The sequence below is a fragment of the Toxotes jaculatrix genome, chromosome 23 (genome assembly GCF_017976425.1).
Source record: "Toxotes jaculatrix isolate fToxJac2 chromosome 23, fToxJac2.pri, whole genome shotgun sequence".
Lineage (NCBI taxonomy): Eukaryota > Metazoa > Chordata > Actinopteri > Toxotidae > Toxotes > Toxotes jaculatrix.
Genome location: NC_054416.1, coordinates 2,824,873 through 2,885,820, shown reverse-complemented (window position 1 = coordinate 2,885,820; position 60,948 = coordinate 2,824,873). Strand labels below are relative to the sequence as shown.

The window sequence follows — 60,948 nt, the reverse complement described above, 5'->3', positions numbered from 1 at the left end:
ATTCTCTGATAAGCTATTTTTTATTCCCTGATTATCCATGAAAATCCATCATAAATTCTTTCTCAACATTTGGCAGATAAGTTAAGATTGCACTATAATTAGCTTTTCTTGTGCTATACCGTGTGTTTTGTAAACACATTGCCCCCATACTCACCAGGGGCCCACCTACCTACAGTTTAAGAGCCTGTAATATTGCTAATAATGCCAACTCAAACATGTAGGGAGGGAGGAGTTGGTGCGTTTAGTTTTTCACAGCTGAGTGTAGGTGGTTAAAAATGAGCGGACGGGGGCGGGAGGGTGGCGCGATTGTAAGTGTGTGTGTTTACTGTGCCGCACACCCTGGGTGGTTAGACACACAAACCTCTAGTTTAATTCAAGAATAGGCGTCGTCAGGGGCAACGAGGCAAGCTGAAATTACCCGCCTGTTGCTGCTGAAGTGCTTAACGCAACAGGCGATCTGGAGTGTGTATGTCAATGTACATATGTATGACTGAATTTTATTTATTAGTTTTTTGTATAACTGTTGATGATTAACTAACCAAACCCCTTCATTTCCACCTCAGTGACACAATATTTCTCCCTCTTCAATTCCCTGCCATCACCACCCACCACGCCCCCCCGTCTCTATCTCACTCTCTTTTTAAAAATTTTTAGTCAGACCACTCGTTCTCGTCGAGCTCGGAGTCGTCGTCGGACTCGCTGTACTCTACTGCGATACGGCGTGAAAGGATGGTGGCCACATCGTTGCCCACGGGCTCCCTCTTCGCCTCTTGCTCTCTCTGCTCCTGCACCTTCCTCAGCTGGATACCTGGAGGGGTGGAAGGAATGATGCAGCGGGGAGGGAGGGAGGGAGGGTGACCAGATATTTAGGGCCCCTTATCAAAGCTCAACAATAGTGATCAAGTATTATGGGATCAATGTACTGTTTGTATTTAATACCATGAAAAAGTCATTTGACACTGAAGAAAGTGGCAAAAACATCATGTATAGCTTATAAAACATACAAACCTTTCCACGCACACTTACCTCTACGTATGGCGGCCAGCAGGTCGGAGCGGGCGTCGCTCATCGGGATCATCCCCAGCATCGTGGACTTCCTCGTCGGGGGCGCTGCATCCACAGCCGCTTGGCCCACAGCAGCGTGCGGTGGGGATGGGTGGGCCAGGTGGCCAGCAGGGGCTCCAGGCGGAGGAGGTGGAGGGGCGGCAGGGGGTGCACCCGAAGGAGGGTGGGAGGGAGATGGCACGTAATTGGCCGGGGGAGGAGGAGGGGAGGGGGAGTAGGGACGGGAGAGAGCCGCGGAGGTCGGGGGGACAGCGGAAGCGGCGGCGGAGGGCGGGGCTGTGGTGGTGTCGAAGGCTGTCTGGGCAGAAGGGATGGTTGGAGGAGGTGGAGGAGGGGCAGGTGGGATATAGTACTCTGGGATGGTGGAGGGCTGGCCACTGGAGGGGGAGGAGGAGAGACAAGGAAAAAACGGATTTATTCATTTGTTGTTAACTTTTTAGTTGTCTTTACTCACTGCTTATCGTTCTCACCTCTTACTTCTGTGAGTTGCTGCTTTTTTAGACTAATGACTATTTTCATTGTGCTCACTGTTTGATGTGTCTGTCTTCGACATGCTGTGAGCTCAGTTTCCATCGTGGGACAATTAAGAACAAACTGTACAGTTGCTGGTAAAAGTGAGACTTCACAGGTCTCACTTCACTGCTCTGAATGGGTGTCAGGTCCAGGAGAAGTCATGGAGAGACATTTTGAAAAGGTGAGACGATTTCATTTTAACATTCAAAACAGGAGTCGGTTGACATTGAGTCGGCCTTTATAGTTTAAACATCATGTTTCACTTTAGCTCGGCAAAAAGGCAGAAGCCACGAGACAATGTTTATGCTCGTGCTACAGCCAACTTCAGCCAGAATCAACACGAAACCTCATATAAATAGAAGAAAATAAAATTTACATGCCACCAAATGAATAAAGAGCCAGATTAATACATTTGAATGTTAAATAAAACCTAAACTATCAAACCTACCCGTGTCCGGCACGGTAATCCTTAACAGACTGCTGCCTTGGACCGTTAACCGTTGGATCTCCGCCGGCCTGGACCCCGTGTCCAGAGGGGGTCCGGCCCAAGGAGGCCACGTGCCTCCCTGGCGCGGCCCCTCCAGCCCCTGGAGGCTGGTTTGCCGGCCTGAGGCCGCGATCCAGTGACTGAGTCTGGGCTGCGGCGCTGAGGTGATCCCTGGTGTGGTGGTCAGTTGGATGGGCGGTGCTGGGGGGCTGGGTGGAGGGGTGGTTGGGGCTTGCTGGGTAGGAGTCAGACGCCATTGATCTGTGGGAGGGAATGTGAGGAGGTGGTTGTTGAAAGGCATGTACTGTAAGAAAAAAGGCTTAAAACAGTATAATATAGGTTTCTCTACAGATACAGTCAATAAATTGAATCAAGTCTAATTCTCCAGTAGAGGGCAGCATAGAGCTTTAAACAAGCCAGTCAGCAGCCTGGTGCTGCTCAAATCCTCATCTCCATTTACAGGTATGTGATTAAAAGTGTGTAATTGTGAGACACTGAGTGCTTGTATAACAGTACTTCGTTATCCCTGGCCCCTGGGAGGCCACTCAACATATAAACAGCGATGTGCACGTTGTGAGTGTTGTCAGGCTAGATCGTTACGAGGCAACAGGACCTTAGAGGAAAACCTCACACATATAGGAATAGCTTGTGTATGCGTGTACCTGCTATCAGGGGACAAGGAGCCTTCAGAGGACATGCCGTGGTAAGGGGAGGGCGTGAGCCTGGCGTCTGGTCTGAACTCTTTGTCGTAGGCCAGGACGTTCCACTCCTGACGCCGGTTACGAGCCTTACGCACCTTCAAAGATAGAAAAACAAAAAGGTACATATTATTCCACTGGAGTTACAGGTGACATAATGAATAATATAAGAGACGGTGTTGTTAAAAGTTCAGACTGTAAAAAGCACATCTGGCAAATTAGTTTCTATAGCGTGTCTGACTACTGGATCTCATTAGCATTCACTTGCTGTGGTGTGGAGAATGAGCACAGCTGCACCTCTCTAACACCCAATTAGGGACAGTATTAACAGACAACGGAGAGTGTCTCACTGTCTCTACTTAGGTAAATGGCTTCAATATATTTTTACTGAAGATGGTCTCTGCGCTTCGATTTCACTCTTAAAAAGCTGAGTTCACTGAGTTCGCTGTTGGCTCGCTCACAAATGTGCTGGACTTCTTTATTCTCAGAGTCAACACACACTTCGAGATAAGCTGCTGTACAGAACCAGTGTGTTTGGCAGGAGTGGATGAAATATTGCACATTCAAACTGACATGAGGACATCTACTAATATCTGCAGTCATTAATAATATGAGACCTAAAATAAGCTGTGGTCATGAACAATGAACAATAATTAATCATCAGTTAATTAATCATTCTAGAGGTGTATTTACACATCAACCCTTGTCTCATAACTGTCTCTGCCAATGATTATACCAACCTTCTTCACCTCTCTGCCCGGGTCCTCAACCTGCCTCTGCTGCTCCTAAAACAGAGACAGACAGAAAGAGACGGACAGACAGAGGAGTGGACAGAAACTCAGCCATCGATTATTGATTTCTCTGATGCAGAGGGGGGAAAAAAAAAAGCAGGACCCCATCACCAGCTCCTTCACCATGGGGTAAACTCACACTGAGCCTATCACACACACTAGTCTACCCACCACCCAAACAATATTAAGCAACATCAACTCACACTAGTAGACAACGGACAACAGAGTCAAAAGTTCTGAGAACACAGGACGGCAACCAAACCAAACACAGAGGGTTAGAGAGGGTGAGGTGACAAGCCAACGCAACGTGACAAACATGGACACAAACAGTCGGGAGTGTGTGTGTGTGTCTTTTAATTTTATTCAAACTTGTGTTGCGTTTGAATGTGTGTGTTTCCCTCTGTGTCTCTATGTGTGTGTCTTACCTGTGTTTGTACGTCCTCTACACATAGGTGAGTGTGTAATGTGTGTTAGTGGGGTGTGCAAGGGTAAAGTGTGGGGCAGGATGGGGCAGGTTAGGGGTCGGGGTTGTCTTACAGAGATGGACAGGGGGCTCCTGGGTGGGGCCTGTCTGGAGTGGGGCCTGTCAGGGTGGGCCGGACAGCCCTATGGAAACATGGGAGAAAGACAAGCTGGTGTGTTAGACTGAGCAGAGGAGGAGGAGGAGGAGGAGGAAGGGTGTGGTGTGTGACTTTGAAGGCCAGGTAATGCTATAGATAAATCAGAAAAAGGAAGACAAAGAGCAGGAAAAGGTAGAGAAGGACGATCCATCCTCCTGCAGCTGAGCTTCCTCTGGTGCTCAAACCTGTTATTTTTCAACAGTGAAAACTACTTTTTGTTTCTACAGGGATTTTATTGTGCCAAGTTTCCAGGCTGAAGCGGGGGGGTGGGCAGAAAAATGTAAGCAGTATTAAACAGAACAGAAATATTGACAAAGTGCAGCAAACACATACAGCAGCAGCTGTTCAGGGGTTTGTTTGAAAAATGAGAGCGCTGATGGAGAGGAGTGTTGCATTTTTAAGTGACTCTGAATCAAAGGGGACATATTTAATTTTCCACGCCAGTTTGTTTGGTCTAACTGAAAATGTAGTGACTGGAAAGCACAGAACTGTTAAAGTTTACATTCAGACTAAGGATGCACCGAAATGAAAATTCTTGGCCGAAACCGAAACACCGAAAGAAATTATTATGCCAATTATTAGCACCATTGCATTTATGGCTATGACCGTGTACTAACCTCATTAAAATTACAAGGCATTGCGATTAAATGAATTAATATGAATGTTTCAAATAGCCCATATGTCAACCGTAGGCCTTTAACTACAACAACAACTTCAAGTTTTAAACTTCCTTGCCTTTTCAAAAATGTCCGCCACAGACGGGGTGGTCGAGCTCGGAGGGATCTTCCTTTTCTGCGCTGCATTCCTCTCATACTCCGCACAGCGAGCGAGATGTTTGGATTTCAGGTGATAAATTAAACCCGACGTGGAGAAATTCTCTGCAGATGCGCCCCCTCTTGAAATTTCGACATTAAATGTTTAGCAAATCGCTCTCCGTGCGTCTCTCTCAGATTTACTTGCCTGCGTCATCACAACATCCGGTTTCGGCCATGTTGTTTCCGTGCTAAAAGTCTCTCGGCCGGAAACCGAAAGTGGACTTTTGGGCCGGTTTCGGCCGAAAATTTTCGGGGGCCGAATATTCGGTGCATCCCTAATTCAGATTGAATAATCCACGGCTGGATTAGCCCACAAGGCTGCACCTGTTAATCAGTACATCCAGCCCGATCTACTATATGCAACTGTAACATTATACAGGAGATACGTCTTTGTATAAATATATTCATTTAAATGTTTATGCCTCATTTCATTACTGTGATTAACGCTGAACATATAAACTGTTAAAAGTTGTATTTCCCTTCGTCTCTGGATAATGAGTCTTCCCAACTGCTGCTGTATCAATAACCAATTACACAACAAAGCAAAGCTAAATGGTGAGTACAGTAATAGGAATGCATAAAATGAAATAACAGCATAAAAAAAGACAAAACTCGGCAGGAAAAAAAAACAGCTTAGCAAATTAAAGCCGAAGATGAATTTCTTTAACTGTTCTGTCGCACTCTTACACACATCCAACCCACAGCAACGCACAACGGCACACATAGAAACACACCAAGCCCCCTATATATAGATATAGATATATACTGTGCATATACACTGTACATTCACATACAGGTGGAATCCACCAACACGAACACACACAGACAACCATACCTTCTGCCGCCTCTTCTCCTTGCGCTTGTCCTCGGTGGCCTGCAGCATCTTCTCTTTCCACAGGTTGAAGAAGTAAGACGGGTCAGTGTAGAACTTCAGTGCATCCTTCTTGTCATCCCTGCACGGAGGAACGGGAAGACGGTGGGTGTAAAAGAGGAAAAACAAAGACATTCAGTTTTATTTTTTTATGTGATTGGAGGCAGGGATGTAGGAGGGTTGGGGGGTCAGATGGATGGGTTCTGAGTTGGGGGCGAGATGGAAGGAAAATGGAACAGGATGTGTGAGAGTTTAAGAGCAGATGCAGCAAAATGTCCACACTAATTTATTCAATAGCTAATGAGCCCAGATACTTAACTGGCTAATCTGTGTTGAACACCAGAGTTAATACAAAAATTATACTAACGTAATCACCACAGGGACTGTGTTAGAACTGGGAGATTTGCAGGGATCAAGACAATAGTGAATAATTTAGAATACGATAAGTGACTGGCTTGTCATAATTTATGAAGACACAATGTGCAGCCCAGTGAGGAATGACCTAAAATGAAGTGGAAGCGATAGGAGAGCTGATGTCCTGCATTCTCTCCCGGCTAGCCTCAGTTTCACTGTAACTCAGTGAGTTTTATTATAGAGGGTTTCTTCAGGTGGCCTTTCTGAAAAGCTGAGACATGCATCTGAGGTTTTCTGTTCATATTTGTGGCTAAATGGTTAACACAGTCTTATAGTAGAGGTAAAATTAGATCAATTCACAAATAAAACTACTCAGAACTAAACTTACTTAAGCAGTTCTGAAGAGGGTTCATAACAACGTCTAAAACTACTTACTGTCATGAAGAATTGTGATAAAACACTACATGTACCTGTTTCATTCTGGATAGTTTCAGGTCTAACAACCAAACAAATTTCTTAATAATGTGACAGAGTTAGGCTAAATTACTGACCTATATGGGCTGAGAATGTTAAGTGGTGGAGGCTTGTCGCAGCGATGGTACATCTCCACCACAGGGTTGGGGACAGAGGTCCTCGACACCACCTGCTGGTCCTGGATGGTGCTGCTCTTAAAGGCCTTCCTCATGTTGATGTCCTGCAGTGAGACTGGAAGCACAGGAGGAGACAGGGAGAGATTCAGATGAGTGTTTAGTAAACATTAAATAAAGTAAAATACTTCACAGTCAGGCTACAAACGGGCACAGCCACTCACTGTGCACCCTTAATGGTATTTCATAACACAATCCATATAAACAGATGTTTTAACTTTTCAAGTGTCGGCTTAGCAGCTAAATCCTGAACATACAGCACTGTCCTCTGCCCTCTGATCTCAGTTATGCAAAGTTTATTCTTATGAAGCAGGGGAACATCTTTTATTAGTGCTGTTGGTCGACATAACATTACAAATCAGCCAGGACTTGGCTGTTTAACTACAAAGTCTGTGCCACCAAATTCAGTTTCTGTCATAATGAAACGGCCACAGAAAGAAAATTAAATAAAAACCAAATTTCTGGGACCATTTGTAGGCAACGATGGGAAGCTACAATTTGGATATTTCTATAATAAGATTATAGACAATGGACATTATGGCTGTAAAAGGAGAATGTAATTAGATTTTTCAGAGCAAACACATAAGAAGATGCTTTTTCATTGGATTTTCTTTTTATTTACGGATAAAGAAACTGCTCTTGTGTCATTGTAGGTAGATAAAATATATAACTTTTTTTTGCCAAGATCTCCAATGCAATAAAATCAGAATAAATGATTAATGATGTCAGGGAAGGACTTCAGCTAACCCCCCCAACAAATAAAAAACAGTATTTGTTGCTTGCTGCTTACACAGAAGCTATTAAACACCTGCTTATGGCAATTAAGAGCACTCACACACCCTCAATGTCACTCTGGCTTGTGAGGCTTTGACCTTGTGATTTATGGGTTTATGGATTTTGTTGAAAGGCATTCTGGGAATGTAGGAAAACGCTTACAGAGGCAGAAGCACAGGAGATGAAATACTACGAGGCAAAGTTTGCAATTTAGTCACGAAAACACTTGAGAACAAAATAATTCTTGCAGCTCACTTGATTGGAGAAAAATTTAAGGCAGAAAATAAAAAGACCAGTTTATATGGTTGTAAATCCCTATAACAACATCTACACCCACGTATATACTGTACATATAGAATCCATAACAGAGACAGCTTACATACTGTACGCACCCTCACACAAACACATACATATGTATACACACACACACAGTAGGTGATAATAGGACAGCAGGGACAGATTAGTCTTAGAGCTTGTTGCATCGGCTTAACAAGCATCTTACACACACACAACACACACACACTGCGGCTGTAAGAGAGGTATGTGTGTGTGTGCTTACTGTATGCATGGATGCAAGGGAGCAACATAGAGGTTGTGTGTGTGTGCTGTTGGTATTCATAAAGTGTGATATTATGATTTGTACACATGTAACAGAAGCCAGTGTGTGTGTTTGTGTGTGTGTGTGTCAGAGAGAGAAAGAGAAAGTGAGAGACAGAGAAAATACTACATGTATGTGTGTCAATCCCTTCACCCCACAAGAGATTTAACACCACTGCAATGCTATCCAGGATCTACCAGATGGCTAAAAACACACACACACACACACACACACACACACTCACACACACACACACACACACACGCGCACACACGCACGCACACACACACACAAACACACACACACACGCACGCACACGCGCACGCACACAGATGAAACGGCCAATCTCTCTTTAGTTTTTGAGTCAGAGGTTAAAGCTAACACACACTCTTACGTTACTCTGACGTTATTAATGCTGCTGACAACTTGTGCGCACACACACACTAACACACACACATGGATGCACAAACAGGCCTACAGTACAAGCTGTCAAGTAAATTACTGGTCAGACCATATGTCACACTGACATGGTTTAACCTCATTACATACTGGTCTGATGTACACGGAACCTGCCTGTGTGTAGGCTTAGGCTGTCCGCAGTGAGTGGAAGTCAGTGCAATGTCCTGACAAGGATAGCTGCGTAAACTTGTGCCTGTGTGTGTGTGTGTGCACATCGTGCAGTCAGAGCACACCCCTGTCTACTCAGTGTTTGATCATTCCTTCCTAAGCTTCTGTCCCTGCGGCCAAATGAATAATCCACAAAACTAGCAGCTAATGCAACTTTCATTCAGACACATCTTCAAAAGGACCTCTGGTTCTCTCTCCTCCTCTCACACTCACACTCACACACACACACACACACACACTTTTTAAGAACACACTCAGCTTCTCTCTCTCACCATACACACTAAGTCTATCTCCACCAGCTCCTTGTCTTCTGTCTCTAATCTGTCTTACACTCTGATTTTAACATTCATCTTCTTCTCTGCACATTTACATGCATACAAATGTGTTGATTACTGCTAATAACCAGATTAATGTAATAAACAGTCTAATTAATGGACTTACATGATATGCAGTGGCCTGACCTTCCCAACAACATGAGAGTATTGGTGTATTTTAATAATCAGTGTAATGTCTGGAAGGATGTGCAGCATCCTATGGCAAACACCTTGTTAGTACCACCCACGTAAAACCAGTATATTAAATAAAATAATACGTTTAAAGAGCCCCTTAATGCACATTCAGTTACGTGAGCTGTCAGGGGTTTGACATGTAGATCGTGATGTTGTCCTGCGTCGTTCTTTTCCCATGAGCAGTGTGAAAATGTGATTCTCGTGGATCCCCAGCATGAATACAGTCTCCTTCTACCGCTCCACATTTGCAGTTGTGCAACAGGACAGTTGCAATAACAGCATTATTTTTTTTTTTACTTCTGTTCTTTCTCTTTTCAGTTCTCCTTCCATCGTTCCTCCCTTCTTTCCTCCCTGTAACTGCTCCTTCCTTCTTTCCTTTCTACTTTCCCTGTCCCTTCCTTTGTTTCCTTAACCTATGCGTTATCTTTCCTTCTTACTTTCTTTTTTCTGTATATCATGTAACATTCATGTTGTCACTCATCCTGTCCTGCTTTGGGGAAAACAGATGGAAGGGAGAAGGAGATGGCAGGAGTGAGGGATGAGAAAGGTGGTGGAAGAAAGTGAAGTGAGAAGATGTGAGGAGAGAAACGGAGTAACAGATGAGTGGCAGGAAATGAAGGACAGACGAATGGTTCGTGCGTAGGAGGAGTGGTAGGAGGCATGGAGATGGACAGACAGAGAAGGAGAGAGGAGATGAAAGAGTTTGAGCGGGGGAGGAGGAGGAGGAGTGGGAGAGGAAGCAAGGAGGGGGAGGAAGAGGAGGATGAGAAGGAGGACTGCTGAGCTTTTGCTTTTCATCTGACGCTCTCTGTCTGAGCCCACTGTGCTGCAGAATGACGAGGCAGTATCAGCAAGGAGAGAGAGAGGGGAGAGAGACAGAGAGAGAGAGAGAGAGAGAGAGGAACACAGGAGGGAGGGAGGAAAGAAGAGGATGTGAAAGAAAGACAGTGTTTGAAAGACAGAAAGGAAGAAAATTAAAATAAATAAACTGTCAGGAAGAAGGAAAGAGAGTAAGGACAAAGTGAATGGACAAAATTAAAAAGAGAATGGAGGGATGGAGGGAGAGAGAGAAAGAAGGAAGTAGAAAAAAGAAATAAATAGGGACAGAGAGGGAGAAAGAAAGAAACACAGGAGGGCATAAGTGAGAGTAAGACAGGGTTTGGGACAGAAAAAGACAGGTAGAAAATGTAGGAGGAGAAACAGCAGGAAGGGGAGAAGGGAAGGAAAAGAAAGGAAACAAGGGAGAGAGTAGGAATGTAGGGACATGAGAGGAGGGAGAGAAATGATGAGAAAAAATGAAAGTGAGAGAAAAGAGATGGAGAGACACTGATGAAACTTGGTTTGAGGGTTCAGGTTCAGGTTTATGTCAATGTGTCTCCACACAACTAAAGAAAGAGCAACATGCACGAGTGTGTTTATTCTGTCTGTTCACTAAACACACTCAGATGGTATGAAAACACGTGGAGACATAGAGACATAGGGATGAAGCAGAGGGAAATCAAACAGAGAAAACAAAACAGGTTGTTTCACACACACACACACACACACACACACACACACACACACACAGACTCGGTCCCTACCTTCCTCCACAGTGGAGTCGAGCTGGGTGACTTTCACAGCCAGCTGGTCCACTCTCTCCTGCAGGCTGCTCATCCTCAGGTAGAAGCTGTTGGCTTCATTAAACAGTTCTCCGAAAATGTCCTCTGCATGGCGACCTGGACGGAAACAGACGCATGGTTAGGTTTGATATTGTAACTCGATTTCCCTACAGGGATATCATTTTTCTCTCATCTGGGGAAAGTTAACGGGGTAGATTCGCACTTTGACATTCGCCAGCTGAGCTCTGCTTCACATCTCAGCATTTAATATTCACTGAGAGGAGAAACAGCAGGGACAGTGAAACTCCCAGTTCGCTCAGAAAAGAAGCACGGAAGGATGTTGTGCAGAGTCGATGAGTGCATGGCCAAAGTTTAGAGATGCTGCAGCGTCTACTTTATTTTTTACTTTTCAGACGTTCACCATTCATGTCTGCTTGATCAGCTGTGCACTGCTGAAGCACAGTTTCATTCTTGACCTTGGCTGTGCACATCTGCGATTAAACTCAAGGTTCACGTTCCACTTTCTTCCCCAGAGCTTTTGACCGTATCTCAGGGCCTGGTTCAGGGACTGGAACGTACTCAGGTGTTTATCATCTGACTGAAGGTCCACACTTAGATCACATGGTTATACATCAGCGTATTTCCTCTTGTCCAAAATAATGACTTCAATCTGGGAATAACACTGGAAATTACTCTCTTGTGCAGGTAAAGCAGCAGGTATAAGGGTTTGATGCAGGCTGCACAAATTATTTTGACTTCCACCGTTCTCAGCGTGGCACAGCCCAGATAAAAAGGTAAGAAACGTTTCCAAAAATAGTCCAAACAAAACAGATGCACGGAGAGAGAAATTCATGAAAATGGAGGTCAGTCGATGCTGTTCCCTCTCTCTCCCTCCCCCCTCTGTCTGTCTCAGCAGGACAGGCTGCCTCCTGCCGTGCACCTGTCGGACTGAATACTTAGAAAGAACCTTTCCGTCTGACAGGATGAGTGTGTGTGTGTGTGTGTGTGAGTAGAGAGAGGAACAAATATTTAAATTTATTTACAGAGAAACAGAAATGCAGCCTTCTTCAATAATGCTGCCACCTCCAAACCGAAAAAACCCCAAACGCTCACACAGAAACGCCTCCCCGCATACCATCAGTGTGTCTCCATCTCTTCTCCTCTCTTCTTTCGCTTTCTGTCTCATCTCTCAGCCCACAACATGACAGATGGAGCAGAGGCAGAGCACTCACTCATTCGCAGTGAGCTGTCGCTGAATTCAATTTAGCCTCTGACTGTTAATCAAATCTAAATAGCCTTTTTTTTCCCCCACATTCCCTCTGAATGGTCTCTCTCCTGGCACAGGCGGATCTCTCCTCTCATGCTGTGCACCCCAAAAAACATCAGCTGTGAATATCTGCGTTCACAGATATGAATCAAGCGCACAGGTTTCTAATAAGCTGTGTAGGGTGAAATTATTCGAGAGATAAAAGGGAATTCAGGATGCATGGTCTGTGATGCAGCTGGTAAAAAAACTCTGCTATCTGCAGGGTACTGACTCATCAGATTGTGTTTTTACTGTGGGTCAATTTTTACAGCTGAGCCACAGAGAGCGTTTTGGCAGCGTGTTTGTGTGTGTGTGTTATTGCATCTATAAAATTTCACCTTGGATTCATCGTTTTCCACTTTTTTTTGTTTTTTTTCCAGGCGCCATCAAACAGCCTGACAGCTACACTTAATGCTGACTTCTTCTCAGAAAACAACCACTGAAATCCATCTAATCAGCATGTGGAGACATGGCCTTGTTCACACTAAACGCTTAAAACACACCTCGAGAGATCTGTTTACAAGAACATAGCTCTGAATTCATTAGCTCCGGCTGTGATTGAACTGAAACGCTGAGGACGACAGACTGAGATCTCACCGCTCACGGCAAATTCTGAGGTTGTCCTCCACGCGTGTGTCCCCATTTCTTGTCTACCTGGAGGGAGCACCTGGGAGTTTTGTAGTGTCTATTGTGATTTGCAGGAGTTTCCTTCTTTTTTGAGTCTCTGTGTGGTTTAATCAAGTGTGCAGATGGTTGGAACAATAATGTTCTCCAGCTGTATGGCTTTGTTTAAATGTGTGCTTTGGTTCTGTATGTACAGTGTACTCACTCAGACTGCCCAGTTGTTTGATGATGGCTGCCAGGGTGCTGTTTGTGACACACTCCAGCTCACTGGTCACCCCATCTGGCAGCGCCCCACGGCACAGGTGCCTGGGCTCGATGTTCCTCTTCACCAACGGCATGCTGGTCTACGCCTGAGGAAACGACAGAGAGGTTTGTGGTGAGAATCAGACATCCGTCACTGCTGCCTGCAATGTTTCATGACATCCCCGAAACTGTGCCTGAAGCTGCTTGATTGTGTTCTGCTGTGCATCTTCTGACGTTTGTTAACATGCTGTGGCTCATTATTTAAATTCCCTGCAGAAAATAAGTACATTAGCAACATTACAGCTCCTCGCTGACAGATAAGACAGAAAGCTGAGGAAAAATGGGTTGGTGTTCGGCCGTGAGTCCTGATGGAGATGACGGTGTCATGTCGGCCGTGGGGCGCAGTCGCTCATCACGCTGTTTAATGTCAATGCGGCTGGGATGAGCCAAGAGCCAAATGAGCCGTAAAGAGGTTTTTATCTGGTGCTAACGAGCCACAACTGTAGCCAGAGAGACCACAAGGGACAGAGGGAGGGAGTGGGAGACAGAGAGAGGAAAAGAAAGGGACAGACGATGTGGGGATGAGGGAGAAAAAGATTAAAAGACAGAAACAATAAGCGTGAATTTATGGGCTGAAGCATTTTCAGTTACACACAGAGAGAGAAAGTGAGGAAGAAGAGTGAGTGAGAGTTTCCGACAGAGCCGAACACGTGAGAGGAAACTGCTCAGCTCCTCTCGGTTTGAAGTGAACTCTCAATGTGGGACACGCTTGTTATTTTTGGGCCGTGATTTTTTTGTGTGCAAAAGTGTGTGAGTGTGTGCATGCAGCACGTGTGTCTGTCTCAGAATTAAAGTATGTGCGACTTCACGGTGTGTGTGTGTGTGTGTGTGCACGCTCTCAGTGAGTGCACGTGAAAGAGCTTGCATATGTGCACGTGGGAGGTGTGTGTGTTCCTGGGTCAGTGCTCTGGAAACGCACCATTCTCACACGCTCTCCCACGCTTCTAATATAATCACTGAAACAATAACGTTTCCGGGATGAGGAGGAATGAAGCCAAGACAACAGAAGTAAACAAAAACACACGAATCCACTGCCAGGATATACATGTATGTGTGAGTCTGTGTGTTTGGAGACTGAATCTTACTAATAAAAGACACTCCTTCACCTGTGTGTCATGTCAAGTCTGAAGCTGATTCATACACCTATCAGGCACAAAATGCCTGAGTGTGTGTGTGTGTGTTCATGTGCTCCTTAATTTGTTTGTCCAGACTGAACCACACATGCCAGCTTTAATAAAAAGTGACTAGTTTGTCCTCTTTACGTCTCTATCTCGCTCTCTCCTGCTCTTCCTTCCTCTAACAGCTTCTGACATTCAATTACACAAACCACCTCAGATTGTGTCTTAAGAGTGTGATCGAGCTTCCCTGAGCATGTGTGTGTGTGTGTGTGTGTGTGTGTGTGTGTGTGTGTGTGTGAGCCAATATCGACCCCCTCCTCCAGCTGTTGTAAATAATCTAACACCGTGGCTGTTTAATTATACATACACACTCCTCCTCATCCTCCATCGCCGCCTCAGTAGCTGCTCTTCATCTCATATTTGTCTCATCTGTCTGACCCCTTCCCGCTCTAGACCTTCAGTCCATATCTGCCAGGTTTCATTAATAAATCAGTAAAGGGGAATATCTCTTCCTCCCCACGGCCCAACACCGAGTGGGTATTCCCCATCTCTGCACTGATCTGAGTGTGTGTGTGTGTCTGTTGGTGAGCGTGTGCTCGGTGCGAGACAACAGGGGGATCGTGTGTGAGGGATGCTGGTGTGAGTACTAGATGTTGAGGCCACTTAGTCTGGGTTTGTGATGTAGGTTTACATGCATGAAATGATGTGGATCCTCCCGTCTCTGACACACACCTCGCAGAAAAACACACACACACACACACACACACGCACACTGACTGCATTTTGACCCAAAGGCACTTAGTCTCTTCGCAGAAGCCCATTCAGGTCAGCTGCAGGACAAAGTGACAGCCACACTCCAGACACAAAGACATTAGAGACAAAGGAATAAAAAAGGGGGGCCCAAAAATTTTCAAAAGTCCCAGTGCACCTCTCAGTCCTTCACATACAAAAATCCTAAGTAGTCACAATGCATCTGGACAGAGAGGCTACACAACACACAGAAAAGTGCACATTTTAATAATTCGAGCTCTTGATTTAATAATATCTGCTCTCCAAAGAAGAATTTATGCTCTTGATTTGGCAAAATTGATCAGATTCATGTTAGTTGTTGTCTTGAATGTGAACCTCACACTCTCGTTCTGGATTGCGTGGTTCTATCTTGAACTTGGACCAGTGTGTTATCTTTGAGATCCCTTAAACGAACTTTACAGGATAACAGACATAAAACTGTGGATGATGCTGCAGATGGCATCCAGCTCATAAAAACTCAGCTCCAGTGCTCCGGAGTGCTTCATAAATGGCTTCTTCAAACTAAATATATAACACGCTATTAAATTTTATTATAAAATCGAGAGCATGAATTATTAAAACTGGGCACACAATTTTTTTTATATACCTCCACAACACCTTCAAGGACCTGTACAACGGAAGTGTCATGAGGGATAATGTAGCAACAAACTGTCAAGCGTGATACTGATTTTCATTCCCAACCCCGCTCTGACATAAAAAAAAAAATCAATCAATCCTTTTTAATGCCAGTTATAATAACTATAAAATCATTTTCACAATGAAAGAAGTGTCAGTTAAATCTGTAGACGTGTAAGTTTCAAGCAACAACATGTCAGAGCTCTAAAGAAAGAACTTCACCCTGAAGATAATGTGCCTCGTGAAGCTGAAGAACCTTTGCATCTTTGATTCGGATTACACTATTTAAGGCACTTGAGGCCTTTTTTGAGGACACAGAGGGAAGGAGAAAATTAGCAAGATGACAAGAAGGAAGAAGGAGCGGAGCAAAAAGTGTGTCGTGGAGCCATGGGAGCGTTGTCATGGTAACGCACTGAGGAATCCGCTCCGCTGCTCAAAAGTGGAACTCGGCGCAACTCCGAAAATAGTACGAAAGAGATGGAGAGAAGAAGGGGACAAGGGAGGGATGGAGAGAGAGAGTAAAGAGTTACATAAAGGGAGGAAAGTAAGATGGGATAACCCTGTGAAAACTAACAGTGCAAACTTTAAATTCTAAGTAGGTCTCCAGAGGATTTATTGCAGCCTGACACCTGCAGTTTTACAACACAGGAGAGTTTAAGGTGCAGCAGAGTTCGGGAAGTCAAACTCTGAAAGGCCACTTCAGATCAAAGATTCATGACAAGATGAAATAGTTTAAGGACACTGTAGAGAAAAGTCGCAGCCGCATGAATTTCCCTGTCAGAGGCGGTTAGCCGCTGTATGCTGGCTTTTTGAGAGCTTCAGAATACAGCATCAGGTTATAGTTATAGTGTTTCTGCAGCCTCCAGCTTTGTTGTGGCCTCATCATTTCACTTCACTTCTTTACAAAATCTAGAAGCCGGGTGGCTGCTGGCTGGCTGTTTTAATATTTGTAAAACACGGTAAAGTGAAATTAAAATGGTGTATTGATGGTTTATGCATGGTTACAATGAACATTTTATGCTGATGACTTCCAGTGACTGAGCTGCAACTTTCTTACCACAAGGGCACTTTGACACCCACTGCAGGTAGGTTACACCATGATGTGTCTAATGCGCTTGTCTGGGAAACTATCCAAAGTTCACCTTTTGGTCATGGCTGTCTGACACACTTCTCCCTCCTCTGTATCCACATTAAACACCTCCTCCTACTCCTCTGCATCCTCCCCTCCTCCTCATCATGGGTGATTGGACTGTGGGTATAATTACAGCTGTAATCAGATAAGACTTTATCCTTCTGATCCAAAGCTGACTGCAGCCTGTTTCTGAGGAGGGGCTGAGGAGATGTTGGACCAAACATCGGCCCAAGTTTGGCTGCTGCACCCAAACATCTCCCCAGGGAGCACTCTAAAAGACTCCGTCTGGTTTTAGACTCTAGTCTGAAATGCAGCGACCTACTTTGAACTATATTAAATGCAATTTGGGCATATCAATGAGGTTGAAGGTACAGTAAATAATTTCTGACATTTCACATGAATTGCTCCACATACAGGAACGAACATTTGTGGGAGACTGTATTAATTACCATCCTTAACCAAACTCATCATTCCTGCAGGCGGTCGGGCGAGCATCAGCTAATGCTATTACTGCTCCGTCTGCTCGGCCATAGACTTAAGCACACACACACGCGATCACGGACGCACACACACAACTCTCCTACTGTGCTACACCGAGCTAAGTCTTCCTCAGTCTGTTCTGAGAAAGGTTAGCTACCTGTGCTCCACCCTGTCACACTCATCCCTCTTCTCCTGCTCCATAGGAGGGACTGGTATAATCACAGCTAATTAGCTTTCTGCAGTAACTAATGGAAATGACAAGCCCCGATTCTTTATGATGATATAATTAGATGATATACTGCATGAGGGACCATGTCAGATTCCCACTAACAGCAAGCTGGTACATAGTTATCATGACTGTAAACACTTCAGGAACTAAGAGGAACAGCCTTTTTTCAAGATTCAACGCTGCTGCACTTAAGAGCTGATCCAGTGTGGACTTTCTATGCGGCTCATGAGGAGACTGCCTTTTACAAACCTCAGCATGACATCTGCCTTAAAGTCCCAAAACAGCTACATGCCCAATTATTTATGTGCTGTCTGATTCCTGTGCTGGTTCTTACAGATTTTACAGAAAATTTGATGACCTGCATTTGAAGTTAAATGAGATCTAATTCTATGAAAATGTGTGTAACACAGAATTAAAACTAGTACAAATAACCTACAGTTTAAGTTAAACTGGGTGCAAGGTTTCACTTAACAACCCCAGCATGCTGGCTGTTTTAATTAAAGTTTTATATTGCAAATACAAGCTTTCATTATCAGTACAGTAAAACTCTCAGAAGTGGGGCGTTCCTAGAGAAACACTACATTTACACTTTTATTGAAGGGAAATGCTTGTTTTAAAACAAATACAGTTCGTTTTAAATACAGAAAGGTACAAAGATGGGCCATCACTGGGGCAGTACCTCTAAACATGAAATATATAGCTTTAGATTATTGTTAACTATTGCATAACTTTTCCTTTAGGAGTAAAGGTGACTTCAGTGACAAGCATTTCTACTGTTTCAGGTACATCCCCATGTTCTGTGCTCTCTCTCTCTCTCTGTCTCTTACTCTCATAGTGCAGTATTGTGTAAAACACGCAGGCTAATTAGCACAAGCAGAGCAGCTCATGTGTGAACGAAGAAACAAAGCTTTTGGATGCTCGGAATGACGCTGGAAGGAGAACGTATAATTACGAGGGTTAGAAGGTCAGTTGCTAATGTAAACGAATTAAAGGCAGAAACACAACGGAGCCTTAATAGAAGGTTCTATTGAACGTGCTGTGATACCTGCTGCAGATTGATGCATTGTTTTCCATTAAAGCTTGAAAGTAATGTGCCCCTCACAACACATCTCTCATTAGTTCACTTTGTTCATTTGTGCTAGTTTTCAACACAGCACGTTGCTGCAGTGAAATAACATGCACAGAAAATATGAGGGATTTTGCACTAAAATGAACTGTAAAATTGTAAAACATAAAAAAAATAGCATATCATGTCTGAATATTAAAACTACACGGTCGTCTAAAGACAAATAAACTGAACCTCATCAGTAAAAGTGGCAGGGTGCACTTTAAATTCACAAACAAAATAACCAGTATTTAAGCAGTCGGGAACTTGGTGGAAAAAAAAAAATATTGCTAGGAATATAACAGCGAGGATTGTAAACCCAGGCCTGACTAACAGTCAGTGAGCACACAGCTGTGAAAGTGAGCCAACACAGTGACACAGAGCTAATGTTTTATTCTGAGTCAGGATTACTCTGGTTTTGCTCTGCGGGCCCGGGAAGCTCTCCACTTGGTCGTACGCCAAATGTCAGCTCACAAAGGCCTGGGCGAATGAGGAGCAGAACAAAGCAGAAAATGAAAAAAAAAAAAAAAAGACTGGGATGAGCTCTCAGCTGTATGAAAATCAAAGTTCTAAAAAAGCAGCCTTGTTTTGTTTGATGTCACCAAAACGGCAGAAAACGGGTTTTGTTTGATGCTGCTCGAACCAGACTCAGGGTGATCATTTAAAATTCAACTCCAAAGATTCCAGCTACAGCTTCACTTTAACCCCAACCCCCAAAACACTGACTCCCGCCTCCTTTCTCCTCCTTTCCTCCTCCATCCTAAACTCTCTATATCCCTCATGCCCCCTCCTCCACTCCTTCTTCTCTCTCTTTGATGTCTGTATTTGTTGATGCTCTTGGGTGAGGAGCCATTGTACAAAATGATCATAATTACGATGGCACTTCCACCCCTTTCTCGCTAATCCTCCCTAAAAACAAATTATGGAAAACAGAGAGAGAGAGAGGAGCAGAGAGGAAGACGAGAGATTTTACGCTCGCCTCTTGCTTCCTCTCTCTAGCTTTTTTCTTTTTGGAGAAACTGCAGCAGGCTCTGTGGAGTTGTTGTCATGGTTTCTTTGGAAGTATTTTCATTTTTGGCTGGATAATGAAGTGATCAGAGCAGGACTGAGACAGAAGAGAGCTCTGTCACTTCATTGTCCCTAGGGGATGTGTGTGTGTGTGTGTCTGTGTGTGTGTGTGTGTGTGTCTGTGTGTGTGTGTGTGTGTCTACAGTACCTCTGAATGCAGATGAAGTGTTATGAAACAGCCACTTTAATGGAAGGTGAATAAAACATGTGAGACAAAAAGAGCCAAAGGCACAATGAGACACACAAACACACACACACACACACACACACACACACACACACACACACACACACACACACACACACACACACACACACACACACACACACACACACACACAGTAACACACTATCTCTATCCTCATAGTCAAACAGTATTTGCAATTCATTAGCGGTATTTGTTTTTATCTACTTAGTGTATCATGCGGTTTATCATGAACACACTGAGCGCTAACTTTAAGAAAAAAACACAAAGAGAAAAAGGTTATGAATGCTTCTGTTATTTAGCTCAGGCCTTCCTCAGGGTTACACTGACACTGGACACAATGTGGGTGAGCCAGTTCAGGTCAGATTAATATCTTTGTGCTTTTGTACGGGTCTTGTATTAATTAACAGTTAGTGTCACCCAGCTGTTGTGACAGGGACGAGGATCTGTTCGTACTCAACAGTGTTTTAACCCTGTTTCAACTCAAGTGCCCATTCAAACTTTATATAATGTGTATAATTAAAGTGTGATAAGTCGATAAGAATTTGTTGTTTAGTTAAAACATGCAAAAACCTGCATGGTCATTTAAAAAGCAGCTTTACTGAAATGCCTTATTTTTTATAAAAGACATTAAAAGGGTCAAAACTAAAGATTCAACATCTGCACCAAACAGCAGCTACTGTACCAGCAGCTCCAGCTACATTCATTTCTATTCTACCCTCTTTTATTCTCTGTTGATGTGGCTGGTAAACAGGTCAGCCACAGAATGAATGCAGTGCTTCTGAACTGCATTCAGTCCTCTGCTCTGTGTGTGTGTGTGTGTGTGGGGTGAGAACCCTCCTCGTGCCCCTCTGCGACCCCGTCTCTCACAATTAAAAGTGCCGGCCTCAGCGCGATTGCAACAAGTCATCCGGCAGAACCATGTGACCTGACACACAAACACACACACACATAGAACAAACTGGGTCTACTGGTGCGGGGTTAGTGGACAGCAGAGCCTGAGCACTGGGATGAAGGCAGGGAGAGACAATTCACATTAAAGCTGGGATGTGATGTGTCACAGTGTCCCAGATTCCCTGCTCCCAGTTTAAACTGGGAAGGTGGAACAGGACGGACGGACAGGGAGACCAGTAAGATACAAAGGGAACAGGACTGGATCTGGCCAGAGACCAGCTTGGTGGCTAGTCCACATGACAACAGACATTCTTCAATATTCAGAAGTCTTTTGTTTTAAGTCGTGAACAAATTAAACGACTATGAATTAACTAGAAAATCAGTTTTTCCACTAAAGCCGAGCCGGTCAGTTCAGTCTGTGAGGAAATCTGTTGACTAAAGAGGGATGTGAGCGTTTTCTGTCCTTTTTCAGTCAGAAACATCCTCATCCTCGTTAACTGAAGCTACACAGATTCGCTCTCTCTGCCCAAATGAAATCCTGCTGCAGAGTAGGCTCCGCTTTCAGGAAGCGAGGAACTGAATCCAAGCTGTCTGCCGAGCAGCAGTGAGGGAGGCTGCGTCCAGAGGAAGCTTCACTCACCAGTGTTATATCTTCCACTTCTCTGGTCCCTGTGGTATAAAGCACAGCAGCCCGGCCGAGCTGACGAACCCGAGCCTGTTGTGTGGAGTGTACTGGTGTCAGGCTAAAAGATTTGGGGTTCACATTAGGTCACATAGTTCGAGCTTCTCATATTTGCTGAACTGTTAAACTATTTTCCTTAAACTGATCAACGTGCAGGAGACAGATTGAAAAAAGTGTGGTCACAATCGAGCAGCAGTCGAAGCCAAAGGGAAAAAAAACACAGGGATCCATAAAAGTATCATGTCATGTAAATTAGTTTCCCTCATTTTAAACACATCAGTTTACACAGTGCACACACACACACACGCTCTGAGGCCTGTGGCCAGAGACTGGCGCTTGAGGTCAACACTGGATCGATAGCTTCGTCGATAAAACCACCAGCAACACTCGCAAGCGAACGCCCAAACACTGCCCATAGCAACCGTCGCCACGGACAGGCAGCCTTATCGATCACCACGGGAATGAATGAGCCTGGAAATCGCTGACTAAGGCTGGCTTTCACGGGTGGGGCATGAAAATGTGAGGGTAGAAATAATGAATGAAGACATGGATGTTGAGAGGGAGAATTTAGGGCGTAAAATAAATCTCATGCAGCAGCTTTCTTTTTGGCTTAGCAACATCCACAAAGCACACACACACACACAGCTGCAGACTGAGGTACACAGCGAGCTGGTCATTGTACAGTGTAACACCCACGCCGACGCGTCGTCAATAGACTGGCCTTGCTTGCACTTTGCATCATCCCGAGAATAAAAAAACAACTAAAGCCGACACGGTTAAAGCAGCGAGGTCAGGCGACCAGGTGGAAGAACAATGATGTAAATTCTGGGGGGAACAGCCTGCCAGCAGCGAGAGGCAAAGTGCTTTAGAAAATATATATTTCCTGACAATTCCTGTATTACATGTTTAAAGTTACTTCATGTACTAATGGCACAAGTTTTACGTAATGAAAACTGGTGCGGTCCATGTGCTGCTTTCAGCCCATTCACTTAGTGGCTTTAACTATAACCATCTGTCAATGGGAACAGAGTGAGAGATAATCTATGGAAGACTCATAATAGACTGATCCCATTCACCGCGTCGGATGGTTTTTCAGATTATTAATAGCCCCGGAGCGGATCTTTAAGTGGCCACATCACTCACACTACACACTGAAGAGGCTGCAGTGTATCTTGAGAGTTAATTCAAACCATTAGCAACAATGAGAAGCACTGAACATGTGTTCAAGGGAAAAACCAAGGAAGGCAGAGATCTGTTTAAATAATAGAATCAAATCCCACTTCCCTTCACCTGGAAACGTTTAAAAAGGCCAGATCTGGTTCAGAGAGGAGCCAGAGGAGCAGGCTGGAGGTTCAGTCACAGAACAAGCTCCTCAGGGAGGAAGAATAGAAAACGTTCATGAGAAAGTACATGCATCTGGAAAACGTATAATGTGTCTTCCACCCAGGGACAGAGAGGCTCTCCTGGCCGGCCGACTCCTGAAATACATGTGACTGTGAAAACACAGCGCTCACCTCTGGAATCCTAATCATCGTCTGTGTTTCAGCAGAGAAACAGCTCAGCAGCCTTAAATCTCTACCAAAGACACTGCAAGGGGCCGTCAGACAAAAACATACAGTGAATTCATGACGGGAGGTTGTTTTCAGGTTGGCAGCCATCCATTTTCAAAATTATACAGCAGACATTTTATGTATTTACTCCTTGAGTGATGAAACTAAGAGCCTCGGCCTGCACCTCAAGCACCGGCATAAAAACCACCACAGCTGTCCAGACATTCAGTCGAGCTCCAGGATCGAGGACCAAAGTGATCAAGCATGTCTGATATTTGAACATAACATAAGGAAATTAATGAAAGCAAGTACTTTGTCAACAAACACAGCATCACCCCTCCTTTGTCTTTGCTTCAATCCCTGAAGTTAAAAACCTGTCTGTGTGTAGTTGTACATCCCTGTGTGCTGTGCTGTGTCCCTGTTTGAGCGTTTATGCTTATTTAGTGCTCAGCTTTCTTTCTCCTCCTTCCTCGATGAGTCGCTTATGTAAGGAATCAGTGCAAGCTTGTCTGAGCACAGTCACTTATGAATACAACTCTCTACAGTACAGCAGATTCACTCTCTCTCTCTCTCTCTCACACACACATACACACAAAGGAAACCTATTATCTAATCACTGTTCGCCCGGGTTGGAGACCAGACTTGAAAACACTCAGTTGCTGTTGACAGAATCGGCCTCAGTATGTTTGCTCATGACAGAGTGGCTATTTTCTGTGGTCAAATGTTGAAGTCATTTAAATTGCTGGGGCCCATCATGTTTCTGTCAAGCTTTAAAGTTAGTGTTGTGTCGAATGCTATGTGGCTCAATCGTACGTCAAATTATAAAAATAAAACATACATCCTGTGATGTAGTTGTTTGACAATCAACTGCTACGACTCTCCTCTACGGTACTTTTCATGTAAAACATCTCCCTCACTTCACTTCAGTGGTATATTAAGTTTAGTGGATTGAACTTCATTGGCCTTCAGAAACATTAAACAATGAGCTGATGGAGAATAAGGACTTCACCATCTTGATTTCCTGCCCCAATTAGGGCAGCACCTAATGCTAATTTGCATATCTGATTAATCTAAATCTTAAAGCCAATTACGTCTAATGGAATCACTGTTTCAGTTCTAGTCCGAATGATCAAATCTGAGAAATGGGCTGAATCACTTTACTGGTTTGATAATCTGTACCATTACCAATTACTCCTTGTTCCTGTAGATGCCATCTTCTCCACCTCAGTTCAGATCTCAGGAGGCCTTTAAGACAGGGAAGCAACAAGCAAATGCAAGCAGCGTCTAAACGAGCAACAGGAGCAACACCAAGAGAAGCAGCAGAAAAAAGCCAGAACAATGAAACTTAACACATTAGTCATTTAGGTTAGTTTTGAGATGGAAGTCAACACTAGAGGGAGGCCAGTACTGAATCTGGGAGGCCTGCTATTCAAAATTCATGATCAAGTACAAGAATTGTTGTAGTTTAAGACACAGCCTCTCTAAACCGAATTCCATATGAAAAACATGCCATTTTAGAGAAACTGACAGACAGCATGGATCCCCGCCACAGACTAATCCTCTGCACACCTCCTCTATAAGCCCCGTTGCTCTCTTTCTGGTCGACACAGACCCACAAGCCCGTGTGTGTGTGTGGTGCCAAATCCTATGACACATCCTACCAACTGGTGACATTTTGTTGCAGGCGGGTCGGAGAGACACCTGACCAGTGCGATTGAAACGACGATCACAAGCACGGAAGGGAGGGGGGGGTAAAAACGGGAGGATTCGGGCACAAGCCTGCAGATAAATGGACTCCAGTTAATAAGCATGCAGCTCAGCCCGCTGCCTCTCCACACGCGCGGGTGCATTGTGTTTTCTACGTGTGTGTACGATGCAACAACAATAACAAACGCGCCCTCCCTCCTCGTACGTGCTCCCACAGGAGGCATGTGTCCACACCATTGCTGTCACATTCAAAGCCGATTTAAAATCCGGTCACATTTACCTGGCCTCACCTTCTTCTCCCTCTTCTTCTCTCGCTTATTCGAATGGTTCTCTTTCCGTTCCGCCTCTCCTGCTCCGCATTTCATTTCAGCTCGTCCATGTTCTGCAGCTCGGAGGAGCAGGGCTGGATGGACGGAGGGATGGAGAGAGATGGAGGAGGAGGAGGAGGAAGAGGAGGAGAGAAGTGAAAGCCTTTGAAGTGAGGAAATCTGGGGCCCTGCTCGCAACCAACCCAGCTGCGTGGATGGATTTATGTCGTTTCCAAGGCAGCGTCCCCAGACCTGACGCGCGTCAAGCTGCGGAATGTTGTTAAGACATGGCGCTTCCGTTTGAAATTTCACAATAAAGGCCTGAGTTTATATTACCATGAGGGGGCAACACAAGATGGGCCTGAAAAACTGGGAACCCTTTATAATAAAAAGATGACTTCAGACTTGACGACCATATTATTAACAGCTATAGCTGCAACATGCACACATTCACATATTTTGTTTTATCTGCTCTGCTGTTTCCGTCTTGTTTTTTTTGTTCAGTTGTTTTAACCTGAATTTAAATCCTAACCAGGGATGAGAGCTGCAAACTGGCTTCGACTGGAAGGATTAGTTTGCAGCAGAGATTCATGCTCTCTGTCAGTGCTGCTAAAATACCATGTTTTTCAAATGGAATACAGTTTAGAAATATTTATTAACTACAGACTACAGACTGAATGGCCTTAAATCTGCCTACATAATGCTCTCTATTGTACAGTATCCTACAGTTATCTCTACAGTAAAGCTGTGATTTTCAGCTTGCATTTTTATCAGCATACCATCACATTTATTCCAAATTACATAGAAACATTTGCTGTTTTTGACATATTATCTTTTTTTTTGTTGTTGTTTTTTTTTTGCCAACAGCTTACTTCCAGAATCTGTGGATTCTGGAAGTAAGCTGTTGACAGCAGAGGTTAAAACCTCTCTGTATATGCAGTATATATGGACTGGAGGTCTGTGACGAGGCTGAAATGTATTTTCATGTTTTAAACCCCCCAGAAGCTCTTAGCTTTAATCTCATAAAAGTAGGCGGATTAAGGCGCATTGTCGCTCTCATTCAGTCCAGTTTTTATCCACATCACTATTTTAATTTCTCATTTTCTCTTTTGTTTTTTATATTTTTTTGCTGCAATTTTGCTGATGTAGTGACAGAAACACTGAAACTACTACACCCAAATATTCATAAACTATAATAATACCTGTGTACAATAAGTGTTCAGAATGACTTTATGTTGAACGCTGAATGTCTCAAACGCCGGTATTTGCACTGCTACCTTTCGCTAACTTGACACAGACGTCGGCTCAAATAAACCAGGGAGATGCAGCAAATTGGTGTGACGACGCATGCGTTTCCGGAGCCCTCCGAACTTTGCCGGCGATAGCCGAGACCACCACCCACTCCTTGGAGCAGCGTGCAGAGCGCCGCGCCGAGGAGGCAGCGGCGCTGCAAACCTGTGGGAATATGACATTTTACATTTAAACACGTGGACTGAAGAATTATCTCAATTTAAAAAGAAAAGTAATTACCACACTTTTTTTTTCCATTACAGCAAAACAATTTTACACTCTATATATACTGAAAGGCCTGGAGATGGATAATAGTTTACGGTTCACAGTACCACTTTACTTGTGCGTATAAATCTTTTTTTTTTTTTTTAGAAACCACAAACTCTCTGAGGTAACACAACCATCTCATTCGATTCATTTAGTCATTGTTTCTGTACAGTTTAGGCCTAATTTCTATATATAAACTTTTATCCTTTACAGAGCTGACGCAAAAAAAAAAAAAAAAAAGATCAACAGGGGACTTATGATTTCTATCCTGTTGTTTCCCAGATGCACCACTTGGCGACGCTGTTGCTTCAGGTTTGACACTGACTCCTCCGCGTCTGTCGCTGTCCGTGGTGCTGATCTCGCTGAGCCTGGAATCACTGATTCCTGTAGCCTTCTTTCATCGTTCCTCCTGTGAAGCAAATATAAAAAGTCATAACACGGCAGCTAAATGGATCATAAAGCACAGAAACGTCACTATAAACCCACTCATTGTGCATCATGGTCACTCCAGCTCTCTACAGGCTGATTTACAGCTGCTAATTCCATATTTTAAAACGACTCCAGTGTTATTTACAGCTGCAGCTGCTCTGATCCAACTGTTTCCCAGCACACACTGTATAACACAGCGGTGGTTTGTTGTGGATTGTGTGACTGTTTGCTTTGGGTTACTGTGGTGCTACCTTGTGGCCAGATGTGATAACAACACCTGTCTGATAAGCTGTGTGACGCTACACGCCACAGGAGGTCTGCTTTTTAAAGGAGCCGAGACTCATCCTGCTATTATCAAATTCCCTGAATCACACGGTGAGGTGTGGAGCTGAGGGGAGGAATGCTGAGCAGTTCAGTAGCTTCTACCACGAGGATTGTTGTTCTGTGGTTTGCTGTAGTGAGCTGAAAGAAATGTTTAGGCAGAAGAAGACGAATTCAATTCACATTCACTGTTCCACAACTTGTTAATAAACCCAGGGGAGGACTGACAGCAAGACGAGGTTTAACTTCAGGGAAGTGACAAACAATCTTCTATCTGCAGAGTGGATGGACTAAATGGTGGTTGAAATACGAATAAGGCCATTGTCCACACATTAGAATAATATTTTAATAAATAAATAGCAGCATCACACAGAAAAAAAGAAAATATACATTGTGTGGATGATGGCATAATCATTGTATAAACTCAAGAATGTGCTGTAGACAAACATTCACAATTAAAATGGTATAAAAAACAGCCACTGCATAACAGAAGAAGGTTCAACACATAAAAAGATAGCTAACCCACGAGCGCTGGATCATACAAGAGCGAGACAAACCAGACAACTGATCTGTGTCGAAGCAGACGAGCATCAAAGAGTGCTGACACCTCGGGTTCAAGATGAGTGCAGGGAAGGTGCGTTGGAGAAGTTGGGTTTGCCAAACTCTTGAACAACCTGCAGCTCTGGCTGTTCTCAGAGCCATTTACTGACAGAGTTACACGCTGGGGAAGATGTGCGAGACAGCAGAGAGGTTAAAGAGACAGTTTATCCCCCCAAAAAAGTTTGGACCATAGTGCTTCTGGGTTTACCGTGCCTTATAAAAGTTAGCATGTTGAGGTATTTATAAAATTTAAATTTGAAAACTGTGAGATCTTGTGAATACTTCAGGTAAGTTATTATTTTAAACTGAGAATTAAAAAATCATGTTTTTACAAGAGAGGAAGCATTGCACCTGTCCTCCCTGCTGGAGCTCATCAAATTTAATCCAATAGGTCGACATTTTGGGAGATATGTATATTAGCTGTCAAGCTGAGAATTAAATGAGAAGACTGATATCGCTCTCACATCTCTGTGTTAAATATGTTCAGCAGGTTAGCTTAGCATTAGACCTGGACGCAGGGGGGAAACAGCTAGCCTGGCTCTGTCCACAGGTAAAGTAATCCAACTCCCAGCGCCTCCAAAGCTCACTAATCAATATGTTTTATCTCCAAGAAATTGATCAGGTACACAACCCTCCATAAACCACAACTTTTTTCACACTTTGGTTGTAGTATAGATTTTGTTACCTTCACAGAGCCAGGCTGTTTCCCACTGTTCCAGTCTCTATAAACTTAATTAACCAGCTGCCGTTTGAGACTTCATACTTACCAGACAGGCCTGAGAGTGGTATCCGTATAAGCACGTTTCCCAAAAAGTCAAACTAGTCCTTTAAAGAGAAAAATCCACCCTTGGACCTTCTTACATCATTTCACCTTTTATCTGAATGATAAATTTATTACAGGAGTGTTGCTCTTTCTGTCACCACCGTCCCTTCATTTCCCACTAATCTTTAAAGGGGTGAAACTTGTTCTGTCTCTAATGGAAATGTGTGTTAGATCAGTTTTCAAGCACTGAACCGTACTGTATATGAAGCAGCTTCAAAGGCAGGCAGCTAGCGTCAGGGTGGATTTCTCCTTTAAGCGTGCACAGGCTGTATGCTCCGACCGTTTGAGCATTAAAACATCTTACTCATAGAGTTAGACCATTTTCAAATATAATGCATAATTTTCTGAAACAGTTCTTGCACAATGCATTGTTGCCCGGCAACAAAAAAAAAAGTCCAAATCAACCCTCCTCAAACGCATCACAACGAAACTTTGTCAATAAACGGCTCCTACCATGTCTATACACACCAGACCTGGATCAAATTATTAGCTGAAATCTTTTCAGATACTTTCTCGGAGTGAAAGCTCTCATCCGTCTGGACTGAGCCGGACAGGACCGGCGTCTGCAGGGAAAACCTGATTCACTCCATTGTGCCAGACACAAAAGACTCAGAAAAATTACTGAATCAATCTCAGACAGCAATTTGAGCCGGGCCTGGTACACACACAGGTACACGGGAAACATTTAGTTATTACATTGCGACATACTGAGTTGGCTGGCCTGTCTGTAGCTCTTTGTTTGCTTACACGTGGATGGATCAAACACGACCCATTGAACTAGGTTCAGAGAGTCCTCTCTTCTCCATTTTCCTCTTATGTTGCTGTTGTTGGTATTTTGCATTTTGATAACGATGGAATGCCTGCAGGAACTGCATGCTGTTTGCAATGTGCACGTTGTTGATTGCTCTTTGTTTGTTCTTTCTTTCCTTTCTCGACTCTTTCATCCCTTCTGTGTATTAAAGAGAGAACAAAAAAAAAAACTGAGTGAGGCAGAGAGGACCTTTTGAACAACACTTCAAACATGCACCATAATTGTAGGCCAAACCTTGGTACTGGCTTGCCAACATTAGCTCATGTAGACCTCTCCTTGTGGAGAGAAAAGTGGTGCAGACGACCACTGTGTAAGTCTGTAGCATTCAGATAGTAGATAAATTATACAGAGAAGCATAGAGTTAGAATGAAGTGACTCCCAGTTCTTGTGTTTCATTCTAACTGTATGCAGAGGTGGCTGCAGACCTCGGGCTCCGAGTTTGATTGGTCCACTGGTGACTTTGACCTTTGCTCTTTGACCTTGTGGGGGGAAGGTGGTGGGCAGGGTCATGGGCAAAAACATTGTACATTCATGTGTTTGTATTTTGGTTTAAGTGATTATTACCAAAATTAAATACAGTATTTTTTTTTTTTTAGTTATTTTGCATTTAAATGGTATTTTTTTAAGTAATAAATGTAAAAAAAAAGACTTGGTTATATTTGGACTTTTAGACTCTAGTATAGGTCAATCTCCAAAAACATGACATTATTATTTTTATTGTTTTTGTTATTGTTATTATTCTTATTCTTATTATTTTACTTTGTAAAGCTCCTCCAGAGCCACAGCAGACATTATGCAACAGTTCTGAACTTACTCCACCTGAGAAGGAAACTAAACGTTATGTGTAACATTGGTGAAATGCCCCTTTAAGCGATCTCTTAAAATTTCGGAATTTATTTCTTTATGAACATTTAGCTTTGTTGAACTACGCCTATAAAACAAATAACTAAATGCAAACCTTTCAATTTCAGTAATATCTACCGTATTATCTCCTTAGAGCACACATGTAACAGTGATGCTCTGATGGAGATTATTTATAACCAAAGCTCACTGATTAATATGCAAAAAACACGAGTGTTCCTTCTTTCCTATTTGGCTTTCACTGCACTGTCTAAGCAAATTTTGGCCTCCGGCTTGAGAGAAGATCAAGAAGCTGAGGGATTTTTGGAGAGAAAAAACTGATCTAATTGCTGACCTTGAATAAAAATCCTTCATTTTGAAAAAGTAAATGAAAACTTTGTGTTAATTCCAGAATGTGTCCTTCAGAGATTCCTCGAATCACAAACAGCCAAGCTTTATGCTTGGAGATGACATGAATATTCTGATATATAATCTTTTAATATTATATTGTATGTATATTAAGTAGCTTGTTGACTGTTGACCAGATGTTTTCGACTCGATTATGTATATTTTGAATTTGCAATCAAACTTCACTCTTCTACTCACCAAGTGCTGTCGGTGGAAAACAACGCCAGTGTTAATGTTTTGCTTCTGTTTGTGTCACTGCTGTTCCTCTGCTGAAGTTAGCATACTAACCAGATAGCCCGTATCTGTCCTGTCTCACAATACCACTTTGCAATAGTGGGTCAAGGTAGCATCTCTCGCTAAGCAAACATTATCACCACCACCACCACCACCACCACCACCGCTCGCTTCCACATTTATATTTATCTAATAACATTTTCTTAATTTTAAGTTAATTATGTGATTGTTGGTCCACAAATTTTCACTGTTATGGGAATTTAAAGTTATGTGTGATTTAATCACAGCTGTGAAGGTCCTGGAAAGTGAGTTTTATATTGTTTTATGAAGGTGACTCAATGATAATCATGGCTGATTTATAAAACTAACAATAATAAGTTGTGGCTGATCATAAAATCCATGTGTTCTGTTCCTTTTAAGGTTTACACATGAGGAACATTTCTGCACTTCTAAAACGTCATTTTCTATTTTTACTTTCAGCTTTCTCCGTTTTATTTTATACTTTATTGAGTAAAAAAAGAAAAAAAAAAACAGGGAATTTTGGACTTTAATTCTGTGGAAAGTTTTATATTGGTTAAGGGAAGCAGGAGCCTGAAAACTGTTCTGGACCAAAGGCCTGCGCCGTGTTTGTAGCTCTTATAGCCCCCTTGGGCTATTCAAGGGGAGCGACCTCTCTGTGACATGTGACCACCAGATGGCACTGTGAGTCCACCACTGTTGTACATTCCTTCATCTGGGTTCTCTCAGACAAACTTTGACTGCAGCCTTGAGAAAGTTTCCTCCATTTCTGTCAGCTGAATACTTAGATGATACGTGCTAGAAAGGTTCATTGACAGAAATTTTATGACTGTCGGCGTCAAGCTTGACCGGCACAAAAATAGATTTGGTTTAGTTTGTTTGGCGTGGAGAGAATCCAAACAAACCAGAGCTCAGACTGCATTTTGACTCTGTGTGAAGGCTTGAAGTTGTAGTCTAACCCCGCTGATCTCAGCGGTTGGTGCTTGATTCCGTAACCCACATCAGTGGGACTCCATGGGTGGTGCTTGACTTCATACCTCTGCCACTGGCGCTTCGTCCCTGTCCGGATCTCAGCTGGCACCTCAGTCCCCATGAAGAACACCACATTTTGTGACTGATGCACAGTAATTTTAAGGGCCTAACAAATTCCTTAATTCTCTATTTATGGTATGAAAACCAACATTTTGGCAACAAATATAAAACAAACACAGCTGAAACATTGGTTTTCATTCCAGAACGGTAGTGGAACATCCCACTTTTTCACCTTTGAGGTAAATTCTTCTGATTTCTCTACACATTAATATAAGTACTGCACTTCTGTGTGGGGAAAAGGCTCCTCAACCAAGTCTAGTCCTTTCACAATAGGAGTACCCCCTGCTGGTTTACAACAGAAACCAGTGAAAAGGCTGTAGGCTCCAGGCACCAGCCTGCTGAAACGCTGCTCCGCCTCAGCGTCTGCAGGTTAAAAAGAAGACATGAAGCAAAAAGGAGCAGGCAGTCACACGCTGCTTGTGTGTTCTCTGGAGGTAGGGCTGTAGCTGATGAGCGACAGCTCCTGCTCCAACTCCGTCTCTGGCTCTGTCTCTGAAAGTATGCCGATGTTGTGGCATTCAGAGAGGCTCTGCGACGCTATTGCAATTTGTGTCCCGTCATCTGTTGTGTCCTCCGGGTCCACCGTCAGCCTCCCGTTGTCCCTACTGCCGTTCCGACAGTTACTGTTGCGGTCCACGCCTGCTTTGCCATGACTGCCCATCAGAAGAGGGGTCACGGCGTGTGAGGGGCACGGTGGGGGGACCAGGAGGGTTTTGCAACCTTGTCCAGCAGCGTTGGCCCCCATTTTATACTGGCACCTGATGTAGCTGGAGAACGCTCTCCTGTAGGTCTTATTAAAGAGGGTGTAGACCAGAGGGTTGACTCCAGAGGAGATGTAACCCACCCAGACAAAGACATTGAGGAGGTCATGGAGCAATGACTTGTCGCAGGAGTCGCGGCACAGGACGGAGGTGACGTTAGTGATGAAGAAAGGACACCACATGATGAGGAAGAGGAAGAAGACGATTCCAAGGACCTGAAGGGAGAAGAGGAAAAGAAAGAAGGAAGGAAAAAAGAAGAGAAAAGACAGAGCAACGTAAAAATGTTTTTGGAACAAGCGCACCTTAAATCAGATGACAGGCTCATCTCCACTCTTTGTTCTCACCTTGGAGGCCCGCCTCTCATTCTTTATGGCCTGCATCATCCCCCGTCGCCCGTGGCAACCTGCCGCGTCGCTCCGCCCTGGCCCCGTGGCTGGCGAGCTGAGCTGAGACGCCACCTCAGAGCTGGGAATGATGCTGATGCTGTCTGACGTGGAGGCGCTGAGCAGTATGCTGGGCTCTGCGCCTTTAAGACAGCTCAGGGTGTTTCGTCTGCTTTGAGGTGGCGGGGGCTTTAATTCTGTGGTAGGGGCAAAAGAGGTATCAATGATCTATATATATATATATTACCATATTATTATATTTGGGTTTGTGGTTGAACAAATGCAGTTCCACAGAAATGAAAAACATTGGATGAACCAACACTGTGGGAAAAAGATTAAATTCAAAGTTTGGAAAGTTGTGTGTAAAACTGAAGGATGGGATTTGTCCATTCTCCCTGCACGACTCCTTCCAAATTAGTTACCAAGAAAACTGCTGCAGGTTTCACCCAGGACAACAACCAATGAAAGCATGTCAACTTCTGTGTTAACAAGGCTGCTGACATTTTGTAGGGGAAGAGGCCAGATGGAAAGGTTAAGGACGAGGAGAACGTTTCAGTCACACTTTTCTCGGTCTGGGATGGATCGAGGAGAAGGTGGAAAATGGGTAAATTCTGCCCCATTGTGCATTTTTATCTGTACACGAGAAGCTGAGGCTCGGCCCAAACCGATCAGACAGATAGCTGCTGTATGCTCAGCACCACAACCACAGCATACAGCTGGTGAATTAGCTGATACACTTTTCTTTTTGCGTTGGCTTTTTACAATTCAGTGTGGGTGAATTGACTTTTTGCAAGGAGCTGCTCCTCTTAATTACCAATCACACTTTCCATTCCAACATGGAACATCGTGCAGCTTACAATGTTAGCGATTTTGCCAACTTTTGCTGGCACAAAGTTTATGACAGTGACGGTTTATGCTAAAGTTTATGACAGTTTCTAATAATGAACAAACTCAAACATTTACTACAAATGCCTCGATTAAAAGCATTCAAATGGATGTTTTGTTTCTGCTAACATGAACCAGATCTCAGCTGCTGAAAGCCTCATCTGTGTTTACCTTGTGAGTCTGGGGGGGCAAGTGTGTTGATCTGAGGAAGGTGGAAGGTGCTGGGTGGAGGCTGCAATGTATTTGCCATCGCTGGTGTGTGCAAAGGCTGCTGGGAGGAAGTCTTTGCCTCATAAAGGAAGACAGTGGCCTGCCTCTGGAGCACCTGCAGAGGAGAGGGCGGACAGTGAATAACAGAAAGAGAAGAAGAGGCTGGGGGTTGTGAGTTTTACAGAAGAAGAAAAGTAAAGTAAGGACATCAGAAAAGAACAGAGGGATATTTTTTGAAGGCAAACAAGCACAAACACACACACACACAAGTCTACCTGTATGGTGAGGCAGTATGTCACCACCATTATGACCAGTGGGATGAAGAAGGCCACGAAGGAACCAACCAGCATGAAGTGCTCCTCGTTGAGGGCACAGCTGTTGTTGACGAAGACCTTGTCCTCGTTGTGGAGGCCGATGACTGGGATAGGCATCGACACACCTACAGAGCAAGAGTCGGAGAAACAAACTTTATAAAGACAAGCGATCATTTATAATGTAGGAAAAAAATGCCTGGTCTCTCTGGTGGATAAACTCTGCAATATAATCAACATTTTTAATGTCAACTGTGAAAAAAACATCTGCTCTAAATGCTCTAATGTCCAGTCTAGAAACCACCTGTTTCTGCTTTATTTAAAGCCTACTTTAAACTAAACACTGACGGCCAGAGTCATTGCTTGGAAACACACAGGGTAATTTTAGAGTAATAACCATAAATCAACACTGGAAAATCCCTCTAATCACGACCAACCTCAAATACATAATATGAATTTTAAAGATCACAGAACTTTAATTTTGGGAAAAAAAAGAGAAATTATCATCCCTGAAAAAAATATTTTTTATTATAATGAGAGCAAATAATCATCAGGTATCACAGAATCACATATCACACACATGGGAACGGGGGCTACACCTGTTATCAATTGGAAAGCTATTAGAGTTCTTAATATCTATCGGTGTGTAATGGATGTTCACAGCAATATAATGTAGAGCTGTGGATAAAAGACTGAGGCGAGAACAAGGCTTTTGAGGCCGAGCTGATTTTCTAACCTATGATAATAACACTGACTAATGTGCTGCGTCTGATTTCAAAGAGCTTTTCCGCTGAAAGCGTTCCCTGACCTGGGCTCCGTTTCTCAACAGCAGACAATGAGGAGAAAAGCGACTCCAGGTTTTCACAGCTCTCAGGCTCCTGGCAACAGGAGCGTTTCATAGACAAGCCGGGATGTCTCAGTCCTCTCTGAGCTGTGTCCTGCCCACGGTGTGGGCCGGCGTAATTCGTTTAAGCACAAGATACATCATTTTCTCTTGCACAGCTGGTGACCGGGCCAACTTCGAAACACAATTTGGACCAGCGGCAGTCGGCCTAATGCAATTGTTGCAACTGACTGCACACACACTGCCCAGAAGGATGAATTTGTTTGCATTAATTGTAAACATTTTACCTCTGTGAATGTCCAAATAACCTGAGGCGTTCTGACTAATGGGTTTGTTCAGTTATCTGGATCAGGCCATGATCCATGCATACGGTCTCAAAGAGAGTAGTGCCTGATGGGAAAATGGCGGTTCTCTGACGTAGTTTACAGAGTGACTATTCTCACGATGCAGCAGGTTCCTCTTCCTCAGGTGATAATGGATATCTGCTCAAGCCACAACTACTCACCCACTGTAAACGAGCAGAACACACAGCAGACACAATAATGTTTAACCGACACACCTGCTGTGCGGCAGATCGCAGCGTGGCTCAGACAGAGGGCTTGGCTGCTGGAGGAAGATTATTGTACCAGCAGAGGGAGACCTGCAAAATCATCAGGGTATAAAAAAAAAAGTTTCCCTGAGTGAACGAGAGCCAAACACCTCTGTGAACCCAAGAGCCAACACAAGCCATCTGCAATGTGAGACATCAACCACATGCTTGGGGAACTAAGGGAATGACTTTGTAGCTCACATGAAAGCAAAGCAGGGAAGTAAAAAAGAAATGAGAGGAGAAGAACAGAGAGAAAGAGGGGAAAGTTTTATTTTATGTCACATCATAACTGAGACATTAAAAAAGCCACAAAAAAGCAAAAAATCCCTGAAAATGCATCTCTGTTGCTGCTTCTTTTGGTCAAGATAACTGGCTAAATATTGATATATAAATAAATACACTTCTTCAACATGTGAACTGTGAATATACTGTATCTGTGTGTGAATGTGTGCAGTCGTACTGGATCTACAAATCTGGATGGACTGAAACAACCTTTAAGACAAACAGAGTGTGTTACCACACCAGGGAGGATGGCTGCAAAGATCTCCTGTTGGATGTTTTGCTGCTAATCCAGCATTGATCACTGTAAGCCCTCTCAGACCTCAATCACAGCAGCATGTAGCGGTGCAGAACCTTTAGAGGGGTCAAAGAAATGCCAACAGCAAAACAGGGGATTTCTTATGATTCAAAAGCAACCGGCTGTGAAGGACTGCTGAGGAAGAGGGAAGGAAGTAAAACTCCACCTGGTATCTGGAGGTGTCAATCAGCTTGATCTTTAAGAAATCTTTCACAATCTTTTCCCTGTTCTTAATTCCTCTAAATTTTATTATTTATTTATTTATTATTAACTAATATATAACTAATAAATCCAAGATGAATTCCCGTACACTTATTATACATGCTCACCAGAGTTAGTGTGCAGAGATAGTGGCTTTGAAAATTAGTTTAAAGTTGCATTATTTTTGGGCCTTAATATTTTTTTCTGGCTAAATCAAATGATAACGATGGTGTTAATGAGCACAGTAAATCATAAAGATGCAATTTTCCATAAGCAGAGCGTAACAATATTATTTCTGTTTCAGGGATTTCAGTGGTTCCTTCCTGGATGATGAAGGGGAGGAGTGAAAAATGAGCAGCTTTAACTCTCGGTGGCTCTGCTGACTGTCCTTATGGATAATTTAGGTCGGCTGATAAGCAGCGCTGAAGAACAGATAATCAAAACTGACTCAGACTTGAGTGCTGTGAGGTTAGACTTACTTGAGATTTGACTCCATAGACTTGAAAGTAAAAACATTCCAGTCTCGAGTTTTAACCTGATGGAATTTTGCCTCTGATGAAGTGAAATTAGTGTCTAACGGCTGCAGAGCAATCAGCGCGCTCCACTATTTTCTGTCCTTGATCTGAGAAACACCTGATTCAGCTGCGCATTGCTAAAACATGCACGAACAGCCCCTTTCCCCTCTGACTTCAAACCTGACTTGGACTTGTCCCTAAAGATTTCCAAACACCTCCTCTGACAAGAACAGAAGATGCCTGTAAATGTGTGAGAGCTGTCGACTGCAGCCAAAACAGACGGAGGTAATTTGTGCATGGCCACTGCTCTACTTTTCAGATTTGTCACAAAACAGGAAACTGTTGTGTCTTGATTGGTACTCAGTTTAGCTGAGAGCAGATGCATCAGTTCTAGGTGGTCCGGGGAAGCAGCACACAATTATACTCTACAAAGGCGGCAGAAAATGTCCTTCCTGCTTTACTGATACATCTCCTGTTGGACGTTTCATCGTAAGCCCCCTCAGACCTCAATCACGGCTGAATGTTATGGCGCAATGCAAACAGGAAAGCGTGGATTTCTTATGACTTAAAAGCAGCCGGTTGTGAGAGTGCAGAGGGAAGGGCGGACAGTAAAGTAAAACTCTGCCCGGTATCTGGAGGCGTCAGTCATCTCCATCTGTCAATGCTGCTTTCATGAGGTAATCTCTCACAGCAAAGCAACAGTGGGAGAAAATGTCATTGTGAGGAAAATATCTCAGTGCTGGTGAGTCCAGCTTTATTTCCTGTCATAATAACCAGTAAGCTTACAGTTAATGCTGTTCCCATACAGTTTCCTTAGAGAAAAATAGAATAGAAGAGTTTATTCTGTATTTTTTGTTACATCCTATCAGAAACAACAAGAATCTTCTCTTAATGTGACTCTTCAGTGAGTTCACTTATATAAAGTCCCACGTAGGAATCTGATTAAATAAATATGCATTTTCCTCTAGAGGATCATTTGGTTTGCAGCTTTACATACAGAAACAATCTATCCCACGGGGGTTTATGCACTAATGCCATGACTTAGCATAGAGCTGCATTTACAGTAGGGTCAGAGGACATTAGGCTAATGATAAGCTCAGATAACTCGCACTTGTGTGCAAGTATGTTTACGTGTGTGTGCATGTGTGTGTGTGTGTGTGTGGTTGTACGAGTTAAGACACAGAAGCCCTCCTGGGTCTTAAAGGGCACGAAACAACATCAACAGAAGCCGGAGGTCAGACAGGCAGAGGGAGGGCCGGGAGAAAAGTTTTAAAAGTCATCCGATCCCTCAACACTTTCCTCAGAGGGAGGCACTATGTTCTCCCCAGAATACACACACACACACACACACACACACACACACACACACACACACAGAAACGACAAACTCATTACTTCAGGCTGTTATACCGCTGAAAAGATTGCTCTAACGAGGGAAAACGGGGAAGGGAAGGGAAACCGAGTGATCAGACTTCAAACAGGACAAAAAGGAAATTATAGTTACGTTAATTTTTTTCCCCCATCTGCTGTGAAGATCATGTTAAATGATCAAACGCTCCAGAACCACCATTCAGCTGACATTGTGGTGAGATAATTACGAAAAGTGCTGTTTCCAAGATTAAAAATTTACTTTTAAGGCAAAGTGAATGAAAAGCCTTTCACCTTCAGGAAAGTGGAAAATTGAGAAAACAGTTCCGCTGATGAACATCATAACATCATATGACTGAAAGCTCCAGAACAGCTACTAAATGGACCTGAGGAAAACAGAGGATTTTTCTTTTTCTTTTAGCAGGGAAGGTTTTACGCTATTTCCTATACAATCCTGAGAAAAATGTGAAGCCTGTCACTTTTTTATTTAGCTTCTTTACTCTCTGACTCACTACATTAGTTATTCAATCAAAACCCATATTGACACTGTGGTCAACAGTATATTTGGTTTCATGTACTCATTTCCACAGGTAATATCTCCTGGCCTAATAGTTACCATACATTTTCAGATGACATGGTTCGTTAATTTTAACACCATTGTCTTTGCTACTGATAAAGATGAATATAAAAAGTTGCTGCAGTCACCTCTGAGGATTAGGATACTATGTGATGCAAATCACTTCCAACTTCAAGCTGCCAGATGCTCTGAGCGTCAACAAACTGCCAGTGTTTCAGAAAAGTCAGTATTTGCTGGTAGGACGTTTGCAGAAACTGCCGGGGGATGCCTAAAAGTCATTAAATTTAATAGCAGTCATCAATCTGGCGACTCTCTGTGTGGGCCTATGGGGGATGGACAAATTAACGAGAACACCGCACAATGAAATGAAATCCAATACAACAACACCACAAATCCAGCCTCTGAAACGACCACGTTCATGCAAATCCGGCCATTGTTGATTTAGTGTAAACAACAGGATTATGCTCCTGAGTAGAATGTTATTTTGTGATTAGGACTCTGTAGCTGTTTCTGTGCTGGATAAAACCGCATTTTATCAACATGAAGCTACATGGAGTCATGCACTCTGACCTATAGATATGGTCCAGACAGCGGCGATCTTCATCATGGCTTTGGTTCTGGAGTTGAAGCGGCTGTGTTCTATGGGGTTGCGGATGGCGACGTATCGATCCAGGGAGATGGCACACAGGTGCATGATGGAGGCAGTGGAGAACAACACGTCCAGGTAGATCCAGATCGGACACAGAGCTCTGGGCAGAGGCCAGTCGTAGTCTTGAGGAACGCAGAGAGAGCAGTGGAAAAGAAAGCATCTGTGAGTATTATGCAATCCTGGCAGTTTTCTATCAGCTTTACCTGCACTTGATACTGTTGACTTTGAAAGCAGCAATGTAAATATGTTCAACCTGTTCTGAGGGCCTGGCTGAGTGAATGTCATCAGGGTCAGCAGACTATAAAGGCTTAAGATGAAGCATGGAGAGCTTGACTAAACTTTAATTAACTAGAGTACATCAAAGCACAAGGACAGCACACCTTATAGGCACTAAACTCACCAGGTCCCAGGAGGAATCAGGGTAAGGCGATGGTTTGATTACTGCATTTACACAGTTTACAAATCTGTTGATCTATGAAAAAGTTTTCCAGTGTCTGTTGTATGGATGTTGCTGTTTAGTGGTGAAGCTTGTTCTGTGAAAGACTTGAGGTTTGATGCATCCTGCTGATTCTTAGATTAAAAATAAAAGAGCTGACAAGATAATGAAAAAGATATGACAAAAGAGAAAGATGAATAACAATGTTCATTGTACTATACCCTCACTGGGAAATGGGAGTCATTATATGAGGCTGTTCATTTTGCATCTGTAAAATATTGAATGTAGCTTTTACTAAACTAAATTTGCATTTTTAAAAGTACGAGATTTGTCCTTATGCATTCGTATGGAAATACTTGAGGTCATATGTGTCAAATAATCATCAAATACTTTGTCTCAGGCTCTCACACCACTTTATTTATCAGACCACATTTTGATCCAGCAGGACTCAAGTTGACTTGGCTTGTAAATCAGAGAGAGAGCCTTTTTGGACTGAAATATTGTCCATTTAATAAACAAGAAACAAATTTCAGTGCACTGCCTGGGACGACTGCACAGCAGCTGAAAGAAACTGGCAGAAATACAACTAGAAGCATTTTGGCAGAGAGCAGCTGAGAAAGAATTCAATTAGCAGGTTAACCTTTGCTTAAACTGGGCTAAATTAATTAGCTTGATTGGCGTGCTGGCTACTTAACCATTTAAAATGATATCCTGGCACTATTTTACCCACCAGCAGCAGATCTACACTGGGGAGAAGAACATATTTAGGCATGTGGCTGCTAAAGAAATTCAAAGAATGAGCCAAAAGTCAAGTACAATTACCCAAAATCTGAATAAACAGCTCTGGACATCAATGCACCCTTTTATACGCCCACACTCAGTGTCACAGCAGGAATCAAGTTGATTAACTTTGTCTCTTTATCACTATGGTCCATTTTTTTGTCATTCTCATCTCAGTAGTGTCTGAAAATCAAGCCCATGTTTCCAAATTGCAGGTAACTGCAAGAACAAAAGTGAAAAGATAAGAAAATGGCTCAAAGCACGCGATCATTTTGTAAAGGAGGATCTTCTGAAACAGATCTTTTCTTGTTTCCAAGAGATGTTTCCCCTAAAGGTTGTCCTGTCCAGAGTGATAAAAGAATGAAATGTAATATGCAGCTGGAGAAGTATCAGAGGAACCCGATCGTGCTTCTGTGCACCTCGGCTCTGTTTTATTTCCAGCTGCGTCAGCTTTCTAAAGAGGACATATACTGCAAAGTCTGTCTCTGTGTCTTTCTGCGCCTGCAGCTATTTATATGAGCATTCTTTTCTTCACAGAGGACAAGACCTGCGGCCAGAGACACACACACACACACACACAGTCACAAACACACACAAACGCTCCTTAATTTCATCTCTGATTCGTAGGACAAGCAGCACGTATGTGATGCATGTGGAGTGAATCATGAGCTTGTTTGTGTGTGTGCTGAGTGGGAGGCAGCTTGCATAACTTTTCAGAGGTCAAACACTTATTGGGGGCACTGCATGACACACACTCACACACACACACACACAAGGTGTTACTCAGCTGGCTAGCGGGTGCGCTGGATTTTCTGGTAAATACACTGAGAGACTCAAATCTACTCTGAGTGCTACAGCTAAACACTGTTCAGAAAATACTTTACTCTCAACAAAACCATTTTGCATTTTAAGATCATTTTGTTTCGTTGGTAGTAGTTCTGCATCAGCGAGTGTGTGTACGTTTCTGTGTTGAGTCAGCGAGTGTGTGTTCCCTATCTGGGATCCATGCACAGAGATAGCCTTCAGCCATAACTCTGATTGAGTTGGCCTTCAAGGTCATACACTTTTAGGCTCTATCTTCTTGTGGCTGAGCATGTGTGTGTGTGTGTGTGTGTGTGTGTGTGGTTGTGTGTGTGTGATCTACTCCTGCTCTAATTGAGTCTGTATGATCTCATCTCCTCGTCTGCCCCTTTTGCTTCTTCTCATTTTCTTCCTTGTTTATCCATCCTGCCCTATCTTCTGTTACGCTTTTATTTTGAAACGCTTTTATTCCTGTACCTGTCAAATTTATATTCATAACATGCGTTTGTTTATGTGTTTACTTTGTGTGTGAAGGTGAGATTGGAGGTGAGACATGCTGTGTTGTTCCTTTTTTTGTTTACGTCACACCTGCAAATACGAACGAATTCCTCACTTCATATATTATCAGTGTTTTATTATCACTTGTTCGCTTTATCAGCATTCGAACGAGGAGCCAAGTGAGGAGACAAGCCAAATGAATATAATTACACTAATTTGAAATGTTACCATATTTATCTCCCTTTATTGCCAAGATCACATTTGGAGTGAGATGTCAGATTAGTGCTGAAGAGTAAAGTGGGTTTGAAAAGTTGAGGTATTATCTGTTTAAAGCAAATTTTCCAGACACGTTTTCACTGGTGATTAACCCGAAATTTCTCCCGTTCCTTAGTCTGTCAGAGAACAGTGCTGCAGTACAGCAAAGGGAAATACCACTCTGCTCATTATGCAGGACTCAGAATGAGTTAGCAGTTGGATTTTACAAACAAAAATTCACCATTTAAGAAGCAGAATATTTTAGAACCTAACACCCTGCCCAGTGCTCTCTCTAGATTTTTGTTATAATAAAAATATGCATTCAAAATTAGGCCACAAATTAATTGTAGCTTACTACATTACCCACAGTTCAGACCGTGGACAGTTTGGTCAGAGATGCAGCCCCTGTGAGGCAGTCCCATGCTGAAGGAGGGGTATGAGAAAGAATCAGAAAATATTACCACAGTAAAAAGTGACCATGAGCTTCTCCTTGTATGTGTGTGTGTGTGTGTGTGTGTGTGTGTGTGTGTGTGTGTGTGTGTGTGTGTGTGTGTGTGTGTGTGTGTGTGTGTGTGTGTGAGCATCTCTGTGTTTATTTTGCAGGACCTTTACCCAGTCTTGTATAATCTGACCCTGCCATAAATGCAGCACACGGCCATTTGTCAAACATTTACATGCAACATGAGACACAGTGAGGTTATGTGGATGAGGTCATGTCAGTGTGTGTGTGTGTGTGTGTGTGTGTGTGTGCACACAAGTCTATGGAGAAAAAAGTTGCTAAATTAGCATCCACATCATCTTTTATCATGAATGTCAGTATCATCATAATCATTGTCATCATCATTGTTACTGTTATCTGAATGATTCACTGTCGATTTAAACTGTGTGGGAACATTATGTGATGTGTGCGTGTGTGTTTGTGTGAATGTATGTGTGGGTCTGGTCTATCATTCAGCCAGCTGTGGGGATCAATGCAGTCAAGTACCAGTATGATGGATAACACATAGCAAGTATAGATCCAGGCTCCATTCAAGTGTGTGTGAGGATCCGTGTGTGTGCGTTCAGAGTTCGTCTGCGGGTGTGTACATAAATGACAGAGACACATTGCTTTTCTGTCTCGATGTGTACGTGCATCTGTTTGTGAAACAGAGAGAGAAAAAGACATTTTTTTTCCTGTGCATGCATGCTTGTGTGTGTGTGTGTGTGTGTGTGCGTGTGTGTGTGTGTGTGTGTAACATTGATTACCGCAGTGAGCAATCAGCAGCAGCAGCAGCTTGAACTAACAGACAGGCACAGAGTGAGTGAAAAGTGTGTCCATTGACCATACACGACCCATTAAGCAGCAATCAACCTTCCCTGTCCTGTTTGGTATTCCTGAAGGATGCGTGACAGCTACAAAGCCGAGACATGAATGCAGCAAGTCTGGCCGAGTTATTCTGAGGATACAGAAGAGCTTGTTTTAAACTGTCCGTCGTGAGTCTGACAGCGCCATTGGAGGGCAATGCTCGGTCAGATTCAAGCCCCTGCTGACATCATCACGGTTATTTTTTCAAACTTCGGAAAACTCCTTCCCTCCATTTTTGAACTTTTGTATACTGGTAAAATGGAACACACTCTTCTCTCAGACTTAGTTGATCAAAACGTTTTCTCTAACAGGGACAAAATGACCACATGTGACACTCCACAAAGTTTCAAGTCCATTGACTAAGAACTTCACTTGAAGACTTAGAAACAAATCTGTTATGGATCAAATCAAATGAATTAGTCAGAATGCTTTTAAAAATAGAGCTCCAAAAGTTTGCAGAAATGTCATAAGTGGAAAACTACTGATATATTCAGGAGAAAGTGCTTAGAGTTCTTGGAAGTCAGTGATGTGGGGGCTGACAGGGATTATTGTCACTGAAAACTGCAAAGGGCAACGTCTGTTAATCTACAGCTCAGCAAAAGATTTTCTCACTATCAGCCCTGTGATCAGTTCTGTGATGGTGACATTTAGAGGTACACAGTGAAAAATGTACCTCTCCTGTGTGGTGCTAATGCAGAGACCTGGCTGAAATGTTAGAGGAAGACGGCCTTTCTTTAATTCAATGTTTTTACTCAACATTGGAAAAGAAAGTCAATACACAGCCTACGATATAAAACCCGCCATCCTATTAAGCTAATGTGGGTGTTCATGCAGAATCCTGGCACGGATATTGTAAGCAAGAACAGCAGTTGATAGCTGGTATGATATTGCAATTATCAAGTTGGCTTCCTCCGGCTTTTGAATCAGTCACAAAATAACAGTGTGCAGTGTCTCAGAGAAGCAATAATCATTTCAATAATTGCAGTGAAAAATGTTCTGAAATAATGACAGGGCGCGTGTCACAGTGTTCTGGCAACAGCTGGTGCGTGGGTGGATGCTCAAGATCAGGGGTAGAAATCTGTGATGGTGTAGATTGTTTAAATATTGGGTGACATTTATGGGCATATATGTGTCTCTTCAGGATTAGACTGAGAAAAGAGCAAAGAATAAAATCAGTAATTACAAGCACTTACAGCGGGTTGAACCATCTGTTTTCTCATCATACTGAACAGAGAGCTTGCTGCTAAGCCCCTCAGGTAAGTCTGTACAGGTAAGTGTGTAAAACTAGTTCCTAACATACAACTCAATCACAGAATGCACGAAAAGTTGATCGAATGTTTGACGCTAGATGTGGCAACTTTTGTAACTTCTGTTTGACTTTCAGGCTAAAAATGACTGAGAAGATTACTGTAGTTTCCATATTTAAAGGGTCAGTTCACACACATTACCCCGAGTGGTATCTAGCCATGCAGATAATTTCTGGTTATATTTGGCAAACTTGGTATACTTGTTACTGGGCATGATCCCCACACCTCTCTGTGCACTGTTTCTTATCTCTTCAGTAGAAAATAGCACCAGTCAAAACTATTTGAGAGACATAAAGACACTAGTTGATTCTTGTTTTTAGAACAGGAGACCGGACATGTTAGCATAGTGGTTCTGGGGGTTACTTAACTTTTCATTGAGTGCTAGTAGCAGAGGGATTGGCACATAATTTTGGACAGAAATTCAAGGACCCCAGATGATATGTCCTACATACTCTGGTGGTGCTCTCCTCAAGCATCCTCAGGATGAATAGTAATTACTTTCCATCTGGTGCTATCATCAGGTCAAACTCTTAATTTGTCCAATACTTTGCTAAATAACCAAATACCTGTGAAACTAATGACATGCCCATCAGCCTCGGCTGTACTCTCTCTTTAGTGCTAATTAGCATGCCAACACGCTAAACTAAGATGATGAAAACTGTGCATATTGTAACATCAGCAGGTTAGCCTTTAGGGAAATACACCGCTGTGCACCATGCACCTCGCAGAGATGCATGGCTGCCGACTTTTAATCTTGTTAAATGTAATTTTTCATTGCTGCTAACTCTGCTAATGTAATTATATCCACCTCCAGTATTTGGGGGTTTAGGTAGAAATCTCAGAGGCTGATTCCTCAAATCCTGGACTAATAAGACCAAAACTATCCGAGAGGCTAGCACACAGAATTGACGTCTCAAATTCTATGTCTCACCATGTTACAAAGCTGTTTTTTGTGACTCACCATAGAGGATGTTGATTAGGGAGACTGGCATGACCAGGATGCCTACGAGCATATCTGCCACAGCCAGTGACCTCAGGAAGAAGTTGGTGGCGTTTTGGAGCTTCTTCTCCAGCGACACCGCCAGGATCACCAGGATGTTGCCTCCAACCGTCAGTGCGATGATGACGAGTATTAGCAGTGCCGGCCAGTTTTTCTCTTTTTTGTCCTGACCTGTGCTCATGGTTGCAGCATCTCCACTTCCAACAGTCCCCCATGGCAGGGTTTGGTTTAGGTCCAGGGAGTTGTTGCTTGGCCAAGACATCCGACCTCCAACCTCCAGAGAGGAAGTGGTAGTGCTGAAGCCACCAAGGAGAGCCCTTGCTGGGCTGCCCATCTTAAAGAGAGAACCTTGTGGAGGTTCAGAGGACTCCTCTGGTTTTAATACAGAGACATTCACTGGTCATTGAAGGAGACTTATTTGAAGAGTTTTAAAGTGTGTCCTTCAAAATGGATTCTCAATAAAAACGGGATCTGGGAGAGGGGAGAAAACAGGGAGGGCACAACTTGGGGGATGGGGAATGTCATGGACAGAACAGGGAAGGGGGGATGGGAGGAAATAGCTACAGGTGTTGTAAGTTTATATTGTATTCCAGTAAAGTAAGTGTTGCTAGCTATAAACAGCATCAAATTGTTCACTGAGGGTTGAATCTTCCATTTCTTGCCAATAAATCACTGTTCTCGAGGTACACGATGAGCCAAAACGTTTTGCTTCCTGATGTTTAGTCACGTCCACCTGTTGACGTAACTAAGAGTTTCAGAGTCTCTAATTTAGAGCTAAAAATTGGATTGTTCATATCCATGGCTGGTTCCTGCTGCATTGCCCGATCTCTGCCAGACAGCTGTAGTTTCAGTATCTGAATGTCTTCGCCTGTAAATGTTGGTGTGGTTTGTTGGTTTGGTGTATCCAGGGTGCTGCATGTGACTTTCCTTCTTTCAGGTCAGAGCTGAGGATCAGGTTGTTCTGTGGAAGGAAGCGAAAACAACAAAAAAAGAGATCAGATCATTTATTTTGAAATTCCTGTTTGTACAATTTGTATTTGTCTCCATTAATAAATTATAATTGTTATATTATATTTATAATATTATAAATATTTTTCTATCTTTCCTTTGTTAATTCTTTGGATCTCTATTCTGTTTCCATTTCTCCAGCCATCCATCAACCCACCCACTCAATTCTTCTTCTTTCCTTCTTTTCTTTTCTGTTTACCTCCTCAGGGATTCTTAATTTACCAGACTAATTTATGACATTGTCTGTAATCCTAATAAACATTTGGGAGTGAGAATGACTACCAGTGTCTCACACTATAGTCATTTAAAATAAACTGAGGGAGATAAAATGAAACAGAAGCTTTGCTGTTTACACTCTCACATTGCAGCATGTGTGCTGGGTGAGCAGAAGTACTGGCTGTCTTCTCTATTTACCCTTAACACTCAGACAGCTTAGTGATTTAGCACCTCATAAATGTCTTCAAGGATAGGTGGAAGAGTCAGAGTGTGTGTGTGTGTGTGTCACACTGTGTGCACATACAGTATGTCTTTGCATGTAAGAAACAGCTAAACAGCTAGAGACTGAAACCAATGAGACTTTTTTTTTTTAAAGAATGTGTGGGCGCATATTTAAGAATGGAAAGTGAATGGGTGTGTGTGTTTCCTTGTGTGCTTCCTTGTGTGTGTGCCTGTGTCTCCATGTGTCCGTGTGTGTCCATGTATGTGTGTTTGAGATAAAAAGCCAGCACATTTCAAGACGGACCCAGGCCTCCAGCTGAGATAGTTTAGTGGGCGTTGAGTCAATGATAAATACAAGCAGAATGAAACAGGCTGAGTGTTTGTGTTCATATTTCACTCATTGCTATAAGCACAATAATGAAACCTCTGCTTTGCCTGTGTGGGCATGTTAACATTTGTATTGTTTAATGTGAGTCTGTTGTATCTCAGTGTGTGTGAGCGTATTCATTTGTCTCTGTTCTGCTTTTGTTTTTGTAAATGACTGTGTATGCATAAATTAACTGTCTAGGTGTGATTGTGTGCAAACATAATTTATTCAGATTATTATATGTGTGTGTGTGGGCAGATACATTGTGTGTTTCTACTCGTGTTATCTGCGACAAGTCTTCATACCTAAAAACGACCAGTTATAACAAGTTGTTTGCAGCCTCTGCCAAAATGACCCGGCACACTGTGTGACCTTTACAGAAATGATTCAGTGTTTTCTGATCTGCATCCTCTGTGGTTAAAGTAAGAGTTTAACATTTTGGGAAATATACTTTCTTTATTTTGTTGTATCTCAAAGGAGATAAACATTCTTCTTACAGTAATCAGACAGAAATTATTTATGAGTTTCATTTAAAACCTTAATCCCTCAAAATGTTCTAGCTAGTCAAATAATTTCCAATGAAAACAACTCTGTGCTAGGAAAAGACACACAACTCAAAAACTACAAATCGTGGTTATTTACACTCCTGTTTGTTTATGGATTAAACAAACATTAATTAGTCAGCTTTAGAGGTGTTGATATGTGTGTTTTATGTGAGGGAGCCAGGTTGGCTGTTTCCCTTCTTCTCACACACATCTACATCAAGGAGGCTGCAAACCACAGCTTCTATCAGGATTAATTGATTATTTGTCTTGGCCACGTCTGTGCCGTAGAAAAAAAACAGGACTTTGTGCAACATGGAGTCAATAAAACAGTAGAGTAGTGTGGTTTCCTGAAGCTGAAGTCATTAATGAGGTTGCTGTATGCATGATTTAATCTGATGGTAAACAGTATTACAATAAAGCCTTGTGTTTTAACCTGTGCTTTAAAAATGAAGAACAAAACAGTGTAAACAGCTTTAAATGGGAACAGATGACGAGCAGTTACATGTGTGTATATGCACATGTTGGAATGTGTTTGTCTGTGTTTATCACCTCTGCACTGTTCAGTGTGTAATAGACAGGCTGTTTCCTATCTCCTCCTCTCAGGGAGAGTATCAGCATAGTTCACAGGAAACTAAACAGCACTGCAGGCGAGCCATTTAACCGGGCTGATAAAGCAGCAATACATCACAGAGAGCGGGAGAGAGAGGGAGAGAGAGAGGGAGAGGACGAAGAGAGGGGAGGAGGAGGAGGAGGTGGTGGAGGAGGATGAGGGTATGGAGAGACAGAGGAGGGAGGTCAGATGGAGAAAGGATTGGAGAGATATCGGGAAAGTGATTGAGAGGAGAGGAAACAAATGAAAGGAAAGAGAAACAGAGGCAGAATTAGAGAGTGCCGATGAAACAGGCTCAGGACGCACACGAACTCCACTCCACAGGACAGCGACTTGTTATTCTAACAACAATTATCTTTTTCCCTTTAATCCTCTCGTTTTAGCCTTAAACCTGGCATGAAAACACACTTCATTTGTTTCAAACCAAAGATTACATGCAGCCTGCGGAGCGAGTGCACGTGTGTCACATCTGCAGATGATAATTGGTGCTGTAACTGTAAAACAGTTTCCACCCCGCTTCCTAGAGAGCGTAACGCAGACATGGCTGGAGACCCACATAAAGGATCATGCTGCTGAAGCCTAGTTAAGGCACAGATGTCGCTGCCGTCGTTTTGCTCTTCACTGCGGGGACAAATTGCTGCTGCACTCATGTTTGTTTAAGCCATTTCTGCTCTGAGAGATAAAACAGTGGAGGGTGGCAGGAAAATGGGATGGGTGGGGGCGAGATTTTCTTCCTATTTGACAGCCCCAAAAAGGCAAACAGCACTAACTGCTTTTTTTATGTGGTCTGAAGCTCAACATTCAAGGGTTTATTATTCATATCATAAACACTACCTGCTATGAATGTTGAATGTTAAATGATTAAATACCAACGTCTGTGACAATAATACTTTGTATTGGGGCAGCAGATGATTTGTTTCTTAATTTCCCTGCTCACACAGATGCTTCTTTTGCTTCATGGGATGAAATCAACATCTGATAGTTGCTCCTATGCTGCAATTAAAGGTCTGAGGAACGACATACATTTTTTTGTGCTTCTGATGACTGTAACCATAGCTACTGTCTCTGTTACATCTTCACTGAAGTTACTTGTGTTTCTGTTATTAATATATGCTTTGCAATTAAACTGCAGTGTGTGTCATTTCATTGTAGATGTGTAAGCGACTGTCAGGGCAGGGCAAAGGTCACGAGACTGACCGGCCGACTGGGTTCTGTTCCAGAACCTCAATCAAACTCCCACTGAGATTTATAAGAACTCTGAGAACTAGAATTACAGCCTCCTTTTCCAGAAGTATGTTGTGTGGCTCGCTTCATATGTTTATAGTTGTGTTTAAGGTAGTTTGCTTGATCTACCACCAAGGGCCAAGAACTTAGAACAAGCTGAATCAGCTGACAATATGTTGAGTCACTGTTGTGGTATAGTACAATACTGTAGAATATCTTCTTCAGCCACAAGCCCCAAAGCTAAGACAGCAACACTGTGAGAAACAAGCACTGAGAAAGCCTTTACACAAAGCGCTGTGCTGCACTGCGAGCACTTTGAGCTCTGTAGGTGTTTGTGTGGAAAACGAGTGTGTTTCACAGTGTGAAGGTTCAGAAGGAGGACCAGTAAATGACAGAAAAGAAGAACAGGGAGCAAGAGCCAGGAAAATGTCACGGTAACAACAATGAGAGAAGAAAGAAACAGAGATATGTTCTGAAGACACAGAGGTTTAGTGAAAAACACTGTCATCCCGGTAAATCTGGTCACTTACTTCTCCTCGGCACCCGATCGATGAAAAAACATCTTTTTATATGGTCCCCTCATAACTTTAAGTATTACAGAATGGAGGTACAAGAAAGTGGTTCAGCAAAACCAAATTAACATAACATCAGTGGAAGCAGTGATATATCAGAACATTAGAATATTAGTTGTAGTAATAATATACAATAAAAACACTAAACACTAACTGCATAGTGTTTAATCATGCAATTTGCTCATTTACACTTTTCTCACACTGTTAGCAAATTACCATAGAGTGGATCAAGAGACAAAATCATTCATTAAGAAAGACAAGAAAAAACATTATTAGGCGGGAAGCAGCGATGACATGCAGGGATGTAGGCGACCAGACTTATTAATCCTGGCGCGTCCTGCCGTTGATGGAAAACAAACTGATTCACATTTCATTGAGCTGAAATTTCAGAAATTCAGAAACTAACGTGTGCAGCAGTTTAATTAAAGAAAGAGAGACAGAGAGTTGGTAGAAAAGAGAGACGAATAGTAAAAGAGGAAGGAGAGAAAGAGAGAAAGAGAAGAGACGCAGAAGGTTGAACGTGTTTAAAGAGTCAAAGCAGCAAAGTTTATTCTCTGATGGATGATGTAGAAGGCCATTAACACAAAGCTGTGCCGCTAATGTGATACCACATAATCCCTCCATCTGTGAGTGTGTTTGTGTGTGTATGACTGTGTGTCAGAGGAGGAGGGGGGGGGGGGGGGGGGGTATCATAACTCAAAGATATTCTGTCAACTGCTGTGAAGGATCATATGGAAGAAGGAAGTGAGTAAGGATGGAAGCTGGAAGTGCAGCTCTGGATGTGAATGTATGTGGCTGTTTATGTGTTTGGAAGTGTGCGTCAGTGAGCATGAGTGTGTGTGTGTGTGTGTGTGTATATGTGTGTGTGTGTGTGGGCACGTCGATGTTTCGAAGGCATCACCACGCGGCGTGTAAAATTGAGCAGACATAACAGATCGCAGCGTGTTTGCTCTGACACACAATGGAGCACAGAACAGAGAGTTCCTTAAATCAGTGGAGAGACTCGAGATTATACGCAGGAAGAGAAAGACGAGCCTGCGGGCGCCTCAGAGAGACACAGAGACAGAGAGACGGAGAGAGAGAGAAAGAAAAGAGAAAATGGGAGAGGATAGAACTCAAAGATTCAAAGGATACAAATGACAGATGATGACAAAGCCAGAGAGACAGAGAGAGGCAGAGAGATGAACGGATGAGAGGGAATGACTGAGCTGGGAGTAAAAGAATGCAGCGCAGGAGAAGCATATTAATGGATCACTGTGTCAGGGTTTATATTTTAAGAGGACGGAAAGACTAAAAAGTGAAGAAGGATGCAAATAAGGTGAGAGTTAAAGAAGAAAGGACACAGGATGAAGAAAGAGAGGACTCCCACTCTGATACTCTATAATGAAATGCATTTGATGAGACAGAGACAGTTGAGGTAAAAGGTTGATCTTAGTTGAGAAGAACCCCATGACGTCCATTTAGTAGCTGAAGCTTTTGATCATATGACATGATCTCCACCAGCAGATGTAGCTTGCCCGGTTGTCATGCAACTGTTAACTGATTAATTTTTAATTTTTTTATTTTTTTGGAGAAGAAAAAAAACAAAACAAAGAAAAATCAATTCCATAATCAACAAAGAAAATGGAAGATCATGTGATATGATCCAAAACATCTATTAAAATGTCTTCAGCGCTGGCATTTTAATGACAAGAAGCCGTATGATCTATGGGAGCTATATCTTAATGAGAGAATTGAGAGTAGCAGCAACACCACTGCAGTAAGTTACAGGCTACAAATCGCTTCGACTGCGGTCTCCCAGTGAATTTGACAAAGATGTATTGATGTTTAATTAGCGCCTTTAAGCTCATATAGCTGGAGTCTTGCTGTGTAATTTGTATTCTTAACCCCAAAGGGAGAAAAGGGGGGATACATGGAGAAGGGGAGTGAACAAGGAGGTGAAGAAGTGAATGGAGGAGAAATGGGAAAATGTCATTCAAGAGTCGATAAGTGAGGTAATGAAAATGAAGTGTTTTTCATTGCTATCAGCAAAAAAAAAAAAAAAGAGAGATACACACATACAGGGATGTATAACCACTCAACCATGTGCTGCACACATACACTCTTCAGCAGGAGAAACTCATTATGTTTCTTGAAAGGCCTCATGGCTATTAATCAGAAACAGAACCCCCCACACATTTATCAGCCAGTATCACTCAATGGAGAGAGAGAGAGAGAGAGAGAGAGAGAGAGAGAGAGAGAGAGAGAGTGAGAGAGAGAGAGAGAGAGAGTCTGAGAGACTTGTACTGTAAAGAGTGAATGAAACACAAAGGGAAGAGGTGTTAAGAGAACATGAAAAAGGAATCTTAGAAGCACCTTCCAGAGCGAGAGAGAAAAAAGATTACAAGAGAATTTTAGAAATGTCAAGACAGAAAATGCAAATCAGGAATGTTTCCATTCCAAATAAGGCAATGTTTTAATAATCTGTTACCGTAAGAAATTGTTTTTGTGCTTTAAGGTCAGCTGAAAAGAGAAAAAGTTTGCAATATGGTAATCCACTACCTGAAGGCTATATAGCTACAAGCACTGTGAAGACTTAAGTATGCATGCAGCAGCAGGTTTAACATTTCTGGAGGTCACGGTGGACAGAAAACTCTTCAGCGGGAATTTCAGCCATTTTTTTAAGCTGTTATACAATTAGTCTGATCCATTCGTGGAGCCGCCTGCTCCGAGCCATCATCATTATTTATTCAGCAGCTGCACTTCCATGTACATTTATCATATAATTTATTCACTGACAAAAAAAAGTTCTGCTCCAAGTGAACGTAAATGCTGTTTTCACAGTATTAAGGAAATTGGACCCAATTCTGCCAGTGAGCTTTACTCATTTGAAATATTATGATTTATAGATAAAATACAGAATGAAGCCCAGAGACATTTTCAAATATTTCTCTGTGGTATAGTCATATTCCCAAAGTGCTTGTCTGTCATTCATCCGATTAACAGCAGAAAGACTTTATCAGCATGAAGAAATTGGGGATATAATACAGATAAATAAGGAGGAGAGGATGTGTATTTTTGCACAACTCCTCTGTCCATTTTCGAGGCCCTTAGACTTAACCAGACTTTTCAGATCTGAAAATATTCACATAAGTTGTGTTTTTAAGTCGTATAGGTTGTTTAGGGACACAATGGAGAATTTTGTCTGTTAGGTAAGAGGAGTCATTGTGCTGCTGAGCTTCACTTCTGATAAAAACATGATCTATGTTCTGCATGAACCTGCCTTGACTTTTGATTTTCTCTCTGCACACAAACACATTTTTTCACTGCAGGAGTTTAACCACCTGTAACCTGGGGTCTTTCATGTGTTTCTACTGTATTTTACAAACTGGGACATTTCAGATTTACAGTACATCATTAAAAAGGCTTTAGTGGAACCAACTGCACTATGTCACTTAATTATTAACTGTTATTTTATGTGGAGTTTGGAGTGAAGTACAATGGAAGAAGTTGTGCTGATAAAGTTTTCTTTTATGTCAGTACTGAATCGGTGGCACTGCCAGGGCAGGAAAAAGCCTGTCACTGGCCAAAAACAGCCCCCAGCACTTTGCAGTCCACATATTCCTTTACTCTTATTTCATCTTTTAAATTATTTCCCTTCACTTTTTGGCTTTGTTGTGACTCTATCGTTGCCAGATGCTAAGGAATTAATTTTCTAATTGCCGGTTCTTTCCCGAATACTTATGGAGGCATAGATGTCTTTGTCCAGCAAGTCTTCTCCATATAAACTGGATGTTCTCCTGATTTGCAGGGTAGTTGTGACAGTCACATTGCTTCAGATCTGTTAGCTTCTCAGTCTCTCCCTTTGTCTGACGACAAAACAGCAGCTGATACTGACTTTTGTTTTTGCTTTGATTAAAAGTTATGACACTCGAGCACTGAAGGGAGAGAAGAAGAGGGAGAAGGCATCTGAGTGGAACACTTAACGCTCCATGTCAAGCCTTTTGTGTGTGTGTGTGTTTATGTTTGAGTGCGTGTGTGTGTGTCCATACTCTCCTCTGCGCCGCTGTCAGAAATTCCATTAAACCACAGTTCATGCGTCAACAGCAACATCATAAGCACAGCAACAATTGGTACTCTGGGCGAGCAGAGCGGCTCGGTGAAATCCAGGCCATCAGAAAGAAATTTTACCCTCTCAAAAAAGGTTTTAGATTTATGCCCAGCTCAGCTCATAACTGCAGCCTCCCGAAGGAAGACGAGAGCTAAAACTTGTTCTTAAGAGCATGTTTTGGTGTAACTGCTCAACCAAACTTTGGTTGGCTTGTTATATATCTCTGGTAACATGTAGCTTGAGGACTGTGTGGGCGTTTAGAGACCATACTTGACTGAGATTTCCTTGCTGCACCTTAACTGTTGGACCTGCTAGGTTTGAAATTAAGAGCACGTGGTGCAACTGCTTTCCAAAAGTCTAGAGTCTTTCTTTGATTTAATGTTGATCCCCACTTGGTAAGAATTTTAGATGCGTGGGCCTTTTTTGGAAACCAGTGGGTGATACAACTTAGCCCTTTCTCACAGTGAGATTTTCATCAGTATTTGTTGCCTAAAAGTAAAGAAGAAAATATTTTACCCTCTAAAACACAAGAGGAATATTTTATTTAACCTAACATGGCCGCTAACTGTTAATCTTCTTGATTTAAACTGAATTTAAAGCCACCAATCACCATCAGAGTATAGCTGGTGTTTTCACCCACTCTGTCTCAGTTAAGGTCAAAACCTCAAGGTTTAACCCCGATGAAGATTTAATGAAAACATGTTGTTACACAATGCCAACACACACACACACACACACACACACGCAGAAACACACACACTGCCTGCACAAAAATATCTGATCTTTTGATATTGCATAAGCTGCTACAGCTGAGAAGGAATACTGAATATTTCTGTGCAACCAAACCAAACTAAATATAACATTGGTTTGTCTGAGCACTGTGATTGGTCAGACGCGTTCCAGCTGTGTCCATAATTCCCATAAAGCACAGCTTTCCATCCTGGAGTGTAAATACAATACTTCTACCAGACTATATACAGCACAACAGATGGTGTCCAGTTGTGGCTTTGGTACATAATGTGTCTTTGTGTGTGTGTTTATGTGCACTCAGGTCTGGGTGTTTATACAATGGGCAGTTTTCATAAGAAACCTGCTTGTTCATCTGTTTGTTAAACTCCCACTTTTCCCTTCTTCTTTTTCCTTTGATTGTAGATATTTCTGGCCGACAGTGTGTCTGTCTCTTTGTGTGTGTGTGTGTGTGTGCGTGTGTGTGTGTGTGTGTGTGTGTGTGTGTGTGTGTGTGTGTGTGTGTGTGTGACCCCCCCCCCCCCCCCACCTCAGCCCCTGATTCACCAGCTTATACTTTACAGCTTGTGTCAGAGGTGGTTTTATCATAATGAGCCTTCCATTCACTCCAGAAATCCTCTTGTCCTTTTCCTCCCTTCCCTCCTTCCTCCCTTCCCTCCTTCCTCTCTTCCCTTCTTTCACACAGCATCAAGCACCGTTTTTTGAAATTATTATTGAAAAATCACTGTACTTCTCTGTTTTGTACCAACAGCAAATCAAACCAAACTGGTAGTTTGTTGTACCAGGACTATCATTATGTGAATGAAGGTACCAAGTGGAAGCCCCAGGTGACGGACTGATGTAATATTTCTGAGCTTGGCTGCTGTTGTACAGAGCAGAGACCACAAGCTGCCTCTGGAGAAATGCAGGACTCACTGATCATGACTGTTAATGTTGAATTCCTGTTCACATCTTTGGTGGGTTTTCTTAAAGCCTCACTGTAGACATTTGCTGGAAACCAGAGAGAAGTTTCCTGGGTTTTTGCTAAAATCATTTTTTGTGATTGGACTCACAGATCCAACACTGATCCAATCACATAAACATGAGCTGTTATTAAATCTTGCAGGAAGCTGAAACTGTGTAATCACACAGAATGAATCCCTGAAAGCGAACCACACTGAATTAAATTAGACAGTGGGTGAGTTTGGACCACGGACTGTAAAACAGCGAGAAGAAAAAATCTAATTGTGTGAAACCAAACTATATTAAAAGAGATTGCTAAAATTGACTTTTCAATCAATCTTTCACTCTTTCCACTCATCTTTCCATCTGTTTATTCTCCAGCATGGCACAAATAGACCCAGAGCTGTTATGGGATGTTGGTGCCTACATCTGTTAGGGCTCAGTAGGTTTTAACGGTAATGATGCATTATGTAAAGACCGGACACAGATGGGAATCACATGCGCATGCATGTGCACATACATTACATATACTCAAGGATACTGTACTGCACAGTCATTCAAGGACAGACACACACATGCATCCATACAAAGGCAGGCACATCCTGGAGAATCACTTGGCTCTGCAATTCCACTGAGCTCAATGGAGCGATTTATCATCTTTCAGCTAAATGTTTTGGTTCTCTGACCCGCATACTCCCTTAATGCACAGGAAAACTGTGACGTGTATGCAACAGACAGTTGGGATAATGATGTTAGCATTCATCTGGGTTTTCTCTTCTAAATAAGTTTTTCTTAACGGGATTTAACTCAGCGAGTCTCAAGTTATTTATAGGAACGATGGTCAAAATGAAACCTATAACACGTGATGCATTAGAGATGGAATCATATTAAACAGATACCTGTGTGATACAAACTGAAGCTACACAGTTATGCAGAATCTACACATGACGCACATCTTGGCTTACACAACCTTCGTTTCAGCACAAGGTGAGACAAGAAGTCCTTGGCTTCTATTCAGTGATAACGTAATCAACAGTGAGCAAGTGAAAGGAGGCAAATATGTCAACAATGTGTGTGTGTGTGTGTGTGTGTGTGTGTGTGTGTGTGTGTGTGTGTGTGTGTGTGTGTGTGTGTGTGTGTGTGAGAGAGAGAGAGAGAGAGAGAGAGAGAGAGAGAGAGAGAGAGAGAGAGAGAGAGAGAGAGAGAGAGAGAGAGAGTCTGTGTTTCGTACAATTTGTTCCAAACCCATGAAAGCTTTTCTTCTGCCAAGCAAATCACAAGGATAAAAGCTCTTTGGCTTCCAGACTTTTCTAAGGCTGTCATGTGTGCATGTGCATCGTGACTGTTTCAGTGTGTGAGTGTGTGTTTGTGTCATGTACGTTGTGCTTAAAGTGCAGGGAAAGCTCCTAGTCGCATGTAAGCTGCAAGGTTAACAGCACACTCACAAGCTAATTCTACTGTAAATACCTGGCATGTGTTCTCCTGCAACAGGCTGATCTGATGTGTGTGTCTGTGTCTGTGCACTTAAAGTAAATGACTTCATATGCTTTTATTTACACAGACTCATTTTTTTTTCCGCAGAATAAAAATGAGGGAAGGCTGAACTATGTGAGTGACACACACCCAATCATATGTGAATGTCACTGCAATAATAATAATAATAATAATTGAAGAAAAAGAGATAGTGTATAATTTACACAACAGACACACACACACACACACACACACACACACACACACACACACACACACAATCACAGCATTTAGCTGCTGTAATTATGTCAAGCTATCAGTTATCCTCCTCTATCCCTCCACCAGATTACAACTGTGTGTGTGAGAGTGTATATATGTGGGACAGGCTTGTGTGTATTTGTGTTGTATGTGTGTGTGTGTGTTGCTAAATGGCATCCTGATGATTGTTTATTTCTCCTATTGTCTGTTTTTCTCCTCTGATTCATGTCAGGTTACTCGTCTATTCCTCCCTTTCTCCATCACTCACCTTATTCCTGCCATCTTCCTTTTCCTGTCCTCATCTCTTCCAGTGTCAGCGGCTCTGCTCTGTCTCTCAACCTTTGTCTTGCTTCCATTTCCTTTTGTCTCTTTCTTCCCTTCCCCTCTTCCTTTCTTTTCTCGCTCATCTCCATTTCTTTGTCTCGTATTTTCTGTCATCTCTGTCTCATTACCTGAGAAGTAAAAAAAAAAACTCCTGTTGGCAGATGACACTGTCCTTGTATCTCGACCCAAACAGAGCTAAGAAGCTTTATTTTTAGCTTTGTGATTCATTGTTGACACTCAGTGACAGGTTGTCCTTCTAGTCCCAGTTTTCTCAACTGTTGCTTCCAAGGTCAAGAATGAACAAAGAGGTTCAATGTCAAAATAAAATCTGTGACGATCTTTAACAGAGAAGTTTTGCAGAGTAGTAGGGTGCAATCTTTATTTTGTATGATTAGCTTATTTTTAACAGAATGAATCTGACAGGAAATGAAGTTATAAATGAGACAGAGGAGTACAGAGAAGGACAGGAATCAAGAGAGAGAAGAAGAAGAAGCAGCTGACATGACTGGTCTCTCTGAAAGAAAGGCTGTCAAGGTGCTCTTTGCCCTTGAGTGGGCAGCGGCACACTCCTCCATCTCTCCTGCCCTCTCCCTCCCTCAGTCCATCCATCTCTCCCCATGCCTCCCAGTAAATTTTAAGTGGCGAAGAACTGAAAAGAAGACACTCGAGGGGGCATGACACATCTTGCTCTCCCTCTCTCTCTCTCTTGCTCGAGATATTTATATCTCCACCCCCCATCCCCCATCCTCACTTCCTGCTTTTTCTTCAACCTCTCTCACTTTCATCCTTTGCCCTCCTGCCTCTTATTTTATATAGAAGATGCCAGAAGAGCACCAGAGGAGTCTGGAGGGTAAAAGTCTAAAATTGTCTAAACCTTTGGCACCTCAAAAGTTGTCATTTTTCCTAATCTGACCCTTTCATTGGGCATGTTCCCTCTCAAAAAGGCTGGTTTTATCTTTATCCTGCGGTAAAATATAGCTAAGTCAATTTCATATAATCACAGAAAGATTTGGTGATGAAGTATTATCATTTATGAAATTTTAGTAGATGAAGCACTTCCTGATTCCACTGACCATCCATTAAGAATTTAATAATCTGTGGTGGATAATAATTCAATAATAATAATTAAAGAATTTCTGGTGATGGATGCATAAAAATTTGAATAAAACCTAGTCTCTGCATACTGATGAAATGTGAAAGAAGAAAAAAAGAAAGCAAGCAGACCGATAAAACTTCCAAAAAGCAAAGCATGCAAGACAGAAGGATGACCAGAATCTTTCTTGTCCAGGTTACAGCGACAGAAGAAGTAGTCATGTTGTGGTAGCCTGGATGAATGATAGCTGCACATGCACAGACACAGACACATTCATCGGTCATTCAGTCATAACTCCAAAGCCCACTGCTTATTCATTCTCCCTTTCTTTTTCTCCTCTATACCTGTCTTTTTTCCTCTTCTCCACCGAATTCTACCCCTTTAACCTCCTCCTCGCTGCACGCAGCCTGTTAGGCCAATTCAATACTCTACTACTATCATTATTCATTACAGTGTCAGGTTTTACAGTTCAAGCTGCTTTTTTTCACTGGTATTCGTTCTCAGTAGTCTGTATCTAATCGACCTTTTCACCTGTCTCTCTTTTTTCACGAGTTTTTTTTCTTTTCACCCTCTGTCTTTATTCCCTCCTTTTCTGTTCCTGCCTTTGTGCTTCATTTCATCCGGCACCGTCCTTCGCATCCCTCACATTCCCTCCCTCATTTCCTCCCTCCTTCCCTCACAGCTTGCCATAGAAGAAAATTCCACAGATTTTCATGTTCCCCTAAG

General features: G+C 42.7%; 2 protein-coding genes across 2 annotated transcripts; both read right to left on the bottom strand.

Annotated features, from left to right (window-relative positions):
* Positions 1-650: 650 nt before the first annotated feature.
* On the bottom strand, positions 651-13,238 carry zgc:109889 (uncharacterized protein LOC553542 homolog). The gene is made up of 10 exons (XM_041031266.1): positions 13,106-13,238; positions 10,953-11,087; positions 6,766-6,919; positions 5,825-5,942; positions 4,092-4,160; positions 3,504-3,548; positions 2,728-2,861; positions 2,027-2,326; positions 1,027-1,442; positions 651-808 (listed from the first exon to the last, which is right to left on the bottom strand). The coding sequence occupies exons 1-10, from the start codon at positions 13,236-13,238 to the stop codon at positions 651-653; spliced, it is 1,662 nt and encodes a 553-aa protein (XP_040887200.1).
* A 19,240-nt stretch (positions 13,239-32,478) lies between these two features.
* htr2cl1 (5-hydroxytryptamine (serotonin) receptor 2C, G protein-coupled-like 1) lies at positions 32,479-46,918 on the bottom strand. The gene is made up of 6 exons (XM_041031246.1): positions 46,493-46,918; positions 40,031-40,231; positions 34,754-34,917; positions 34,440-34,593; positions 33,345-33,580; positions 32,479-33,215 (listed from the first exon to the last, which is right to left on the bottom strand). The coding sequence occupies exons 1-6, from the start codon at positions 46,863-46,865 to the stop codon at positions 32,646-32,648; spliced, it is 1,698 nt and encodes a 565-aa protein (XP_040887180.1). The 5' UTR covers positions 46,866-46,918; the 3' UTR covers positions 32,479-32,645.
* Between the last annotated feature and the right edge of the window lie 14,030 nt (positions 46,919-60,948).

Bases quoted from the DNA above. Each gene is read 5' to 3' on its own strand.
- htr2cl1 (XM_041031246.1), bottom strand. From the start codon at position 46,865: ATGGGCAGCCCAGCAAGGGCTCTCCTTGGTGGCTTCAGCACTACCACT. The intron at 34,594-34,753 runs GTAGACTTGTGT...TCTCCTCTGCAG, and splicing joins CATACTGCCTCACCATACAG to GTGCTCCAGAGGCAGGCCAC. The intron at 33,216-33,344 runs GTGAGAACAAAG...TTCTCCCTTCAG, and splicing joins ATGAGAGGCGGGCCTCCAAG to GTCCTTGGAATCGTCTTCTT.
- zgc:109889 (XM_041031266.1), bottom strand. From the start codon at position 13,238: ATGCCGTTGGTGAAGAGGAACATCGAGCCCAGGCACCTGTGCCGTGGG. The intron at 5,943-6,765 runs GTCAGTAATTTA...TCCTCCGTGCAG, and splicing joins AACATTCTCAGCCCATATAG to GGATGACAAGAAGGATGCAC. The intron at 2,327-2,727 runs GTACACGCATAC...TCCCTCCCACAG, and splicing joins TCCTTGTCCCCTGATAGCAG to ATCAATGGCGTCTGACTCCT.